The following is a 52,668-nucleotide window of genomic DNA, read 5'->3' as shown; positions in this document are numbered from 1 at the left end:
GAAAATGAGGGGTCAACAACGAGGAGTAAATGTTCTTACTTCGGCACCCCAGTTCCTGCAAGCCACCCATTTGGTCTTCAGAACATCAATAGCCACTACAGAGTGTGCAGGGGACTCATTAACTACATGTTGACCTGACAATCTTCTGCACTACCTTCTACTGGAGCACTCCCCACACGGCCTATTACTATGCAGTTTTAGTTAGGATTTTTTTTATATCACTTATCCCAAATTCCTTGACAAAATAATCATGGACTTGTTACATCTTCTTTAATTAATCTTTGAGATTGGGAATAATTAATAACTTTTCTGCTCTTAATGGTCTCCTAGATTATCTGTCACTTATCCACATACTGTGGAGGAAGCAGCTCATTTTCCATTGACTACTCCGTTTGTGGCAGTTTTACAGGCTTATCACCCACATTTAACATGTTACGGTTTATTACTTGAACTGTGAACTTGGCCTAAAATATGTTTTGTCATTACAGACAGTCCTTGACTTCTATTCATTATTTGAAGTTCTTGAAAATAAACCCCAGTTCCATTTTACTCATACCAAATGTATGATCAGAGCAGGAATTAGACTTTCTCTTGTCTAAACACACGGACAGGCGTCAGAATGTTTGACATTGGACAAGAGAGCACAAGAATAACATTGAACCTCCAGCACTATGTATTGAGCGAAAGCACTGCAGGACCCAGGGTTGTTTCAGGGGACGAAGGACAGCATAAAGATTCATCTGCCTTTAGAGCACAGTCACTCTCACCACGTTTGCTTGTCCTGTCAGCATATATTTATACTGCAAACATACTGAGGGAGCTAATTAGCTCCTATCAGGCAGTGCACCTTTAAAAACAGGCATATATCACTGGACAAGATGGTGAGCCAGCAGAGGCATAGCTCTGTACTGAGTGTTTGAGTCTGTCCTCTGAACAAACACAGCCCAAGGCCACTGTTGTTGTAGGAGATGACCACTTGGGTTTTTTAGCCCTTCATTTTCACAGGTTGTACTTATTTTTCTTTCCTTTTATGCAAAACGCCTGTGAAAACACACACAAAGTCCCCAGTCATGGTTGATGGTGCTGATATTTGTGATATTGTAAATGTGATTGCATTGGATGATTTTAAGACATAATTTATTTGTTCCCTTCCTACCAAGTCACCGACACTGTTAATGTTTTGCCTAATGGCAGAACTTGGTGAGATAATGTTCAGTCCAGATAATCCATGTTGTCAGTTTGGTGAAAGTATTCCTTTTGTAAATACATGTTTCCCAAGGATTAACGTGGAGCAAGTGTGTAACAATTTTTAAATGCCCCTTTCTCCTAAAAGGAATTATAAATGTAGCAACTTTCAAAGCAGCCTCCAACTAAAGTGTACGATACACCATTTTGAAGCGCAGAGTCTGTACTTTCAGAAAATGTAAAAAGAAAGCGAATCACTTAAATTTGATACACCCCCATAGTGAAATGCAGACACATTTGGCACCAATATATAATTAATGTTTCTGATTTTGAATGTGTGAATACTAAAGATGCACTAAAGATCTTTGAGTTACATTTTTCCATAATCGTGTTCTGGCAGATTCTGGGTGTATATTCTGTCCAGGGTGCTGTTTAGGTAATGAAGGGATGATATTTGGAAAACTACAGATAAAAATTATTATTGCTATGAAGAAAGAATATGGCAGTCTGAACAGGAGTGGCCAGAGGTGGTCATGAGGGTAGAAGGTATCTTCCCTATTATGTAAATGCATACCTATGGTTTCCATGATATAATCTACCTGACTCATTTACGCACAACCATATGAAGCAAAATGTGTGGTTTACCTTAAAGGTTCTTAAAATACATATATAAACATCATTATACATTGTAAGTATATCTGTGTTGTAATTCTATGGTACTGTTTGAGAAGTTGTTTATCATCCATGTCCATTTGCGCTGACCCATGGTCCATAGAGCTGGGCTGGGTGTGTAGGTGGTGCTAGGGGGGGGGGGGGGGGGGGGGGGGGATCGCTGGGACTCCTCAGAGTGTCTGAAATGTTTACAAACACCATCATCCTACGTGTGGTCTGTACAATAGTGGACGGCGGTGGAATCATTCAGGGCTGCTGGAGGAATGTGTGGAAGCCAAGTGAAGAATCCTTGCATTCCTGTGCTACTGCAAACACAGGAGACCCATACAGAAGATTAACTCTGCGTGTCAACAGTCAAGGAATCTCTCTGTCTCTCAGACCTAACTAAATAGAAAAGTCCATCTCTCTTAAAGAGAAAATCTCCATGCATCCTGGATCCTGAACTTTACCCATGGAGAAGGGTATTAAATGCTCCTGCTAAAAAGGGAATATAAATGTTTGCTTTGCTCAAGTGACTTTGTACGTCCTGAGTACCTTCAGGAACGCTTTCTCAGCCAGAGGATGTCCCGGTTGTAGAAAATAACCTTCTGTATCTCACAAAAGTAATAGGATTATCATACACTAGAGGCTGGAAATGGACCAACTGTACAACACCAACAATAAGATGCTCTTACTGAAGCTGCTTTGGTGGCACACCATTGATCTTTTTTTTTTGCATTGTGGTACTAATCAGTCTCCCCAAAATCAGACTATTTGCATCAGATTTGATGGCACACATGGGGTGGGTTGGGGTGGGGGGGGGATCAGAGTGGGGGGGATATAGTTTGACAGTGACTGCCAAAGAGCATAGTATCCTTTCTAATGACAATGTCATCAGTGGCACTCATTCTTCTGTAAATTGGCACATTTGTAATGTCTAAATCCTAACAGCCTGACAATTAGGGACCATGTTGGTCTCTGGGCCTGAACAATGATAAATTGTTGAGAAGAAAGAACCTTAACTGCCCAACACATGTCAAAGGATTCATACAGTTATCAACAATCTGGGTATATGGATGAAAAACTCTACACCATAAGAACACAGCATATACCTCCACTAGTTCCATGAAGTATTTCCCGAGGAGAGGAGGAGTGTATCACGACTAGAGAGAGATTGAGGGAAACTGGAGGGGAGGGGATTTAAATGGGTAACATGTTGAGAGGTAGTGAGGCAATTAGTGACAAGAATGTCACTTTGTCGAAGAAATGCACAGAGCAAGACCGAAATACCACCATTCAAATTAACCAGGTTACCGAAGTGTGACAGCAGCTCCTCGTGCACTTTTTGGAAGGAACATATATGTAAACTTTTGGAAAAATATCTATAGATTTTTTTTCGACTTGCTGATTTGTTGGACACGTTCTGGTAAAAGTATTGTCTGGTTTAGGAGGAATATTTTATGTGCAGTATTACTGTGACATTTTTGTAACCTATTTCAAAAAGGAAACAATATTATTTAAAATAATAATAAATAAAAATTGCATATAAGATTATACAAATATATCAATTTACGTTCTGAGAGGCTTTTTCTGTAGCTCGGTCAACTTCATCAGGTTACTCTTGAGAGCGGTCATTGCCTCGCCGTTATTGAAGGAACGAGGTAGAAGTGTCTCAGCTGCAATTTCTTCTCTGGACTGGAGAAGAATAATCACTGCTCCGCTTATCTGCTGCACATTGGAGGATATCGCTTACATTGTAAAACTTCATCATCTGGCCTTCTGACAAGAAACACGAAATGAAACCCTTTGCCTCGTTCGTCATCCAGATTGCAGTGACGCTCCAACTTCAGTTTTCACCTGCTCAGGTATGCTATGTTTCAATATTCTACACAGAACACAGCGCAAATTAAATATTTATTTTCATTTTTATTCAAGCTACAATTCATATCCAGTTTATTGCGATATACCAATAGGGCATATAATTGGCCTAAATATTTGAGGATACGTCTAATGTTATAACAAATTATCAATATGATTATTTGTATGATTACACTGAAACATATGATTATTGTGATTCGTATTGTTAACAAGCTAATATAACTATAAATACATGTAAACATATATTTTTATTACACTGGTATTGACATATCAGATTAGACCACAAAGACGTATTTCTAACTGACTCAGCAAAAGCCATTCAGAGCGCTATGTCGATTTCTCATTGTGTCTTGATGATACTATGATCCCTTTTTGAACGCGTGCCATGCTGACACAGTTGTGTTATGAGGTGGAACGTGACAAACTGCATCTCTCTGTCTCAGACCGTTCAAAGTTTTCATAGGGTTTCCAGGATACATTTTGGGCGATTTAAGAACTTTATGAATGATATGCGCAAATGAGCATCGTATATATAATGATTGATTTCTTTATGAACGGTTCAGGTAAAACTCGATCTGTCTCTGGCCACTAAGTTCTTTTCTAAGCATAATTGAATATGAGAATTTCAGAGTTAGAAAAGAAAACCATTGTCTCCAAACGTCCTACTCCAGGACGGCAGGAGAGCAACAGAGCCTTGTAATTCTGCTAGAGGCTTAGAGACTTGGCAGTGTCACTCTGGTCAAACTGGCAAGAGAGTGCAGTAATGAGAAATTCACATCTCTGCACTTTTCACCTCACCTGCTAAAAGCTGTAATTTTCTCCACTGTCTTTTCTCCTGCCTTTAATACGGCAGTGTGTGTGTGTGTGTCCTCTGTCACTATATGCAGTTTTAGTCAGAAGCTAGCCTCAGAAGCCATTAGTGTAATCCAGGGCCCTATTAGGACAAAGCTGGTCTGTGTTCTCAGTGCCTTGTCATTGCCAACCTTAGTCACAAAATGTACCGGCAATACGTTTGCCCGGAAATGAGAGGTAGGCCCCATTCAAAGTCTTGTGCCATCCTGCAATAACACTTGTGCCACCAACCGGACATTGGACATTTGCAAATGTGTCTGCTGTGAGTGCAGTACCAGAGCGAATCCATTCAGTCTCTCTCTTTCTCTAAGGTGAGTAATCGTTGGCTCTGTCTCCACTGCCGCTAGTCCCTGCCACTCATGTTTAATGGAGAGCAGGTCTCCTCCCAGGGCCCATCCACTCATGTTTAATGGAGAGCAGGTCTCCTCCCAGGGCCCATCCACTCATGTTTAATGGAGAGCAGGTCTCCTCCCAGGGCCCCATTCACTCATGTTTAATGGAGAGCAGGTCTCCTCCCAGGGCCCATCCACTCATGTTTAATGGAGAGCAGGTCTCCTCCCAGGGCCCATTCACTCATGTTTAATGGAGAGCAGGTCTCCTCCCAGGGCCCATTCACAACCATTGTCTCACTGTTCATAAACTGACTCTGCCTATTGGTCGTAATGGCACTGCAGTTGTTGCCCTGTGCCCGTAGGCGTTGTGTGAATGAGGAGACTTGAGTTCCACTTCTCTGAGGCTCATCTGAGCTCTAAGGATGGGGGGACAAGAGTCGCACACCCCTCTGGGTTTTTCATGCAGAGCAGAGCCCTGGGTCAGAGCTCAGAGGGAGAGGCTGGCTGGCTGGCTGGCTGGCTGTCTGGCTGGCTGGCTGGCTGCTACAGGAACTGGAGTTAGTAGGAGAGTGGGAGTCTAGGAGGGGAGAGGCAGGGTCTGGGGCTGAGGCTGCCACATCATTAATACTAATCCACATAATCAGCTCATGGCCTGCTTAGTAAAAACATGAGGGGTGAGAAAATCCAGTGCTCTTAACACGTATCAGGTCAAGCTGGTGTCCGCAGTTTGTAGACGGATGGGGAATGTAAACTACACAACCCTGAGCTACAACATACAGTAAAGGAGGCCTTTAAAATATATATCACACTTGTCAAATGTCACGTTCATATGCTGCAACATCAAATCAAATCAAAACCAATTTTATTTGTCACATGCCCCGACAACATATTTACTTACAAGCCCCTAACCAGCAATCCAGTTAAAAAAAATAGAGTTGATCAAATATTTACTTACAAGCCCCTAACCAGCAATGCAGTTTAAAAAAATAGAGTTGATCAAATATTTACTTACAAGCCCCTAACCAGCAATCCAGTTTAAAAAAATAGAGTTGATCAAATATTTACTTACAAGCCCCTAACCAGCAATCCAGTTAAAAAAATAGAGTTGATCAAATATTTACTTACAAGCCCCTAACCAGCAATCCAGTTTCAAAAAATAGAGTTGATCAAATATTTACCAAATAAACTCAAGTAAAAAAAATCAAATAGATCAAAAAGTAACACAAGAAATGTATATAATAATGAGGCTATATACAGGGGTACCGGTACTGAGTCAATGTGCGGGGGTACAGGATAGTCAAGGTCATTTGTAAGGTGACTATGCATAGATAAAAAACAGCGAGTAGCAGCAGTGTAAAAACAATGGGGGGGGGAGGGGGGGGGTCAATGTAGATAGTCCGGGTGGCCATTTGATTAGTTGTTCGGCAGTCTTATGGCTTTGGGGTAGAAGCTGTTAAGAAGCCTTTTGGTCCTAGACTTGATGCTCCGGTACCACTTACCGTGCGGTAGCAGAGAGAACAGTCTATGACTAGGGTGACTGGAGTCTTTGACCATTTTCCTCTGACACCGCCTAGTATATAGGTCCTGGATGTCAGGAAGCTTGGCCCCAGTGATGTACTGAGCCGTACGCACTACCCTCTGTAGCACCTTACGGTAAAATGCAGAGCAGTTGCCATACCATGCTTTCAATGGTGCAGCTGTATACATTTTTGAGGATCTGGGGACCCAGGCCAAATCTTTTCAGTCTCCTGAGGGGGAAAAGGTGTTGTCGTGCCATCTTCACAACTTTATTGGTGTGTTTGGACCATGATAGTTTGTTGGTGATGTGGACACCAAGGAACTTGAAACTCTCGACCAGCTCCACTTCAGTCCCATCGATGTTAGTGGGGGCTTGTTCGGCCCCTCCCTTTCCTATAGTCCACGATCAGTTCCTTTGTCTTGCTCACATTGAGAGAGAGGTTGTTGTCCTGGCACCACATTGCCAGGTCTCTGACATCCTCCCTATATGCTGTCTCATCATTGTCGGTGCTTGGCCATGCCGTCGTGGGTGAACAGGGAGTACAGGAGGGGACTAACCACGCACCCATGAGGGGCCCCAATGTTGAGGATCAGAGTGGCAGATGTGTTGTTTCCTACCCTTACCACCTGGGAGCGGCCTGTCAGGAAGTTCAGGATATAGTTGCAGAGTGAGGTGTTTAGTCCCAGGGTCCTTAGCATAGTGATGAGCTTTGTGGGCACTGTGGTGTTGAACACTGAGCTGTAGTCAATGAACAGCCCTCTCACTTTGGTGTTCCTTTTGTCCAGGTAGGAAAAGGCAGTGTGGAGTGCGATTGAGATTGAGTCATCTGTGGATCTGCTGGGGCAGTTTGCGAATTGAAGTGTGTCTAGGGTTTCTGGCATGATGGTGTGTTTGATGTGAGCCATGACCCGCCTTTCAAACCACTTCATGGCTACTGACGTGAGTGCTATGGGGCGGTAATCATTTAGGCACGTTACCTTCGCTTTCTTGGGCACAGGGACTATGGTGGTCTGTTTGAAAAGTATTACAGACTAGGACAGGGAGAGGTTGAAAATGTCAGTGAAGACACTTGCCAGTTGGTCAGCGCATGCTTTGAGTACACGTCCTGGTAATCCATCTGGCACCACAGCTTTAGGAATGTTGACCTGTTTAAAGGTCTTGCTCACATCGGCTATGGAGAGCGTGATCACACAGTTGTCCAGAACAGCTGGTGCTCTCATGCATGCTTCAGTGTTGCTTGCCTCAAAGTGTGCATAAAAGGCAATTTGCTCATCTGGTAGGCTCGTATCACTGGGCAGCTCGCAGCTCGTAATAGTTTTCAAGCCCTGCCACATCCGACGAGCGTCAGAGCAGATGTAGGATTCAATCTTAGTCCTGTATTGACGCTTTGCCTGTTTGATGGTTCATCTAAAGGCATAGCGGGATTTTTTATATTTGTGTCCAGCTCCTTGCAAGTGGTAGCTCTAGCCTTTAGCTCAGTGCGGATGTTTCCTGTAATCCATGGCTTCTGGTTGAGTAATGTACCAGAAGTCACTGTGGGGACGACGTCGTTGATGCACTTATTGATGAAGCCGGTGGCTGAGGTGGTATACTCCTCAATGCCATTGGATGAATCCTGGACATATTCCAGTCTGTGCTAGCAAAACAGTCCTGTAGCGTAGCATCCCCATCATCTAACCACTTTTGTATTGAGAGAGTCACTTGTACTTCCTGCTTTAGTTTTAGCTTGTAAGCAGGAATCAGGAGGATTGAATTATGGTCAGATTTGCCAAATGGAGGGTGAAGGAGAGCTTTGTATGCGTCTCTCTGTGTGGAGTAAAGGTGGTCTAGATTTTTTTCCCCTCTGGTTGCACATGTGACATGCTGGTAGAAATGAGGTGAAATGTATTTAAGTTTGCCTGCATTAAAGTCCCCGGCCACTAGGAGTGCCGCTTCTGGATGAGCATTTTCTTTTTTTGCTTATGACTTTATACAGCTTGTTGAGTGTGGTCTTAGTACCAGCATTGGTTTGTGGTGGCAAATAGATGGCTACGAATAATATAGATGAGTACTCTCTTAGTAGATAGTGTGGTCTAATCAAATCAAATCAAAGTTTATTTGTCACGTGCGCCGAATACAACAGAATAAACCTTACAGTGAAATGCTTACTTACAGGCTCTAACCAATGGTGCCAAAAAAAAGGTAGGTAAGTAAAGAAATAAAACAACAGTAGAAAGACATTTGAAAAAAGAGTAGCAAGGCTATATACAGACACCTGTTAGGCAGGCTTATAGAGGTAGTATGTACATGTAGGTATCGTTAAAGTGACTGTGCATATATGATGAACAGAGAGTAGCAGAAGCGTAAAAGAGGGGTTGGCGGGTTGTGGGACACAATGCAGATAGCCCGGTCTACAGCTTATCATGAGGTACTCTACCTCTGGCAAGCAATACCTCGATACTTCTTTAATATTATACATTGTGCACCAGCAGTTATTGACAAATAGACACATTGTCTTATTACAACTTTATAACAGTGTTTTTCTGGGCTAGAGCCTGGATGGAATGCTTCTCTTTATCTGCTGCCTTGCTAAATCAATGCTGTTATTGGGGCTGCCAGGGTATTCTGCATGTTTTTCCTAAGTGCTGGTCCAGGGTATGTTCCCAGCTTACTGTAAGATTGTAAAATGAGTGTAAACCATCTTCCTACAGTTATTCCAAGATAAGATGTTTTACTTTCCCTTTTAGGAGTCTTGATATGCAACAGTAAATAATTTCCAGACGTCTCACACAGTAGCCAAAGGATTTATCCAAAGTTTTCTACTTTTTCCCAATCCCACACACTTCATCATGAATTGATCATATGCAGCATTCCAGGGGCACTCCCTGCGTCACTTTTGAGGATCGCAATAAGATCAGAATTGATCTTTTTGCACGTTCACATCTGACCAGAAGCATTCAATCTTACTGAATGTGATGTGGTACTTGAAAACCAGGTCTGGATGGGCTTTGGGTAATGGCCTATTTGAACAAGCTTAAACAAGGTACCGAAACTTAAACAAAGTGCTTATGCTTTGGACGCAGTATGCTGTGTGAGGTCATCCTCAACTGGGTTACCTAGGTGACACTGAGTGCTCAGAGTAATTCTGCTTATGTGAGGAGGACGACTGGGATGTTGGTACAGTTGAAGTCGGAAGTTTACATACACCTTAGACAAATACATTTATATTCAGTTTTTCACAATTCTTGACATTTAATCTTAGTAACAATTCCCTGTCTTAGATCAGTTAGGATCACCATTTTATTTTAAGAATGTGAAATGTCAGAATAATAGTAGAGAGAATGATTTATTTCAGCTTGTATTTCTTTCATCACATTCCCAGTGGGTCAGAAGTTTACATACACTGAATTTGTATTTGGTAGTATTGCCTTTAAATTGTTTAACTTGGGTTTCGGGTAGCCTTCCACAAGCATCCCACAATAAGTTGGGTGAATTTTGGCACATTCCTCCTGACAGAGCTGGTGTAACTGAGTCAGGTTTGTAGGCCTCCTTGCTCGCACACTCTTTTTCAGTTCTGCCCACAAATGTTCTATGTGATTGAGGTCAGGGCTTTGTGTTGGCCACTCCAATGCATTGACTTTGTTGTCTTTAAGCCATTTTGCCACAACTTTGGAAGTATGCTTGAGGTCATTGTCCATTTGGAAGATCCATTTGCGACCAAGCTTTAACTTCCTGACTAATGTCTTGAGATGTTGCTTCAATATATCCACATAATTTTCATTCCTCATGAAGCCATCTATTTTGTGAAGTGCACCAGTCCCTCCTGCAGCAAAGCACCCCCACAACATGATGCTGCCACCCCTTGCTTCACGGTTGGGATGGTGTTCTTCAGCTTGCAAGCCTCCCCCTTTTTCCTCCAAACATAACGATGGTCATTATGGCCAAACATCTTTGTCCCCACGTGCAGTTGCAAACCGTTGTCTGGCCTTTTTATGGCGGTTTTGGAGCAGTGGCTTCTTCCTTGCTTCCCAGCCATTCAGGTAATGTCGATATAGGACTCGTTTTACTATGGATATAGATACCTTTGTACCGGTCTCCTCCAGCATCTTCACAAGGTCCTTTGCTGTTGTTCTGGGATTGATTTGCACTTTTCGTACCAAAGTACGTTAATCTCTAGGAGACAGAATGCGTTTCCTTCCTGAGCGGTCTGACGGCTGCGTGGTCCCATGGTGTTTATACTTGTTTACTATTGTTTGTACAGATGAACATAGTACCTTCAGGGGTTTGGAAATTGCTCCCAAGGATGAACCAGACTTGTGGCGGTCCACAATTTTTTTCTGAGGTCTTGGCTGATTTCTTTTGATTTTTCCATGATGTCAAGCAAAGAGGCACTGAGTTTCAAGGTCGGCCTTGAAATACATCCACAGGTACACCTCCATTGACTCAAATGATGTCAATTAGCCTATCAGAAGCTTCTAAAGCCATTACATAATTTTCTGGAATTTTCCAAGCTGTTTAAAGGCACAGTCAGCTTAGTGTATGTAAACATCTGATCCACTGGAAATGTAATGCAGTGATATATAAGTGAAATAATCTGTCTGTAAACAATTGTTGGAAAAATTACTTGTGTCATGCACAAAGTAGATGTCCTAACCGACTTGCAAAAAACTATAGTTTGTTAACAAGAAATTTGTGGAGTGGTTGAAAAATGAGTCTTAATGACTCCAACCTAAGTGTATGTAAACTTCCGACTTCAACTGTATCTACCCTGCTGGGCCCACAGTAAACCATTCTGCATGCCGGCCAACCAGAATGGAAAAGCAAACATAGGCTATGCGGTTGGGGATACCATTTATAAATGTCCCTCTTCTACGCTCTGGCTATTTTAGGGTGGAGTTGTTTCTCCTCTCTGAAATATCCACCTTTAATTGATGATGATTTCTCGTCAGTGTCATTGCTGCCACTGTGGACACACGTTTTTTTACGACTCTTGTCCGAGAGGAACGTTTAGGCAGACTGGACCATGAAGTGTTTTCAGACCTGTGCCAATTACCCATCCTGCTCCTTTCTCAGGAACAAAAGCACACTGAAGAAGGTGCTATCTAGAACCTTAAAGGGTTCTTTGGCTGTCCCCTTTGAAGAACCCTTTAGGATTCCACGTAGAACCCTTTAAACATAAGAGAACCAAAAAGGGTTCTGCTATGGGGACAGCCAAAGAACCCGTTTGGAACCCTTTTATCTAAGTGTGTGTGTGTGTGTGTGTGTGTGTGTGTGTGTGTGTGTGTGTGTGTGTGTGTGTGTGTGTGTGTGTGTGTGTGTGTGTGTGTGTGTGTGTGTGTGTGTGTGTGTGTGTGAATGCATGCGTGTGTGTGTGTATGTGTGTGCGTGCCTGACTGTCTGTGCATCTCTTGTGTTTGCAGACATGCATTCATCTGAGTGTGTATTTTTTTGTCAGTGTTCCATTCGTTAGAGACAGTCACTGTCGTAGATTGGTTCTCTCCATACAGTCAGGATAGGAAGCACCTGGGTTTCCTTCTAGAACAATGGTGGCCTGGCTGTCTCACCGTCTGACGATCATCCAGTCACCAACCCCATCTTACATCAGAGACAAACGCTCACATTCCATTTATTTTCTGCTCTGTCTTTCCTGTTCTATGTATTTTTAGCACTTCCTGCCCTGGGCACCAAGGTGTGAGGGTACTGATGGTTGTGTGTGTAAAATGACGACTGTAGCACCGTGTGTGTACCAGCACTGACATCCTGTCTTCACTAGCTGCATTCACACTAAGGGTCAATGACTACACTCCAATCAGCCCACTGCCCTGACAGTAACCTTCCAACACCTGCTACCAAAACCATGGGAAGTGTCTCAATGATGTTGCTTACCTTATAACAGATTCCCTATGAAGATGAGTAAGTAAGAATTTCACACAGTGGTGGCTGTCTCATAATGTTCTCCTCTATAGTGGATTATCTATGCATTGAAAACCTCTATGATGAATGAACGGGTAGAACACTGTTCCTCTGTCTCCGTTCCCAGAAGAGGGTTTGTGTTTGATGAGAATTTCCCTCCTTGTTTACCTCCTTTGACTCTCTGAGAGAGTGCTATCCTCTGATATGGGTGAAGGTCTTTATCATAACATTTCACAATTGATTCATTTCCTGAGCGTCCCTGAGCTGGTGCACAGAGGAAAGCCTCTAACACCCGGTGCTGTGTTTGTGTGAGTGAGGAGGTGATTCTGTACAGGTGTTTCCTTTACATCAACACTCAGAGCAAAACAATACTTGAGTCTGACCATCTGTGTCACATACAGCCAATTACCCTGGCCTGGCCTATACTGAAGAGATGTATCTATTTATACACTGGCCCTGTGGTAGGCAACCCAGCCAGGCCTCAAAGTAAACACCTGACACTAGGTTACATAGCAGATAACTGGTCACACTCGCTCTCTATGACCACAAACACAAAAACACACACACGCGCACACACACACACACACACACACACACACACACACACACACACACACACACACACACACACACACACACACACACACACACACACACACACACACACAGATCAATTCCACCTTTAACTTCCTCCTCATGCTCCGGGTAGCTCTATTTCAGAGGTCTTATGTGATCCAGATGAGGTGAATGAGCATGCCAGACTGTTTGGACAGACAATGGCAAGGTGCTGCTGGCTGTCATGTTTGTTGTAGTTGTTATGTTGTTATACTGACAAAGGTCTTTAGGTCGTTACTCCTCTTTAGTTGTATTCCCTGGCCCAGGGGAGATGTACAATCACAATCAGGAAATATGGATTTCTCCTTCCTCCTACGGGGGTGGGGACTGGGGAGCGGTGGCGCTCGGGGCAACAGTCCACTCACCAGGCTTTAATCTCCCATCTGGCTGTAATTTACTGTAGTTTACACAGGGTGTACAGCATTTACTGTAGCAGGGACCACAATTACCACCGATCACCCTTATTCTTTAGATTGTGTGTGTGTGTGTGTGTGTGTGTGTGTGTGTGTGTGTGTGTCCTTTGTTACTGCAGTATATGTCGTTTTAGTCAGAAGCTAGCATCAGCAGCCATTAGTGTAATCCAGGGCCCGATTAGTGTGTGTGTGCTCGCAAATACATATGGGGAAATGAGCTCTATCTAAAACAGCATTTAACAAATTTAAATAGGCCCTTACCTACATAGCTAGTTTGCATGCAGGTAGCCTAGTGGTTAGAGCATTGGACTAGCAACCGAAAGGTTGCAAGATTGAATCCCCGTTCTGCCCCTGAACAAGGCAGTGTTGTCACGCCCTGACCTTAGAGAGCCTTTTTATGTCTCTATTTGGTTTGGTCAAGGTGTGATTTGGGGTGGGCATTCTATGTTTTGTTTTCTACAATTTTGTGTTTCTATGTTTTGGCCGGGTATGGTTCAGCTGTCTATCGTTGTCTCTGATTGTGTCTGGAACCATACTTAGGTAGCCCTTTTCCCCTCCTTTCGGTGTGGGTAGTTATCTTTGTTAGTGGCACTTTGCCCTTAAGCGTCACGGTTGTTTTTATATGTTTTTTGTTGGCATCATCCATAATAAAAAGGAATATGTACGCTCACTACGCTGCACCTTGGTCTTCTTCTTTAAGAAGACAATGCAAGTTGCACCCAGTGAAGTACTGTGCTACCTGTAGACTTCCTTTGACAGGTTTTGGTTTTCAGGACTGTGTTCTTCCAGACAGTAATCCCACCCTTCATCAAATGAATACATCACAAGCTATCAGCAGAGCCTACTGTGGTGTTTTCTGTTTCTCCCCAAATGGATGTCTATGTTCCTGAAACACGCAGTAACACAGCTACTATACTACCATTAATTCACTTGTACTCTTCCATTAACCCAAGCCCAATAAGTACTGCTCTTTTAGGAGTATATTTTTGGCTTATATCCAGTTTTTAAATGATCCTACAATGTTTATATTTCACCTGTATACTAAAATGTATCTTAAATATGCTGTGTGTATACTGATGAGACGTGTGTTCAGTGGGCGTTGGATTGGTGGTATTTGGGGAATGCTCTCTGATCATGGAGCTATGACCACCCTGGAGCTCCAGATGGACATTGTCAGACCCACAGGGGGGCTGCTGTCATTAGGGCTATGTTCACCTAATATATACAAAACAGCAGTGCTCTCCCTTTCAGACAGTGGTGATCGATACAGCGTTACACCAGCTCATTGAAAACCTTGTTATTCATGTTATGGTGGATTTGTGGAGCTGGAATCCATGACCATTAAATGTCAATTATTTGATTGATTGTCAGTTTGTTGTGTGTCTTTGCTAGTGACTGACCACTGACCTGTGTGGTCTCAAGTTTAGAGTCAGACTCACCATTCAGCAGGAGACCTACAACTTGACACATTTCCAGTGGACCCTGTGTTTTGGACCAGGGCACCCCAGAAGGGGAGCTGCTGTGCTCCACTGGATTGAATCCTGAGGTGGGGGTGGGATGGTGGCTGTTTTTCCCTTAGCTCTCCTAACACATACACTCACTGACCTGCAACTCATCCAGGGCCTGCCAACCCACAATGGTATTGCCGCAGATTCAGGCCACCTTAATTTGTGTCTGAGTTTTCCCCGTTCCCGGTCCCTTTCCCTGAAAAAGCTTACGTGAAAGACAAAGAACATTATGCTTTCTGTCCTGTGTATTTTCTACACTGTAATGAGACACACTATCACAGTGATGTTTTGGGGCTGGTGTGTGTCTGTTGGATATCAACTGGCTTTTTGTTTTACTCCACTATCAACTAGTGATTGAAGATGTCCTTATTGCCCAAAACGGGCCTATTACCATACGATCTCTTTCTAGTTTCTAAAACCTTTCTCCTCTGTCCGGTAATAACTGGTCATCTCACGCTGTACTGTAGCAGGTTGACAGTCCAACAGGAGAGGAGACAGACAGATGATGTAATCAAGTGCAGTGTAACTTCCACCAATACAACCACTCAGGAGAAGAAAAGGCCCTGTCTGTTTGGACCATGAAGCTATGGTTTTAAAGGGATACTTCAGGATTTTGGCAATGAGGCCCTTTATCTACTTCCCCAAAGTCAGATGAACTCGTGGATACCACATTTATGTCTCTGTGTGAAGTATGAAGGAAGTTAGAGGTAATTTCGTGAGCTAATGCTAACAAGCGTTATGGCAATGACTGAAAGTCTATGGGTATCTACTAGTATGCTAGCAGATACCCATAGACTTCCAGTCATTGCACTAATGCTAGTTAGCAATTGCTCCAGCGCTAGTTAGAAACTTCCTTTAAACTGCATGCAGAGACATAAAAATGGTATCCACCAGTTCATCTGACTGGGGAAGTAGATAAAGGGCCTCATTGCCAAAATCCCAAAGCATCCCTTTAAGACTTTGATGTGTGTTATGAACAGGAATGTTTGATTTGGCAAAACCTCTTGCAGGACTCATAAGAGGTTATACACATGGCTGTTCCTGAACAATATTATCCTAATTTTATGGGACTTTTCATCTTTCAATGTCATAGTTATTGTAACAGTCTCCCATCATCTCTTCGACCTCTCAGGGTAAGAAGGCAAATAAGTAGTAGTGTTTGTCTGTAGTCCTCTATTATGTCCTGGGGTGTTGTGATTGGTGTGGTGGTAATTAGCAGTACAGCAATTGCAATAAACGAACAGGTCGTCTCAGCCTCTCAGCTGACATTTGAGACTCACATCCAAGAAGTCCTGAAGGACAATTATTGTTTGGTCTCCATTTTGTTTTATTTTTGCTCCTTAAACTTCCTGCCCTGCCTCCCACAGACGGCATCAAGAGCGAGAAGGTTAACAATGACACAGCTCAGCTGTGTGGGAGTCAGGAGAGAGGAGTACTGTAGTAGAATGAAGCACAAGCACAGGGCCTCGGAGCATGAAGCCCAGCTAGGGCCTCCCATCTGACCCAGGGAGGGAGCACACTCTCATCCAGCAGTTAAAGTTGTTTCATAATGCAGGAGAGAGGGTGAATCAGATACAGGAGAGAGGGACAATCAGATACAGGAGAGAGGGACAATCAGATACAGGAGAGAGGGACAATCAGATACAGGAGAGAGGGACAATCAGATACAGGAGAGAGGGACAATCAGTGTACAGGAGAGAGGGTGAATCGGGTACAGGAGAGAGGGTGAATCAGGTACAGGAGAGAGGGTGAATCAGGTACAGGAGAGAGGGTGAATCAGGTACAGGAGAGAGGGTGAATCAGACAAGGGAGAGGGTGAATCAGACAAGGGAGAGGGTGAATCAGACAAGGGAGAGAGGGAATCCGTCACAGGAGAGAGGGTGAATCAGACAGAGGAGAGAGGGAATCAGACACAGGATAGAGGGAATCAGACACAGGATAGAGGGAATCAGACACGAGAGAGGGAATCAGACACAAGAGAGAGGGAATCAGATACAGGAGAGAGGGAATCAGATACAGGAGAGAGGGAATCAGATACAGGAGAGAGAGGGAATCAGATACAGGAGAGAGAGGGAATCAGACACAGGAGATTTGTTTGGGTAAGATTTTCTGATCAAATCTTTTTTAATACAAAATATACACGTACAAAACGAGAACACAAACATCCGCAACATCACCCATGTCCAGACCCACCTGCTCACACCCCCATCTCTAGAGCCTGTATCACACTCCCCACCGCATGGCCTCAAACGGCATCATTCTGTTTCTCTCCTTTGCTCACCCACTTTCAACATTTAGATAATAAAGCATTTGACCTTTCCATTGTGTTAACGATTGAGAACTGGTTGACTTCCAGTTTTTAAAATATACCTTTTTTCAAGATGATTGACGAGAACAGTATCATCCAACCCATCGGTTGTCTCAATGCACCCTCATATGCCATGTCTTGACATATGCAGACAGACAGATTAAAAGTACATTTACATTGTAGTACATTGTAATACTTCTGACATTCCCAGAATGCATGGATTATTGAGTAATAGTTAGTGTTACACTTAAAACATGACTCTACTGTTGGGCTGTGGAATTTGTGAATTTTGTCTCATGTAATACATTCTATACATAAGCAAAAATAATATAAGCAACATTTTCAGTTTCGTTAGTTATGTTCTAACATTCCCTCCATCTTGTGCCAATGTCAATTATTTTTAAGTCTTGGTTCCAGAAGTTTATATATTTTTTCCCTAAGAGATTGTGAGTCATTTAAAAGTATTTGCATGTACTATAAAGTTGCATACGAGCCTGTTCTTTAATGGGTGACAATATCTGAGTGAAACCTGAGTTCAGACAAAGGAAATTAGCAGATGTAATGTGTGAAGTGCATTAGTGCCCTGTCTTAGGGAGCAGTTTTGTATTGAGTACAGTAACACAGTGGCCTTGAGGAATGGATGTGAAGAGATTACCATGAAAACCTCTCCAATGAATACAGGGAAAGGCATGGAGGAGCTTGAACCCTGCTTCTCCTCCAGACAGTGAGAATTGCCTCTCTCTGGGAGCCCTCTGGCAAAACACCAGCCTATTGACCGGCATACAGACCCGCTCCCTCATACAGCCAATTGACCGACTCCCTTAGTGCTTGTATTAGGCCTACTGCTTCTGAAATCCCCAAGGAATTGATATTGAATTCTCTTCTGATACCCGCATAGGACACAGGTTAGCTGTTCAATACCTATTAATACAGCACATACAAATGTGGGCTATGGTCATATTCTACGCCAGGGGGGTCTGTATACGTGTCTCAGACAAGCTGAAGGAATAAGACGAACTGTGATGAGTCTAGAGTGGGACAAAACTAAGAAGTTTCCCAGTTTATACTGAGTCATTTTGAAATTTTTCCTCAGACCTGAATTATCTCCCAAACCTCGCTCTTTCTCACATACTCACACACCCAAAGAGTAAGGAGCTGCTACGTGAGGATCTTCATGCAGCCTTGCTAATCTGCCAAACCCCGCTCCCCTGCTCATGGCCACAGACGGTGCCAAGAGACTGCCTTGTCGTGTCCAGACGCCAGACTTACGCCAGGCTCGGAAAATCCACACCAAATCCTCCCCGCCCCATCACACACCCAAAGGCATGTCAGACCTTGTCCAAAAAGACCTTGTGATTTGGTGGAGTGGAGATCCTCCCAAACCGCATGAAAAGAAGAGGCCCGAATCATATGCCAATTAACACTGGTAAAGGATTTATGTTTTTACCTCCGCATATGAAAACATTAATCAATGCCCCGCTGAGTGGGAAATTACTTGAACAATAACGCTGGTGAACTCAGCCTTCACCATGCTGTGCATGAAGAGGGATGTTTTATTGGTGGCCACTGTAGTTAACTGATGTTAAATGTATCCCTTCATAGAGGAGAATTGCGTAGCAGTTTCACAGTTAGCACACAACAGCCACGCACAGGCCTACACACAGGCCCACAGGGGGACTACCCACAGGCCTATGATGGGGTAGGTGGAGACCCCAAGGACCAATGACAGCCAGGTTATCCTGGTGCTTGTGTGTAGAATGTCAGGAGATATTGGGAGGACTTGCATGTTTGGTTGTTTCTGCGCTCCCTGCTTATGACTTTGTAACATCTCTTGTATCTCTGTAATGTCTCCTGATGTTGAACAGAGAGATTCTGAACCCTCTTCAGCCAAGGCCTGACTGCCACAGGAAAATGAAAGGCACTTAGGAGGAAGTGTGTGTGTCAGGCGTCTGCTGTCACGATAACAGATGGATCATAGTTATGAAAGCTGGACATTCCTCTTCATTCACATTGTTTGGACAAATTTAGCTGACCGCAGCGAACCACTGACAGCTATCATCCTCCCTATCTGATTTATTCTGGTCCACAACAGGAAGGAAGCCATTTCTGTGATGATCAGTTAGTGGGGAGGTGGGGGACACACGAGGCTACGGATATTAATAATATATACAGTGCCTTCAGAAAGTACTCATAACCCTTCAATTATTCCACGTTGTGTTACAGCCTGAATTCAAAATGGATTCACACCCATCTACACACAAGCGGCAGCATAGCCTAGTGGTTAGAGCATTGGACTAGTAAGTTGCAAGTTCAAACCCCCGGTTGCAAGTTCAAACCCCTGAGCTGACAAGGTACAAATCTGTCATTCTGCCCCTGAACAGGTAGTTAACCCACTGTTCATAGGCTCTCATTGCAAATAAGAATGTGTTTTTAACTGACTTGCCTAGTTAAAAGGTAACAAAATACCCCATAATGATAAAGTCTTTAAAAAATGTTTCCAAATGTATTTAAAATACAGAAATATCTTATCTACATACAGTAGCAGTCAAATGTTTGGACACCTACTCATTCAAGGGTTTCTCTTTATTTGTACTACTTTCTATATTGTAGAACAATAGTGAAACATCAAAACTATGAAACACATATGGAATCATGTAGTAACCAAAAACGTGTTAAACATATTTGAGATTCTTCAAAGTAGCCACCCTTTCCCTTGATGGCAGCTTTGCCCACTGTTACGAATCCCTGGCCCGACAGTCTAGGGGGGGATGGTAATGAGACGCGTAACATAACTCATGCAAATTATAATTGTGACAAAGTAAAAGTGTGAACGAAATAACCAGGACAACTGAAATCTACCGTCAAACTCAAGGTTTATTTATAAACACACGGTAATGGGGGGGGAGCAGGAAAAGGGTCTGAGCTGGACCCAAGGAAAGAAACAATAAGCATTCAAAAACACCCCTAAGCTAGACTAGCCTATTTCAACAACAGCTAACTAACTAACCAAAAATACAGTGGGTGGTCCGCCCAGTTCTAACTAGTGTATTTAACAAAGTCTACCTACGGGTAGTGTATGCCCATGGCCGACTTGTCATGGTTTCCCCCTTTTCCCACCAGCAATCAAACACAAACACCATAACCAAAAACAATACTCACAGGGGATGACAAAGTGCTACGGAGGTGCTCAAACAAAAGAAGACGTTAAGACACAAAGAGAGAGTGAAACACAGAGATCTACATACATGGCATTTACAGAGAGATTGCGCTCTAGAGCAAACAAATGATGGGGTTTTTAAACCATGGGGAAGGAACTGTGATAGGGTAGGAAACAGGAGGTGTGTCTTCTGATTGATGATTGATTGTTGACTGATTGGGGAGTGATGATTTTCACCTGTGAGGGGAGAAGGAGAGAAAAGAAACACACGCACACAGGATACACACACAGGATACTTGTATCCGTAACACCCACTCTTGGAATTCTCTCAACCAGCTTAATGAGGAATGCTTTTATAACTTTCTTGAAGGAGTTCCCACATATGTTGAGCACTTGTTGGCTGCTTTTGCTTCACTCTGCGGTCCAACTCATCCCAAACCATCTCAATTGGGTTGAGGCTGGGTTATTCTGCAGGCCAGGCCATCTGATGCAGCACTCCTTCACTCTGCTTATTGGTCAAATAGCCCTTACACAGCCTGGACATGTGTTTTAGGTCATTGTCCTGTTGAAAAACAAATGATAGTCCCACTATGTGCATGGTTAAGTGTGCCTTGAATTCTAAATAAATCACAGACAGTGTCACCAGCACAGCACCCCCACACCATCACACCTCCTCCTCCATGCTACTACCACGCGTCTCACAGAGACAAATCGATCTCAAAATTGGACTCATCAGACCAAAGGACAGATTTCTACCGGTCTAATGTCCATTGCTCTTGTTCCTTGGCCCAAAGCAAGTCTCTTCTTCTTATTGGTGTCATTTAGTAGTGATTTCTTGCAGCAATTCAACCGTGAAGGTCTGATTTACACAGTCTCCTCTGAACAGTTGATGTTGAGATGTGTCTGTTACTTGAACTCCGTGAAGCATTTATTTTGGCTGCAATTTGAGGCTGGTAAGTCTGATGAATGTATTCTCTGCAGCAGAGGTAACTCTCGGTCTTCCTTTCCTGTGGCGGTCCTCATGAGAGCCAGTTTCATCATAGTGCTCTATGTTTTTTTCGACTGCACTTGAAGAAACGTTGAAATATTTCGCATTGATTGACAATGTAGAAAATAGTAAAAAAATAAAGAAAAACTCTGGAATGAGTAGGTGTGTCCAAACTTTTGAATGGTACTGTGAGTATTCACACTCCTGAGTCAATACATGTTAGAATCACCTTTGTCAGCGATTACAGCTGTGAGTCTTTCTGGGTAAGTCTCTCAAGAGCTTTTCACACCTGGATTGTACAATATTTGCACATTATTCTCTTAATATTCCTATCAAGCTCTGTCAAGTTGGTTGTTGATCATTGCTAGACAGCCATTTAAGTCTTGCCATAGCTTTTCAAGCCGATTTAAGTAAAAACTGGCCACTCAGGAACATTCAATGTTGTCTTGGTATATTTGGCCTTGTGTTTTAAGTTATTGACCTGCTGAAAGGTGAATTTGTCTCCCAGTGTCTGTTGGAAAGCAGACTCAACCAGGTTTTCCTCTAGGACTTTGCCTGTGCTTAGCTCTATTCCTTTTCTTTTTATCCCCCAAAAACTCCCTAGTCTTTGCCGATGACAAACATACCGAGTCAATGTGCGGGGGTACAGGTTAGTCGAGGTAATTGAGGTAATAAGTACATGTACGTACAGTAGGGATAAAGTGACTATGCATAGATAATAAACAGCGAGTAGCAGCAGTGTAAAAAGGGGTGGGCAATGCAAATAGTCCGGGTAGCCATTAGCTGTTCAGCAGTCTTATGTCTTGGGGGTAGAAACGGTTAAGAATCCTTTTGGACCTAGACTTGGCGCTCCGGTAGCACTTGCCCTGCGGTAGAAGAGAGAACACTCTATGACTAGGTTGGCTGGAGTCTTTTGCCATTTTTAGGGCCTTCCTCTGACACCGCCTGTTATAGAGGTCCTGGTTGACAGGAAGTTTAGCCCCAGTGATGTACTGGGGCTAAAGCGCCTTCAGGTCGGAGGCCGAGTAGTTGCCATACCAGGCAGTGATGCAACCAATCAGGATGCTCTCGATGGTGAAGCTGTAGAACTTTTTGAAGATCTGAAGACCCATGCCAAATCTTTTCAGTCTCCTGAGTGGGAATAGGCATTGTCGTGCCCTCTTCACGACTGTCTGGGTGTGTTTGCACCATGATAGTTTGTTGGTGATGTGGACACCAAGAAACCTGAAGCTCTCAACCTGCTCCACTACAGCCCCGTGGATGAGAATGGGGGCGTGCTCGGTGGTGATAATTGCGTTGTTTGCTCTATAACATGTTAGTTAATTTGCCTTGACACCGTGATATATAGGATGAGGCAATAAGAAGACACGGTGGCAGAATAAATTCGTCACAAAACCAGAGAGCAACCTCTGTCCGGTGAATTCCACAAAGCATATTACATGTAACAAACAGTTACAAGACCTAGGCTACAGCATGGTCAAGCAAGTTCATGTTTCCAACATTTTTGGACAACTAAACAACTATTGATTTAGAACCACAGAGTTACCGCAAGTCACAAAGAAAACAGGAGCTGTTTCCACTATTCCAGCACCATTTCAACTTCATCATATCACCTATGTTTAGTCTAATACAGTGACAACTAAAAGATACCAAAGACAATTTAGTCCAATCAACGTAAGCTAAATATGATGTGGCTGTCAATGGTTCTGATTTGTGTTTGTGCGCACGTGCCTGTGTGCGTGCATGCGTGCGTTCATGCAAGTAGAAAAAACATGATGACTCACCTTACTTGCAGAAAAACGCCAATGCCATCTTCCTCTCTTTCTTGTTGATGAAACGGTCTATGACTCATTCATACAGTACACGCTTTTATGTTTTGTTGTCCCAGGCTACCTGGCAAAAATGCTTGCTCGCTACCCTAACTTCCTTTCGTGGGCAACGTTAGCTAGTTGTCATTAGCCTTCTACATCTAGCTACATATTGGACTTCCATCCTCTCAGTCCAGGGTCACAATGTATGAATTTATGGTTGGATTAGAATCGCTGTTATAATCATTGGCCAGTACAGAGAATTAAGTAAAACCACATGTCCAAATACCTATCTCCAACCATGGCTAATTTAGGAAGGGACAATTTTAGCTAGCTAGCTAGTCATCGGAGGACAACAACACCATGACCTATTTCTCTTGATGTGATGTGATTTGGAGTGAAGCCAAATCCAACTGGCTTCGCTTGACACTTTGTTTTGGTGTGCCAGGACCATTCAGAGTTGAACTCACTCAGTTTAGCTTAACGCTGATTGATTATTATTTTATCCCAAAAAAATTATCAAGGGAGGCCAAATGCTCACTGGCTTCCCTTGCATTCAATGTTACAGGCTGCAAAAATGTCATACTCTTTATGACCAGATAGTATCAGAAAGATGGTGCCACGTGTGCTCCCTCTCCGGCCTCTAGGTCACCAGGCTGCTCGTTCTGGTGCACACCTGTCACCATCATTACGCGCAGTTACGCGCAATTTGAGAATTGAAGGAAAAGTATGAAAACACAGAGAGACAAAAGATGAATTATTTTCTATGTTTTTTTATTTTACATTTTTGGGGGAAGCCTGGCTTCCCTTGGCATCCATGAATACACACCACTGCTGGGTGTTTTGATATACCATCCAAAGTGTAATTCATAACTTCACCATGCTCAAAGGAATATTCAATGTCTGCTTTTTTTTTACTCATCTCAGCTAAGCCCTTCTTAGCAAGGCATTGGAAAGCCTCCCTGGTCTTTGTGGTTGAATCTGTGTTTGAAATTTACTGCTCGACTGAGGGACCTTATAGATAATTGTATGTGTGGGGTACAGAGATGAGGTAGTCATTCAAAAATCATGTTAAACACTATTATTGCACACAAAGTGAGTCCGTGCAACTTATTATGTGACTTGTTACTCCTGCACTTATTTAGGCTTGCCGTACCAAAGGGGTTGAATACTTATTGACTCAATATATTTTTTATTAATTTGTAAAAATGTCAAAAACATAATTGCACTTTGACATTATTGTGTGTAGGCCAGCGTCCAAAAAATCTCTATGTAATCTATTTTAAATTCAGGCTGTAACACAAAACAATGTGGAAAAAGTCAAGGGGTGTGAATACTTTCTGAATGCACTTTATGTAAAGACTTAGACAACTTTTTCTCAGAATGTCTTCCCATGAAATCAGAATGAACCAATATAAATACAACAACACAGGGAATGCAATTTGACTTTAATGTATTAGCTATTTAATATAAATGATCAGTCACAATCAATGTTCCCTCTAACTATTTTAGTCACTGAGCAAATTTCAGGTCTGCTGAGCGCAAACTTTATCGTTGTGAAAATTCTGTGTAACTTCCGGCTAGCGTTTACTGTCAACACTGAGGGTACCGACTTTAAGTTAGTTTTAACAGTGGTCAAGTAGGTTACTGTGGCTATTTGATCATAATGTAGGGCTACCATAAAACATTTTTGGTAATTTTTACCCCAATTGGTAGTTACAGTCTAGTCCCATCGCTGCAACTCTCCTACGGACTTGGGAGAGGCAAATGTCGAGAGCCATGCGTCCTCCGAAACACGACGCTGCAAAGCCGCACTGCTTACTTAAGACAAGGAGATGTTGTTGTGTTGTTTGATGCAAGAAACCACTTTACAAAATACAGTATTACAAATAATCAGACAGATTATGCTACCCTCTGCCTATTGGCTACTTAGCTTATTCATGCCTGTCTCAAAATACAATACTGCCTGTTTAAGACAAAAACAACAACAAAAAATTGATAGTGTTAACTAAAGGGGGAAACTTAAGGTGAAAACTCTAGAAAGTTGAGTGAAGTTCAATCTTGTGCTTCTCTGCAAGCTCTGATATTTCTTCTGCAGTGGCAGTCCCAGGGGAACTGTGTGTCCACGCATCACACGCAGCTTAGAGGGGAACATTGGTCACAATATGGAAATAAAAATAGAAACCTCCGGGTGCAGAATGCATTATTAAAACTTAGTCACTGAACCTGTTCGACATAGCAAGCTTGCAAGCTAACGTCGGCACGCGTTTGAGCTCAATGGAGGCACGAGGAATTATTCAGCAAATGAATGGGAAAACCCAATGTTACTCACAGTACCATAGCAAGCTCCCAGATACAATCATTCCAAGACCGATGCCTGTCTTTAGTCCATTGTGGGAAATGCCCTGCATGCCATAGAAAAGATGTCAAAAGCAATCTGAATTTGTTACAGGAAATATTCACGGCCACCTTGTGAGGTTAGCATAGGGCCGAATGTAACAGGTCACGTAATGGGAACAGCAAACATGTAGCCTTTGATCACATGGAACTACATTGACAATTTTAATTGGCTGATCCTCAAACGAATGTTTGCAAGTATGGTCGAGGTGTTTCTAATATATGTTTTCTTTTGTATATATATATATTTTTTTTTTTTCATGATATCTAATTGCGATTTTGTCTCGTCGCTGCAACTTCCCAACAGCCTCGGGAGAGGCAAAGGTTGAGTCATGTGTCCTCTGAAACATGACCTGCCTAACCTTCTTAACACCTTCCCACTTAACCTGGAAGCCAGCCGCACCAATGTGTCAGAGGAAACACCTTTAACCTGATGACTGAAGTCAGCCTGCAGGCCTGCCACAAGGAGTCACTCGACCACAATGAGCCAAGTAAAGCCCCCCTCCCCCCCGGCCAAACCCTCCCCTAACCTGGATGACGCTGGGCCAATTATGTACTGCCCTATGGGACTCCCGGTCACAGCTGGTTGTGACACAGCCTGGGATCGAACCCTGGTCTGTAGTGACACCTCAAGAACCTCAGGAGGCCTCTAATAGATGGTTTTAACAGAGTATTAAACAGACCTCCGATTTACTTCATCTGACTGTCCTTTGTCTCTTTGCTCGTATGCCGTTATTTTCCATTGTAGGCAATGGTAACTGTTGGACCAGCATTGTTACACACACACAGTAGTTGGATGGATATCCAGACAGTGTATCAAAATACTTGTCATCAGGTACTCATCACAGACAATCAGCCTGTGAAACTCAACACTGGTGTCGATGACAGAATGAGGAAGCAGGTTGTTGGTCGCCTGTCTGTCCAATGGTCCTGCTGGAGGATATTTGAACAAATAGAGGTTTCTCTTCCTGAGCTCATGCAATGGAGTCACCCAGAGGTTTTGTGTTATTCCAGCCCAATGAGAAATGCATACTGTTTATCATTGGACGATGGGAAAAATCAAGACAGAGGGGGAAGCCGCCAACGGGAAAATAAATAGAGAGCTGAATCTTACACCACAGGAAACAGGTTTTGAACCTAAACAGTTGGGCACCGAGAGGAATGTGGTATATAAGAGACTCTGGATCTGGTGTTTGTCAAAGAGAGTTTTCCATTGAAAGAATCACACAAAAAACTGCTCCTTCTGCAAGATGTCTCCGTCTCCTTGCAATTCCAACCGTAACCACCAGAGGACATAGCTGTAAAGTCAGGCCAATACATTTGGCGTGTTACTTTATGACACACACTTTTCCAAGAACTATAACTGTCCAAGACACGCATATACTATCTGTAGCTTCTGGCAGCGCAGTAGATCTTCCAAGTCTCTATATACTGTCTGAGATGGCTGGAAAGCATTTTATTTGTCTGAAATAAATGATCCTGTCCAGGTGCTTTTTTTAAACGTTAAGTTCTTGTCTATTTTATTTTGCAGAGCATTCCCTCACCCAGCGCAAACAGCACAACTGGAGGTAAGAATCTTTTCTGCATTTTTACTGCACAAATGAGATAATGTTGATCATATATATTTCAAAGCAACATACATTTCCTGATTTATGTGTGAGGGTTCTGTAGACAAGAGTAGCTAGCCTACAGGTGATGCTGAATATCCATTTCTGTTTCACAGAAATTTTATTTCTGGGATACCAATACCACTGATGTCCTGCTCACTGTTGTACTGTATGGCAAAAGATAGCTTTTTTTTCATGAGCATGGCCTTATTTCTATTACAGCATATTGGATGACTGTCATTCCCATTCCATTCTCCCAGTTTAATGTAACAACAATAGGGTTAAGCTACAACATGATACTCAAATTTTCCCTATACCCATCATGAAGTTTCCACAACCTAGCCTATGAATGAAAGTTTACAATGTAGGTGCACACAGGTCGAGAGAAAATGTTGAGGTGACAGACAGTGACACATGGACAGACAGTGACACATTCAATACTGTCTTGCATCCAGCTGATCTAGGGTGTAATCATTAGTTCAACAGTTGCAAACAAGAGTTTCTATTGGACAAATTCAGGTATGTTTATCCCTGTTTTGTTCCGTTTGCTTCCGTTTAAGATTTTTTTTTTAACAGAATCGGTGGAATGAATACACCCCTGATCACACATAAACACAGTTCACTTTCATAACAACCACGTTTGATTCCTTCTCGCATATATGTGCTCTCCTCCTCTAACCTTTTCCCTTCGCTTATGGACTTCAATGCACAACACATCAGCTGTATGTGACCAGGTGGAAAAAAACTTTCCAAACCATATCATAACCGCTACACACAGCCTACATCGTTGTCACCATATTAGCTAAAGTAACATCATAGTCAGCATAGCTAATAGAACTAATGTGTTAGTAAACCTGCTACAATCGTAACGTTACAGTGTACAGTCAGTAAGCAGTTTTACACAAACACCGGAGGGCCCCGGGGGCAATAAATTAGTAAAACCAAAAGCTTACCTTGACTTGGAAGAGTTCCAGTGATGTGTTGGATAGTCATAGCCAGCTAGCTAACATAGCATCCCTCTGTTTGAGCGGGGTGTTTGAGTAGGCTAAACTAGCTAGCTGCATTTGCTAGCTATGAAAGTGAAAAAAAGGATGAAATCACTCTCTCTCTCTCTCTCTCTGTCTTGCTTCTCCTTAATTTTGGAAGAAATTAATTTGTTCAAAACTGTTCAACTATTGTCTTTCTCTCTCTTTGAGTCAACTTCTCAACACATTTTATGCACTGCAGTGCTAGCTAGCTGTAGCTTAAGCTTTCAGTACCAGATTCATTCTCTGATCCTTTTGATTGGGTGGACAACATGTCAGTTCATGCTGGAAGAGCTATGATAGGTTGGAGGACGTCCTCCGGAAGTTGTCATAATTACTGTTTAAGTCTATGAAAGGGGGTGAGAACCATGAGCCTCCTAGGTTTTGTATTGAAGTCAATGTACCCAGAGGAGGGAACCTAGCTGTCCATCTATGCAGCTTGTCTTGCTGACAGACAGACAGATTGGTGAAAGAGAGGCTGACGCTCACTGTTTTTACAGTCTACATCCTCCTGCCGTAAACCATGGGGTGCTTTCCCTCCTCTTCCTCACATGCTGCATAGCCATTTAGTACAGTGAGATATTTCCATGTTGAAATACACAAAGTACTACAACACTCTCTGTAGCTTGTTTTCTCTGAACACTCGAAATCAGAATTGATTAATCTATTAGCAGCTTAATTATAGATATGGTTGAAAGGCATTAATGAATGGTCCTTGATTGGGGTGGAGGATGTCAGGTTTGTTAGTAAGCTCTGAGGGTTGAGGTTTCAGGGTTGAAGGGGTAAGTGAGGACAAGCAGCTAGGGATTTCAGGGGCTGCTGAAGGAGGTACTGGGGACACCCTTAAACCCATTTGACACACTTCCTCTCACATCCTCTCTCCCCACTATATTGTAAATCACTGCAACAACAGTGAAAAAGAAAAGGAATGTGTGACTTAATGTAATGTGCACCTATAACCTGTTAGGAGGATTGAGACAACATATCCTTCACCCCTCCCTGGTCTGGCCTGGCTCCCCCTGACCTGTCTGCTTTTATAAACAGCTGTTCTGGTGCCGGGCTCCATGCAGTGACCCCAGGGTCAGCCAGATCCCAGAGGTGCCTGGGGGGGCAGCTCAGCTCAGCTCTGCTCCCGGGCAGGTTCTGTTCATGGAAAACAATTTCCAGTGTTTGTTTTCTCTTTCCTCTCTGTTTGTTCGGGCAGAGTTGGTCCTTGTTTTTCTTTACTGACGATGTTATGGGGACACTTTCACACATATGCTCCCACAGGAAAGCTCGTATTACACAACATTTTTTCTTAAAAATGAAAACCAGGATAGACACCAAGCATTTCATAGTGTTTCTTTTTATGTTTCAGCATCTACACTTGATGAGTGTCCTAAATCTTTTTGAAACAATCTGCAGATGGCTCTATTTTTTGCCCTAGTGGTTGTGATAACATAGACAGTGAGTACAGTACATTATGGAGAAAAAAACAGTAAGGCAGACTGGGAAATTTCAAGAAAGGATGTTGTGCCATCTCAGAATTAAGCTGACAGACAACACACACACACACAAACCTCAGCCGGTTGGTGTAAAACTCTGCTCGTTGAATTGCACAGTGTGACAGATGATATGAGACTAGGCTAATGAGGCACACTGTAATTGTGCAAGTGTGCGTCTCTATCGGCTGAAGTGTTGAAACGGGTAATCCCCTCTACGTGCAGGTTCAGCACCAGCCATCACACCAGCCATCTCTCCTCCAGTCCAGATCCATCAGGCTGGGGAGCTGCCAGGAGGCATTGGTGGATGTGATTGGGGCATCCAGGGAACTGTACAATGGCTTTATGATGCTATATGTCCTGTGATGGACAGCTGTCTCACTCCCTGTCCTCTCCTCTCCTCTCCTCTCCTCTCCTCTCCTCTCCTCTCCTCTCCTCTCCTCTCCTCTCCTCTCCTCTCCTCTCCTCTCCTCTCCTCTCCTCTCCTGTCCTGTCCTGTCCTCTCCTCTCCTCTCCTCTCCTCTCCTCTCCTCTCCTCTCCTCTCCTCCAGTACTAATGTTCCAGGATGTGTGGGGCCGTAGTTTCTGCCGGACTATAGAGAAGCTGGTGGAGGTGGTCCAAGAGTACCCTGGGGAGGTGGAGCACATCTACAGCCCCTCCTGTGTGCCCCTGGTGCGCTGCGCTGGTTGCTGTGGCGATGAGAACCTGGAGTGTCATCCTACTCGGACCTCAAATGTCACCATGCAGGTAATAGGACACATCCCTTCTGAGGATGGATGCCATGTTGTGAGGTCGTCAGTGTATTTGATATTTGTATGCCAAGGCAAGGAAAAATGCTTTTTTCTACTTTTTCCCCTGCAACTTGTTCAACGTGTTCATTCTCAGCTGTTGAAAATCAAGCCAGCGGAGCAGGGTCAAGAATACGTTGAGATGACTTTTGTGGAGCACCAGACATGTGAATGTAGGTAAGAGAAAAAAAGACTTCCTGTTTTGGTAGTATGTGTTTGGTCACTGTAAACCAGCTGCATTGTAATATGATATTATGTAAAATGATATGACTGATGTTTATATAATTAATCAGTGGTGTTAATATTTAATTCCTAGAATCAGGAAGGCTGTGGTGAAAAGTGAAAGGTGAGCATGTCAATTGCCATAATGTACATTGTAAAGTTAGAGAGTGGGACAGAAATGTTGCTGTCTCTATAATACTTGATAGTTGAGCTCATATAGCTGATAATTTCTGCAGAAGGAGACAGAGAGGGAGAGGAAAGAAAAGAAAGGAGAGACAGAGAGTGAAAGATTGTGACAGGTGAGTAATGACGTCTGGAAAATTGAGCAAAACATTTGTCCATCATCATACATTACATCTTTCTATGTGAAGTAAAAATGCCCCACATATTAATGTATCATCTATCTCGTTTGTGTCCAAGGTGTCAGCCACCTCGCAGATAACTGCAGTAGCAGCCCTACACCTGTTGCAACCGGCATCTCTATTTATTCCCTGCCCAGCGCTAACAGTATCAAGAGTCTTCAAAACAAACACATCAATACTGTGTGTCTCCATGCACCTAGAGACTTAAGCAGCTGGGTTGTTATGGTGACAGGCCCTCTTGCTGTAGGGGAGTGTTTCCAACTTAGGTTCCACAGGAAGCACATGTTGCTTGGTGAAAAAAATACCTTGGTGACAACTGACCTGAGAGACATTTTTGTGAAGCAGTGCAATTGAAGACCAAACATTTAAAGGTTTTAAAGTTAAAATCATGATGGATGTTTTGCATAATTACATGATTATTATTGTTTAGTGTTGTTTATTTTATTGCTGTGGTTGTTTTAGCTGCTTATCCCATTTAACATGAATAGGCCTATTTATTAATAAATGTTCCATTCATGAACTTTCTATGTTGTTTCATTAAATCTTTAGGACTAACCGACTAACCAAATACTTGGGGTCCTCTCATGGCAAGCAGGTTCATTGGTAGACTAGCAACTCCTTTCCCAAAGGAATAAGTTATATTTAACTTTTTGTGTTGTGATATTAAACATTGTACTGTCATACATGGACTATGGACTAGTACAGTCAGTGAGTTTTCAGCCTTATGTGGAGTCTGGGCGTACTAAGTGCTCAGGAGCCCCTGCAGCAGCAACAGGACTATACTAGTAGAATATCACCCTCCAGTGGTTACAAATGGCATTTTCAGAGTAATTTTTTAAAAAGAGATTTGTTTAGGATGAGGTATAGAATTATATTATTGATATAATAGGTACAGTTATGTCCATCATAATTTTTTCATAGGACAAGGTGTTGGTGTACTTTTATTTAATTAAATATAAATATCATAAAATAACCACAAAATCAATATACATGTAGGCTATGCAATATACTGTAACATACACATTGTATTTTTCATCTTAATGTTTAAAAAAAAATCAGACAACAAGTCACTGCCCATGTAACATAATAGTCAATAACTCCAAAGCAAGTTGACCTACAAGTAGACCTTACAAGTAGACCTACACTGCAAGTAGACCTACACTGCAAGTAGACCTATACCCCAGTATCAATTTAAGGAGCTGCGTTAGAAAGAGCTGAGTTAAACCAACTTAAGCTATGAACAATCATGGAACTTGAACTGACTGGTTGCTGTGAAATGGCTAATTGGACCATATAAACTCTGTTAACATTTTAACTTGGTGATCAAGACCCTCAGACTAGGTGTGTTCCTTGTTTCTCTATTTCATTTATAGGCCTATAACCCTAGCCCTTAATGAATCACTAACCATCTGAATTCTTTAGCAATACAAGACCATCGCTTACTGAGAGGTCGACACGTCTGGTTAGCAGATATCACTGAATTTGTTCAGGAAATGTGTCATTCTACTGCTTATTAGGGCTGCTACTGCTGTCATTTCTGTTTCATGACTTACGGCGTTATTGTGTTTTTTTCCAGACTACGTTGTGTTTCTGATTCTTTCACAGCTGAACCAAATATTAAAATGAGTTGCTGCTCTTAGAGTTTCAATGTTCTCTATTCCCCTCTGTCATACACTCACCTCAAGTCATTTTACAATCTACACACTAATCGAGTACACTATCACATTGCCCTCCACCTGTGGTGGGTCTGTTTTTAACATGACTTTCATATTGGCATTTTTGTGTATTATCTGTTGAATAAAGCAGTGGGTTGATGTACAGAACCATGAATTACATTTCACGCTTAAGAGTAGAGAATTGTTTTATCATTTGTGCTTGTTGTGTATTTATTAGACAGTGTCCTTTAATATGACTAAGAACAAATTTGTTCTGGAGAAGTGTATGCCTATTTTATCTAAAAAATAAAATAGAATCTGTGATGTTGTAATCAAATATGATAAAGGATATGCCCAAATATCTGAGTGAGTATTATATATTGTAAATAGATATAGATATATTATATCTGTGAAGAGTGTGCAACAGTTAATAAAGAAATATATCATTGTCTTATGTGGCTCAAATATACTTTTGTGAGAAACCATTTGTTGAGAGGGTGGTGTGTGTACGTGCGTGTGAGTGAGAAAGATATATGTTGATCACAGTTCAATCTGTTTTGGATTATACCTAACAGTATACAGGATAATAATGGCACAGACAGTTACATATTATATTACACATCGCACATATGATGTTAATGTTGGTTCTGATCAAGCCATATCACGTGGGTCACGTTTGCTAAATACATCGCTCTGGTCGCAATGCCAATGTTGTACACCAATAGGAACGCTTGAAAAAAATAGAGGGAGTGACGTCTCCACAGTTTCCTTAGCAACGCCTGCTGCCCAGTTATACGGCAAAGGCTAGTGTTGAAATCCGTTTTAAATTGAAAAGTTTTGGTCTTTCATCGAAGCGAAAGCAATGCGAACTATTTTAGTTTAATAGTTGTGAATGTGAACACGTCTACGTTGTCGAATTTTCAAGAGGACTCAACACTTAAAGTAGGTACAAAACGATATATTTGATTTTGTGATCTCGTGATTGCATTGTTGGCAGTGCTCCGCCACTTTCAAAGTCCGATGTAGCCTACACAGCACCGTGTTTTGACTGAGCAGAGCCGGACAACAACAATCTCGGTTCAACCAGTCCAGACATGGCGGGCGAAGGGGCGCAGCGTAAACGACAAGCTAGCAAACACAGCTGGCTAATGCAGTTAGCTGTGTAGCTAACTTTAGAGATTGATATCCACCTCATTTTCGAACGCTTTTAAAAAACGGAAGCCAAACGGGGAGACTATGGATACAACTTCCCCCTGCGCTCGCGCTCTTCATGTGCGTGCCACTAGAAATCCCCGAATTAGCTGTGTCTGTTAGCAGAGGGACAAACTATTTTTATAGACGGACAGCTATTCCGAGAGAGCTCTACAACACCATGGCTGTAGTAAATTCTAAAGGGACTTCAGGTTACGAAAAAAAAGTACGGGAACTGTACAAATATCTGAACACTATGAGGTGGATATGAACACATACTACTCAATTACATGCTCGCTTACACATACGGACTTACACATACACTTGATCTCGCTCTCTTCTCTCACTCATGTCTTTCTCACTATTTTTTCTCCCTCTATTGTCGAGAACTGTTCTATAATTCAATATGTTTGTTTGTCTATGTATTTGTCTACATGTTTATATGTTTACAACAAGCAAAGAGAAGATATCAGAATAGGGGCATTGGGGAATAATAACATATTGTACGGGATACATATGTACTAGGGATGCGCGATATATTGGTGAACATATCAGAATCGGCCGATATTAGCTAAAAATGCCAACATGGGTATCAGCCGATTTCTAGTTGTTAAACTAGACCGATGTTAGAAATCAATGTCAAAGCTACTATGTATATCTTATATAAAGTAGGTACATGACATAATAACGCCACATTCCTAACCTAGCCCACACAATGTCTGCTGTGTGGATCGAGCAGTCAACATTTTGAGGAGTCATTTGAAAGAGTAAGAACATTTCAGCGAGACAACTCAAAGGCAAAATCCATTAAAGCCAAGATAATGGAATTCATTGCCCTTGACAATCAACCTTTCTCTGTCGTTGGGGATGTTGGCTTTCGTCACCGGTACACACTACCAAGTGTGCTATTGTTCAGATGTTGCCCTACCAGAGTTGCACAGTAATAGCGTCACTGCTGTTATCTTCACGACATACTATGGAACGCCGTTTGGGTCTTTGCGTGTCAAAAAAAGATAGTGTCACTGTCAAAGCTGTACAAAAAAACAAACACAGACCACGAACAATGTTTTTACAATACTGTGTTCATAATAAAGCATAATTTGTTCAATCGCAACTACTAGGGCAGCTAGTGTTAGCTTGGTACCTAGCTAGCACCAATACAACCAGCCTGAAAATAATAACCAGTAGGAACTGCAGTCATTTTCACTATTCTTAGCAATGATTAGGAATCCTTGTAAGTAAGTATTAACTTGTTGTTCGCCTATTAAAATTGAACTTCAGTTCATGAAAGTAAATAGCTAACCAGCTAATTAACCCTGTTGCCCAAAGATAGCTTCATCTGGCTAGGGAGGCTCAACTGAATGGGGTTATGAAGCTAGCCATAATAAGGATTACGCACAATAGTGGAATTTGCAGTTTGCCTTCAAAATAAAAGTATGCCATTGACAGTGATGCAAATGAATACATAGTAGAATTATGCTGTACTTTTATTTTGAAGGATAACCGCAAAGTCCACTATTGTGGCTTATCCTTATTGTGGCTAGCTTCACATAGATGGGTCCGAGCACCATTAATCAAATAAGAACTCTCTTATAAATTAGGGTTATTTTAGATGACGACACCTTGGCTAGCTAACTATATAGCTCCTGAAACAGATTCTCTTGTGTTATTTGACACCTGAAATAGTGTTATTTGACATGTCAAATGAACAACGAAAAAGCACAGCAGGTAAATGAAAGAAATAGGTTTGATTATGTTTTACTGGTAATGGAGACATATGTAAATGCCAACAAAATAACTTTTTGGTGTGTGTGTGTCCTTTATTTAACTAGGAAGTCAGTTAAGAACAAAGTTTTATTTACAATGATGGCCCGGACGGTGCTGGGCCAATTGTGCGTCGCCCTATGGGACTCCCAATCACGTCCGGATGTGATACAGCCAGGATTCGAACCAGGGACATTAGTGACGCAACTTGTACTGGGATGCAGTGCCTTAGACTGCTGTGTCCTTGAGTGTGTGTGTTAACTATTTAACTGTACTAGAATGCTTAAAAGGCCGCTTGAATTTTAAATATCGGTTATCGGTGTCATGTTTTTTGGTAAGGAAAATATTGGATATCGGTATTGGCCAAAAATGTCATATCGGTTCATCACTAATTTGTACTGTAATGAAGCCGTCTCTATAGTAATGCAAGGTCTCTTTCTCGATCATGTGAAACGTCAATTGCTATGGAAATGCTGGGATGTGTTTTTCAATGATGTTAAAGGTAATTATGATGCAACTATGATGGTGATACGATATGGATTACAATTATCATCCTGAATATTTAGGTTGCACTACATTTTACACACATAGACACTCAACCATGCAAATTGGCAGGGATATTAATTATTTGGACATCACACATTATAGTTTTACTCTTATACAGACATCATACACGCTCTCACTAAATCACGTCCAATATCATACACATCAATCTACTCAGATTTACTACATACATAATATCTTGTCTCAATTTCCTAACATCTGTGGCATTGGCTCACAGGAAAACAGGCAAGGGAATAAAAACAAATATTGCTAGAACCTATTTCTTGAATTCTAAATATCAGACATTTGAAAGCTCTAATTTTGACTGTCATAATACCTCTTATGACAGTAACTTTACAAGCACTAATTATGGTCAAATTAGACTGAGAAAAGTATCTAGTTATGCTAAGGGATGATAAGTATAGCTAGTTATAATTGTAACGGTTTAGCAGATTATAAAAAAAGATGTGTCTTTACGTGGCTAAAAGTTATAGGAAACTCACTCTACAGCCTTAGATGAAGTTGTGTGGAAAAAGGAATAGGGTGGTGAAATAATTTTCTGTCATGGACAAAGGAACTTGAAAGGTGTGATTTGATATTAATTAACAAAAATTTCGATCTGAATGTGCAATTTAGAGGTCGACCAATTATGATTTTTCAACGCCGATACCGATTTTATTGGAGGACCAAAAAAAGCCGACACCGATTAATCAGCCGATTTGTTTTTAATTATATATATGTGTGTAATAATGACAATTACAACAATACTCAATGAACACTTTTATTTTCACTTGACATAATAGATAAATAAAATCTATTTAGTCTCAAATAAATAATGAAACATGTTCAATTTGGTTTAAATAATGCAAAAACAGTGTTGGAGAAGAAAGTAAAAGTGCAGTATGTGCCATGTAAAAAAAGCTAACGTTTAAGTTCCATGCTCAGAACATGAGAGCATATGAAAGCTGGTGGTTCCTTTTAACATGAGTCTTCAATATTCTCAGTTAAGAAGTTTCAGGTTGTAGTTATAGGAATTATGATGCGTTGACTATTTCGCTCTATACCATTTTTATGTATTTCATATACCTTTGACTATTGGATGTTCTTATAGGCACCTTAGTATTGCCAAATTAATCTTGGGAGTTGATAGGCTTGAAGTCATAAACAGTGCTGTGCCTAAAGCATTGCTAAGAGCTGCTGGCAAACGCAGTAAAGTGCTTTTTGAATGAATGCTTACAAGCCTGCTGCTGCCTACCACTGCTCAGTCAGACTGCTCTATCAAATATCAAATCATATACTTAATTATAATATAATAAACACACAGAAATACAAGCCTTTGGTCATTAATATGGTCAAATCCGTAAACTGTCATTTAGAAAAAAAAAAGTTGTACATCTTCACACAGCTTGCAACGAGCCAGGCGGCCCAAACTCCTGCATATACTTTGACTCTGCTTGCACTGGGTGCAAGAGAGGTGACACAATTTCCCGAGTTAATATCGCCTGTTAACATTAATTTATTTGAACTAAATATGCAGGTTTCAAAAAATATACTTCTGTGTATTGATTTCAAGAAAGGCATTGATTTTTATGGTTATGTACATTTGTACAACAATTGTGCTTTTTTTGTGAATGCGCTTTTGTTAAATCATCACCCGTTTGGGGAAGTTGAAGAAGGCGGTTATTCTATGACAAATGAACAGGAAACCCTTTGATTATATGCAATGCAGGACAAGCTAGTTAACCAAGTAATATCATCAACCATGTGTAGTTAACTAGTAATTATGTGAAGATTGATTGTTTTTTATAAGATAAGTTTAATGCTAGCTATCAACTTACCTTGCTAGCTAGCAACTTACCTCCTTGCAGCCACAGGGTCCCTTTGATGCTAAACCGTGTAACAGGTGGTCAGCCTGCCATACAGTCTCCTCGTGGATTGCAATGTTATCGGCCATAATCGGCATCCAAAAAAGCCGATTGTTATGAAAACTTGAAATCGGCCCTAATTAATAGGCCATGCCGATTTAATCGGTCAACCTCTAGTACAAAGAGTCAGGAATGATTTGCATGGTAGGTGGATCTTTTTGAATATGAAAGTGAACGAAAAAGAGATTTGGCTCATTAATCTATACGGTCCAAATCAGGATGATCCATACTTCTTCGAAAATATTTATACCAATTTATTGAACTTACAGGCAACAAATAACAGTCTTGAAGGAGTTACCACAAATTCTGAGCACTTGTTGGCTGTTTTTCCTTCACTCTGCGGTCCAACTCATCCCAAACCATCTCAATTGGGTTGAGGTCGGGTGATTGTGGAGGCCAGGTCATCTGATGCAGCACTCCATCACTCTTACACAGCCTGGAGGTGTGTTTTGGGTCATTGTCCTGTTGAAAAACAAATGATAGTCCCACCAAGCGCAAAGCAGATGGGATGTTGTATCGCTGCAGAATGTTGTGGTAGCCATGCTGGTTAAGTGTGCCTTGATCTCTAAATAAATCACAGACGGCGTCACCAGCCAAGCACTCCCACACCATCACACCTCCTCCATGCTTCAAGGTGGGAACCACACATGCAAAGATCATCCATTCACCTACTCTGCGTCTCAAAGACATGGCGGTTGGAACCAAATATCTAAAATTTGGACTCATCAGATCAAAGAACAGATTTCCACCGGTCTAATGTCCATTGCTCATGTTTCTTGGCCTAAGCAAGTCTCTTCTTCTTATTGATGGCCTTTTAGTAGTGATTTCTTTGCAGCAATTCAACCATGAAGGCCTGATTCACGAAGTCTCCTCTGAACAGTTGATGTTGAGATGTGTCTATTACTTGAACTGTGAACCGTTTATTTTGGCTGCAATCTGAGGCTGGTAATTCTAACTCCTTATGATATAGGGGACGCTTGCGTCCCACTTGGCCAAAAGCCAGGGAAAATGCAGCGCGGCAAATTCAAATAAAATGATATAAAAATCAAACTTTCATTAAATCACACATGTAATATACTAAATTAAAGCTACACTCGTTGTGAATCCAGCCAACATGTCAGATTTTTAAAAGGCTTTTCGGCGAAAGCATAAGAAGCTATTATCTGATGATAGCACAACAGTAAACAAAGAGGGTATATTTCAACCCTGCAGGCGCTACACAAAACGTAGAAATAAAATATAAAACATGCCTTACCTTTGACAAGCTTCTTTTGTTGGCACTCCAATATGTCCCATAAACATCACAATTGGTCCTTTTGTTCGATTAATTCCGTCCATATATATCCAAAATGTCCATTTATTTGGCGCGTTTGATCCAGAAAAAAACAGCTTCCAAACGTCACTACAAAATATCTCAAAAGTTGCCTGTAAACTTTGCCAAAACATTTCAAACCTTTGTAATACAACTTTAGCTATTTTTAAACGTTAATAATCGATCAAATTGAAGATGGGTCTATCTGTTCAATACAGGAAGACAACAAACCAAGCTACTTTTCAAGTCTTACGCAACTCTCAAATAGTGTTACGCAGTTCCTAGATGGCCGTACTTCTTCATTGCACAAAGGAATAACCTCAACCAAATTCCAGACTGGTGGCATCCAGTGAAAGCGGTAGGAACTGAAAACAAGTTCCTAAGAAATATAGTTTCCCAATGAGAACTCATTGAACAGACAAAGACCTCAAAAAACGGTTAGTCCTCAGGGTTTTGCCTGCTACATAAGTTCTGTTATACTCACAGACATGATTCAAACATTTTTAGAAACTTCAGAGTGTTTTCTATCCAAATTTACTACTAATATGCATATCTTATATTCTTGGCATGATTAGCAGGAAGTTGAAATTGGGCATGCTATTTATCCAAAGGTGAAAATGCTGCCCCTTTTACCTTATGAAGCTAACTAACTTATCCTCTGCAGCAGAGGTAACTCTGGGTCTTCCTTTCCTGTGGCGGTCCTCATGAAAGCCAGTTTCATCACAGCGCTTGATGGTTTTTGCGACTGCACTTGAAGAAATTTGCAAAGTTCTTGACATTTTCTGCATGGAGTTACCTTCATGTCTTAAAGTAATGATGGACTGTCATGAAACATTTACGAACATTTGAACATCTTGGCCATGTTCTGTTATAATCTCCACCCAGCACAGCCAGAAGAGGACTGGCCACCCCTCATAGCCTAGTTCCTCTCTAGGTTTCTTCCTAGGTTTTGGCCTTTCTAGGGAGTTTTTCCTATCCACCGTGCTTCTACACCTGCATTGCTTGCTGTTTGGGGTTTTAGGCTGGGTTTCAGAACAGCACTTTGAGATATCAGCTGATGTAAGAAGGGCTATATAAATACATTTGATTTAATTTGATGCTTATTTGATCTGTTCTTGCCATAATATGGACTTGGTCTTTTACCAAATAGTATATTCTGTTTACCATTCCTACCTTGTCACAACACAACTGATTGGCAAACACATTAAGAAGGAAAGAAATTCCACAAATTAACTTTTAACAAAGCACACCTGTTAATCGAAATTCATTCCAGGTGACTATCTCATGAAGCTGGTTGAGAGAATACCGAGAGTGTGCAAAGCTGTCATCAAGGCAAAGGGTGGCTACTTTGAAGAATCTCAAATATATAAAATATATTTTGATTTGATTAACACTTTTTTGGTTACTACATGATTCCATATGTGTTTATTTCATAGTTTAGATGTCTTCACTATTATTTTACAATGTAGAACATTTTAAAAATAAAGATACCCTGGAATGAGTTGGTGTGTGGTACTTGTGGTATATATATATATATATATATATATATATATATATATATATATATATATATATATATACCACATTTATATATCTCTATCCACATTTAATATATATATCTCTATCCACATTTAATATATATATATCTCTATCCACATTTAATATATATATATATATATATATATATATATATATATATATATACTGCTCAAAAAAATAAAGGGAACACTAAAATAACACATCCTAGATCTGAGTGAATGAAATATTCTTATTAAATACTTTTTTCTTTACATAGTTGAATGTGCTGACAACAAAATCACACAAAAACTATCAATGGAAATCAAATGTATCAACCCATGGAGGTCTGGATTTGGAGTCACACTCAAAATTAAAGTGGAAAACCACACTACAGGTTGATCCAACTTTGATGTAATGTCCTTAAAACAAGTCAAAATGAGGCTCAGTAGTGTGTGTGGCCTCCACGTGCCTGTATAACCTCCCTACAACGCCTGGGCATGCTCCTGCTGAGGTGGCGGATGGTCTCCTGAGGGATCTCCACCCAGACCTGGACTAAAGCATCTGCCAACTCCTGGACAGTCTGTGGTGCAACGTGGCATTGGTGGATGGAGCGAGACATGATGTCCCAGATGTGCTAAATTGGATTCAGGTCTGGGGAACGGACGGGCCAGTCCATAGCATCAATGCCTTCCTCTTGCAGGAACTGCTGACACACTCCAGCCACATGAGGTCTAGCATTGTCTTGCATTAGGAGGAACCCAGGACCAACCGCACCAGCATATGGTCTCACAAGGGGTCTGAGGATCTCATCTTGGTACCTAATGGCAGTCAGGCTACCTCTGGCGAGCACATGGAGAAGAAAAGAAAAGAAAAAGAAATGCCACCCCACACTATGACTGACCCACCGCCAAACCGGTCATGCTGGAGGATGTTGCAGGCAGCAGAACGTTCTCCACGGCGTCTCCAGACTCTGTCACGTCTGTCACATGTGCTCAATGTGAACCTGCTTTCATCTGTGAAGAGCACAGGGCGCCAGTGGCGAATTTGCCAATCTTGGTGTTCTCTGGCAAATGCCAAACGTCCTGCACGGTGTTGGGCTGTAAGCACAACCCCCACCTGTGGACGTCGGGCCCTCATACCAACCTCATGGAGTCTGTTTCTGACCGTTTGAGCAGACACATGCACATTTGTGGCCTGCTGGAGGTCATTTTGCAAGGCTCTGGCAGTGCTCCTCCTGCTCCTCCTTGCACAAAGGCGGAGGTAGCGGTTCTGCTGCTGGGTTGTTGGCCTCCTCCACGTCTCCTGATGTACTGGCCTGTCTCCTGGTAGCGCCTCCATGCTCTGGACACTACGCTGACAGACACAGCAAACCTTCTTGCCACAGCTCGCATTGATGTGCCATCCTGGATGAGCTGCACTACCTGAGCTACTTGTGTGGGTTGTAGACTCCGTCTCATGCTACCACTAGAGTGAAAGCACCGCCAGCATTCAAAAGTGACCAAAACATCAGCCAGGAAGCATAGGAACTGAGAAGTGGTTTGTGGTCACCACCTGCAGAACCACTCCTTTATTGGGGGTGTCTTGCTAATTGCCTATAATTTCCACCTGTTGTCTATTCCATTTGCACAACAGCATGTGAAATTTATTGTCAATCAGTGTTGCTTCCTAAGTGGACAGTTTGATTTCACAGAAATAGACTTAGAGTTACATTGTGTTGTTTAAGTGTTCCCTTTTATTTTTTTGAGCAGTGTATATATATATTTATATTGCTAAACAGGTAGGGCTCAAAACAGGTTTGGCTCTGCCGGGTCGACCCTGCTGATGATGTGCCTGGACCTTGTCGGCTAGTTTGCTTAGAAAAAAAACATAACTGCCCCAAATGGTTGCCCAATCAGGCAGGCTTGATGCAGTTCTTTCGAGGTGAATATGCATTCAAAAGGCAGGCTTTTGCGTGGTTATACAAATGACAGGCTATTCACTGCAGTTTACAGCCTAGACTAGAGTTGTGTACTAACTTAGTGAAGTTCTTCATTACTTTGTGTTGTTGTAGCCTAGGTATGATACATGTCTTGTCCCTAGAACAATAGGTTAGCTTTTCTAGCTAGGTGTGCACCAGTGTACTAGGAGGGAGCGCACTCAGCCCAACCTCGGGAGCGCATGTAGTGTAGAGGCAACCTATGATTTCGTTATCTGATTTAACTTTTTTTTATTTCGCTGTGTAAATGGACTGGATATATTCACTGTGATATTAAGCCTAATGTTGAACTATGAATTATGGGCAAATATGCATTCGCATCTTAGGCTATAGCCTACATCTCGAGCCTGTCTGTCATCATTCTTCTGTTGCGCAATTACGCACCTGGCCTCTCCACTGCCATGGCTATTCCTCTTAAATCTTGTGGCTTCTCAGGAAAATACAGTCTACAAAAACTTATTTCGACTGATTTTCTTTAGCCTACTAAGAGCCTATTGGAGGAGAGATGCACGCTTGCTCTTCTTGCTGAATGTAAAATAGGCTACAGCATTAAGAATGCGCGGAGAGTTGGATAAGTCCATATTTTCTTATAGTAGCAGGCCTATCTTCACCAGGCTACATCCTGACAAAATACACTATGAGTAGCCTGCTAATGTACCTTTCTGGACCTTCTAAACTGTTGAGAATAGACCCAAACTGATCCAAATGGTTGCATAACAAAGGCTTAGGCTGTAGGACTATGCAGTTATTTAGGCATTAAATAAAATAGAACGTTTGAACGGTTATTCAAATTTGTCTAAATCGCTGCAGTTTACAGCCTTTTAGACAATAATTTTGTACTCACTTGATAACAATACATTCCTCATTGCATTGTTTTTTTTAGCCCAGGTATAATATTTTTCTTGTCTAAAAATGTAGGCCTATCAATAGTGAAGCTTTGCGTTCACAGGAAAAACATTTTTAAATTCTAGGCCTAATAGCCTATTCAGGGAAAGAAGCAGGCTTGCTCTTGCTAATTGCTCAATGTAAAACAGGCCTACAGCATAGAAAATGCATGTCGGGGTTAAGTTTTAGGAGAGAAAGTGCATTGGTGTGATCATTTTTAGCCTGTTATGATAACATTGTTGTACTGATGCGTTGCAAATAGTTGCACAGGACATACAGAGAGATGAGCTCAGTGAAAAAGAAGACCAAAAGGAATTGACAACCATTAGAAACATGGAAATAGGGCCTCCTGAGTGGCGCAGTGGTCTAAGGCATTGCATCGCCGTGCTAGAGGGTGTCACTACAGATCCATGTTCGATCCCGGGCTGTGTCGCAACCCGCCGCGACTGGGAGACCCATGAGACGGTGCACAATTCGTCCGGGTTAGGGGAGGGTTTGGTTGGCTGGGATGTCCTTGTCCCATCGCGCTCTAGCAACTCCTTGTGGCGGCCGGACGCATGCACGCATGCACGCTGACTTCAGGGCTCCAGCTGTACTGTGTTTCCTCCAACACATTGGTACGGCTGGCTTCCGGGTTAAGCGAGCAGTGTGTCAAGAAGCAGTGCGGCTTGTCGGGTCGTGTTTCGGAGGACGGATGGCTCTCAACCTTTGCCTCTCCCCAGTTCGTACAAAATTGGGGAGAAAAAGGGATAATAAGTACAAAACAAGAATAATGGAAACATTGAAATCACTTACAAACCACTTGAGCAATGAGACAATGACATGTTGTATAAGACGTGCAGGCTAAACTGCATTTGTTGTTGAATTGATCAATTTAAATACGAGTTAGGCCTAATATTATTTTTCATTAGGACTACATGTACATGGAAGTATTACTTGCAGTTGTCACTATGACAATGATCACACCCTGAAAGCACTGAATGGGCTGAACCAGTATATGCGTTAGAGACCTCATGAATGGTCTGTTTTGCCACTTTATTAATAGGCAGCATGCAGTTGCATGCCTTGATCAGTTGATTGACAGGTGTAGGACTGTAAAACAAACATTCCTCTAGTGTGGATGCCCACCTTTGTTTTTATAGTTAATAGCCTATAGTTTATCATTATAGTTGAATTAAATTAATATGAAATTACACTTGTGTACTTTACTTTTATACTCTATAAATGTACTCTTTTAAATCACCGGCGTGCTGCAGTAGAGCGGAAGTCTAAAGCATCACTTCCGTTGTTTGGCTTTGCCCATAGCAACGTTTGAAAATGAGGTGGATCGCTAGTAAGCTGTTATTGGCTTGCTCTCTTGACAGTACGCAAGCGTGATTATTGTGGCTAACTGTTTGTTGTTTGTTACTGTCTGCTAACGTTAGCTAGATTGCTTGCCTAGTGAATTTTACTCCATATGCGGCTAGGTTGAAACTGTTGTTAAATGTTTCATGTGATGTGTAGCCTTACTACACTGTGATTATTGGCTCTAACTATAACTTTTTTTTATTTCTATGATTAGGACGATTCAACCCCATTGTAGATGGTTTGGTTTGAGAGGTCCAAGGAAGAGCAAAGATGAGCAAACCACAGAGCCACAGGAGGCCCTCATCCACTATGATGTACCACCTGAGAGCATCTAAGCCAGAGTCTGAGAGGGACTCCGGTTTCTCAGGTGTTACAAACACACAAATGTACACCCTGCCTCTCTATCAACTCTAATCCAGGAATCTAGGCCATCACCATTTCCTCAGCGAAATTGTTGTTTTGAGCACCAGGAGTGGTGACCTATTTTTTTTTTTTTGTTGCTGTGGGTTCACTCAGCTATGACTAGGTCAGGGCATGATTCCCATGGAATCTTTACTGTGGCTGTGGAGTTATTACCTCAAGCTGTTATCTCTCTGTTACCCTTGCAAATATTTCCAAAATTGCTCTTCAAGATCTTGGCACAAAAAGAAAACAAAGGCGGTGGTGTTTCTATTAATGTTTTGTTTTGTTTTGTTTTTTTCTCCTTTCCAGATGCCAGCTCTGGGTACCAGAATGTGATGGACCAAACTGACTCGGAGGACATGGTGAGGTCCCCAGGTCCCCAGGTGGCTGTAGCCGGAGGATCCTTCCCTGGCCTCTCCCCCATGATCATCATGAACAACATAGTCCTGAATCTGGTACTGTAGACTAAACTGAGCCTTGTTTGTGACCTATGTGCTATTATTCTCTGCTCAGCTTGTAGTTCAGTTGTACTGTGGTTGGGTTTATTAGCTTCAATGTTCCAGGGCTCTACAGTGACCTTTTTTTTTACAAGGAGCACGTGTCCTCCTAAGTGGAAAAAAATGTAGCACAATGAAAAATATTTTAGTTACTAAAGCGGCAATCCGCATTTGAAACAATAACAAACCATTTTCCCCACCAGTGTTTTGGTAAAAGGTTGAGGAACGGGGCTGGAGGAATGTAACCACCCTCAAAATCATAGAAAGAGCTATGGATGCAAGGACTGACCATACATGATATCAACATTATAGTTTTAACCATTTAACCACACAAGATACTTTTACTTTGTTTACAAACATTGGAAAACATGTTTTATATTTTGGCTTCTAATGGGGTAAGACGGTTGAACTTAGCTAATGGGGCATAAATAAGTTATGCTCTTCAAGAATCAATGGGTTTATATCATTAATATATGTCCAAAAATTGATGTAATAAGTGCAGATTGGTGCTTTAATTATAAGACTTGCCAGAAATTACAACATAGTGTTAGGAGCACCAGAAAATGTGATTTTTTTTAAGATTGAGATAATATCCTACATTTGGCCTATATCTCCTGAAGAAGCTCTCCCATGTCTTTTCTGTCTGTGCCACGACATGTTTGCATACTACTGAGGCTGAGGGACAGCGAAGAAATCATTACAACAATTATTACCTTGGTGATTCTTTTTTTATCTAGGGGCACTGGTGCTCCCAGATAAAAAAATTCCAGCACAGCAAAATATTTAGGAGCAAATGCCCTTAAATGGTATCACTGTAGAGCCCTACATTGCTTTAACACAGGTAACAATTACAGTACTGTATTCTTCTTTGTCAATTACCATCTTTTTGTATGATCTAATGAGTGAGATGGTATTATGATGCCCCCAGCCAAGCCCAATGTCTCCAGTAGTAAAGCCCTGGGGCTTCCCTTCCTCCCTGGAGATTCTCCCCCAGTCCCAGGTGATCCTCCTCCATCCCATGGTCCCCAACGGCAGCAACAACATCAGTAACAACATCTCTCCAAAGCGTTCCTCAGACAAGCACCGGGACTCAAAGAATAACTACCTGCCCATACTGAAATCTTATCCCAAAATCGCCCCTCACCCTGGGGAGAGCTCCTCCAGGAGGCAGGGGGCCTCTTCGGCTGAGAGAGGAAGTTCAACGCCTGGGTATCACGGGAGGCGTAACCGGTGGTATCGTCACCATGGTGACAAACTGTACAGCTCCCATAGCCCCCAGCCAAGGCCTCTGACACCCCTCCAAACAGTGGCCACCATAGAGGTTGTGGACAAACAAACACAGCTGGCCAGCTCTCAGAAGCTGCCAATACCTCAGTTCCTAGGCATGCCTCACTCCCTGGGCACTGAGGCCACTGCTGTGGTCTCCAATAAATGTGCACCTGTGTCAGAGGCAAGCAGTTGCCAGGGCGACAACGACCGCTGCCAAGATGGCCTGTCCACAGACAACAACAAAGGTAAACGCTTCAGCAACACCTACAACATCCTCAGCAACTCTGGCCTGCTGGGCATAACGCTACGCATCAAGGAGCTGATCAGGCAGAACCGGCGCACCCAGGGCCATTTGAAGCAGCTGCAGGAGCAGACAGATCTGTTTGTGGAGGCCCTGGGCAGTGGTGACCCCCTGGTCTGGACAAGGCTCCAGCTGACCCTGCAGGTAGACACAGACCCTGCCAGGGCTGAGGAGGGGCAGTGTCAGGCCATGGATCCACAGGTTATCCTGGCATAAGACACTAGCAGAAGGAGGTGCATGGATCATAAGCACACCTGCTGTAAACCAGTACAAATGGAGAAACGTGCTTAACCCTTGAACCCTTGCCTATAATCAGTGTTCGGTTTAAATAGCAAGTACTGCTTGCAATAGGGCTATGGCTTCTAGATTAATACATCTATCAATACATGCAGGGAATAGGTATGGATAAAATAATACAATGAATTAATCCGTACCTGGCCAGAACAGTAACTGCTTTATTATGGGAGAAACATCACTTTATGACAACGATAATCATTTTTGGGACCAAATTGTAAAGAGGATTTAAGTACACCAAACATTAGAGTTTTGTGTACATTTAAAACTTTAACCAATAAGGGGAGATTAGGAACAGCTCTAAGAATATTTCATAGTTGATAGTTGAGAATATTTTAGCTAGCCTAGCAATATGTCCTCTTCAGTATTTGTCAGTACTAGACTAGCACAGCGCTCAACTGTATATTACTGATTGTGATTCTTTAGAGGGCTGTACATAAAGCTTTTGTATTATGATGTCTTTTTTTAGGTATGTACATCTAGTGAAATATGGCCTTGTCCTTGATGTTGCTATTTCTTTTAAACCTGCCTTTGAATTAGGACAACATCAATAACTGAATAGAGTACAGTTAAACACCATAGTTACAATGCATATTTTATTAATTAAAGACCAAAAAATGAATGCCTGTTAAATGCAGAAAATTATAGCTACTGAAGTGACGGCACCCATTCTTATGTATGTTATTGAAATACTGTCTTGCATTATACACTGAACAAAAATATAAACGCAACATGTAAAGTGTTGGTCCCATGTTTCATGAGCTGAAATAAAAGTTCTCAGAAAGGTTCCATACGCAAAAAAGCTTCTTTCTGTCAAAAACAAAGATAACAGCCCTGTTAATGAACATTTCTCCTTTGCCAAGATAATCCATCCACCTGACAGGTGTGGCATATCAAGAATCTGATTAAATAGCATGATCATTACACAGGTGCAACATGTGCTGGGGACAATAAGGCCACTCTAAAATGTGCAGTTGCCACAGATGTCTCAAGTCTTTTGAGGGAGTGTGCAATTGGCATGCAGACTGCAAGAATGTCTACCTGAGCTTTTGCCATAGAATGTAATGTTAATTTCTCTACCATAAGCCACCTCCAACATTGTTTTATAGAATCTGGCAGTACATCAAATCGGCCTCACAATGCAGACGACGTGTATGGTGTTGTGTGGGCAAGCGCTTTGCTGACGTCAACGTTGTGATCAGAGTGCCCCATGGTGGCGGTTGGCTTATGGTATGGGCAGGCATAAGCTGTGGACAACAAACCCAATTGCATTTTATCGAAGGCAATTTGAATGCACAGAGATACGTGACGAGTTCCCGAGGTCCAATGTCGTGCCATTTATCCTCCGCCATCACCTCATGTTTCAGCATGATAATGCACGGCCCCATTTCACAAGCATCTGTCAACAATTCCTGGAAGCTGAAAATGTCCCAGTTCTTCCATGGCCTGCATTCTCACCAGACATGTCACCCATTGAGCATGTTTGGTATGCTCTGGATCAACGTGTTTGACAACGTGTTCCAGTTCCTGCCAATATCCAGCAACTTTGCACAGCCATTGAAGAGGAGTGGGACAACATTCCACAGGCCACAATCAAGAGCCTGATCAACTCTATGCGAAGGTGTGTCGCCATGCATGAGGCAAATGGTGGTCACACCAGATACTGACTGGTTTTCTGATCCACGCCCCTACCATTTTTTTAAAGGTATCTGACCAACAGATGCATATCTGTTTTCCCAGTCATGTGAAATCCATAGATTAGGGCCTAAATAATTAATTTAAATTGACTGATTTCCTTATATGAACTGTAACTATTTACAGTTCATATCATTTACGTTGTTGCGTTATTTTTGTTCAGTATAGGTTGTACTACATATTACATCATAATATTTAATTCAATATTTGAGTTGAGGAAAAACCCCAGTGGTTGCAGGCTAATAAAACATTTCTTAATGATAATGTTTTTTATTCAGATCGGAGGAGTCAGATGGCTGATGAAAAGTAGCATTGTGTTGATTGTTATCTCTCTCTAACACGAACTAGTCCTTCACATGCTGTATTGTACATAACACAGAAAGAACTGTTGAAAATGTTTTATATTTGAAGTTATTACTAGTCAGCTCATTTGTAATTTACTAGAATCCCACTCTTTGTGCTAAAGTGTCTTCAGCTGAAGCAGTTCTTGTTTTAAAGGACTTTACTGGAACGTTCATGTAGGGGGAAGTGGTAAAAATAGCTTGGAAGTGATCATATTTATATATTTAAATGCTATTAGGAATGAATACTTATTCAAAGATTTTGTATTTTAAATGTGTTTCCTAAACGCAAGTTACATCATTTCATTTGAGTTTTTCTTTGTGTTTTGGCCAATTATTTGATTGTGCCTATAAAATGCTCTTTGTTCTTCAACTTTAACAAGAGAAAGTACTGCCAAATGTCAGTCATACATGTGTATGTCCCGGGACTGACAAAATACTGAAATGTAGGCCTAATGATCTTCTGGTTTTGTCCAGTGTGATTAGAATATTAGTTACAGTAGGTGCTCAGTATTTTCTTGACTGTACATCTATTTACTAGAATGTCGCATTTGGTAATAGACTTACAACTGTTGTAGGTACTGATAATTCATTTATAAATGTTACAATGGCTCTCAAAGGTTTAGGTAAGCTAGCCTTCTCAAACTATTGGCTCTCTAGTAATACAGTAACTAGCTTTGTGTTGTGTGTTCTTAGTGATTTGGAGGTATTGATATGTTTTTAAAATTGGTATGGCAAAATACTGCGATCATCAGTACAAAGTAAAGTACAGGAAAATTCTAGCTTTGGAGAATAGCACAAAGACCGTTTTAACCATCATTTACTGAAGTGCACTTTTTTGTACTTTTTTTAAAGAAATATTGTTTGCATTGACATGGTTGCTTAATAAACAGTGGTTTTGAAATGATTTTACACTCTGTTGTTGGTGTTTTTGAGCGCACTCCATCTGAGCCAGAAACCACTGCCATATTGAACTGTTTTATTGGTAATATAACAGGAATAGACTAAATAGTTCTACAAAGCAGTTTGTTTTTCCATAAGATAATTTATTTGCTCCAGATGGAATCTAATACCAGAATAAATACCAAAATATTCATTACAGTTAAAGATGGGCTGTAAAATGTTATACAGAGCCTTCAGAAAGTATTCACACCCCTTGACTTTTTCCATATTTTGTTGTTACATTTGACATTTCTACAATTGAGATTGTTTTGTCACAGGCCTACACACAATACCACATAATGTCAAAGTGGAATTCTAGATTTGAAAATGAAAAGCTGAAATGTCTTGAGTCAAGTATTCAACCCCTTTGTTCTGGCAAGCCTAAATAAGTTCAGAAGTGAACATTTGCTTAAGTCACTATACTGTAAGTTGCATGGAATCACTCTGTGTGCAATAATAGTGTTTAACATACCTCATCTCTGTACTCGTACAATTATTTGTAAAGTCCCTCAGTCGAGCAGTGCATTTTAAACCGATTCAACCAGAAAGACCAGGAAGGTTTTCAAATGCCTCTCAAAGAAGGGCACCTATTGGTAGATGTTTTTTTTTGTTTTTTTAAGCAGACATTGAATATCTCTTTGAGCATAGTGAAGTTATTACACTTTGGATTGTGTATCAATATATCCAGCCATTACAAATATACAATGGCTGTGCGTGTGGAGAAAACAGAGGCTGGATCAACAACATTGTAGTTACTCCACAATACTACACTAAGAGTGAAAAGAACATGCATCGTGTTTACAACAAGGCACTAAAGTAATACTGCAAAAAAGGCTGCAAAAATTATTTTTTTTGTCCTGAATATAAACTTATGTTTGGGGCAAATACAACACATTACTGAGTACCACTGTCCATATCTTCAAGCATAGTGGTGGGTGCATCATGTTATGTGTATGCTTGTAAGGACTGGGGAGTTCTTCAGGATAAAAAAGAAACTGAATGGTGCTAAGCACAGGTAAAATCCTAGAGGGAACCTGGTTTAGTCCGCTTTCCACTAGACACTGGGAGACGAATTCACTTTTCAGCAGGACAATAACCTAAAATCAATAGTTCGTTTTTACTTAAATTGGCTTCAAAAATCTATGGCAAGACTTCAATGATTTTCTAGCAATGATCAACAAACAATTTGACAGAATTTAGAAAATAATAATGGGCAAATATTGTACAATCTAGGTATACAAAGCTCTTAGAGACTTACCCAGAAAGACTTGCAGCTGTAATCGTGGCAAAGGTGATTGATTATAACATGTATTGACTCAGGGGTGTGAATACTTCTGTATTTCATTTTCAATAAATTTGCCAAATTTTCTAAAAACACGTTTTTACTTTGTTATCATGGGGTATGTAGATGGGTGAGAAAACAAATCAATTTAATCCATTTTAAATGCAGGCTGTATGAATACTTTCTGAAGGCACGATCTCTTGCTCAACAAATTTGGAACAAGTGTACAGTCTTATTGTAGGATCCCACCATGAACAAATCCAAACTATGGTTCATCATCTTTGGGGTCATTTGTAGGTACAGGCCATACGACAACAATGGACATAATAGTTTGAACATAAAGATCAGCAACCTCAATTCTTACCCTGTTTTCCTCTGCTGTAGATTTCTGTTTCTCCTTGTAAAGCACTGTCTGAATGTGTATCTACAAACTGCTAGCACATTTCTCCTATTTTCAGAGAAAACTTATCAACAACAAAAAGTATTTAAATTGGTGTTCTAGTTCAAATGTTGTTATGCAATAGAATGTTCCATACTCCTG

At 41.6% G+C, this 52,668-nt stretch overlaps 2 protein-coding genes across 6 annotated transcripts; both read left to right on the top strand.

Annotated features, from left to right (window-relative positions):
• Window positions 1–3,054: 3,054 nt before the first annotated feature.
• Window positions 3,055–33,087, top strand: pgfb (placental growth factor b). The gene is made up of 7 exons (XM_021584900.2): window positions 3,055–3,701; window positions 27,035–27,071; window positions 30,168–30,364; window positions 30,503–30,582; window positions 30,722–30,751; window positions 30,864–30,926; window positions 31,048–33,087. Exons 1-7 carry the CDS (start codon window positions 3,633–3,635, stop codon window positions 31,067–31,069), a joined length of 498 nt encoding a protein of 165 aa, XP_021440575.1. The 5' UTR covers window positions 3,055–3,632; the 3' UTR covers window positions 31,070–33,087.
• Window positions 33,088–33,395: 308 nt separating this feature from the next.
• On the top strand, window positions 33,396–48,669 carry cipca (CLOCK-interacting pacemaker a). 5 transcript variants are annotated; one of them, XM_036962433.1, is made up of 4 exons: window positions 33,396–33,590; window positions 45,319–45,471; window positions 45,816–45,961; window positions 46,932–48,669. In XM_036962433.1, the coding sequence occupies exons 2-4, from the start codon at window positions 45,375–45,377 to the stop codon at window positions 47,787–47,789; spliced, it is 1,101 nt and encodes a 366-aa protein (XP_036818328.1). In that variant the 5' UTR covers window positions 33,396–33,590; window positions 45,319–45,374; the 3' UTR covers window positions 47,790–48,669. The 5 variants fall into 5 exon arrangements, with proteins under 5 accessions (XP_036818328.1, XP_021440554.1, XP_021440556.1 ...); XM_021584879.2 differs by having other exon boundaries at window positions 33,397–33,586; XM_021584881.2 differs by lacking the exon at window positions 45,319–45,471 and having other exon boundaries at window positions 33,397–33,586.
• Window positions 48,670–52,668: the final 3,999 nt, after the last annotated feature.

Source organism: Oncorhynchus mykiss, chromosome 25 (assembly GCF_013265735.2).
Source record: "Oncorhynchus mykiss isolate Arlee chromosome 25, USDA_OmykA_1.1, whole genome shotgun sequence".
Classification (NCBI taxonomy): domain Eukaryota; kingdom Metazoa; phylum Chordata; class Actinopteri; order Salmoniformes; family Salmonidae; genus Oncorhynchus; species Oncorhynchus mykiss.
The sequence above is the reverse complement of the archived record's forward strand: the minus strand, read 5'-3'. Positions and strand labels throughout refer to the sequence as shown.

Bases quoted from the DNA above. Each gene is read 5' to 3' on its own strand.
- cipca (XM_021584878.2), top strand. From the start codon at position 45,623: ATGACTAGGTCAGGGCATGATTCCCATGGAATCTTTACTGTGGCTGTG. The intron at 45,962-46,931 runs GTACTGTAGACT...TGATGCCCCCAG, and splicing joins ACAACATAGTCCTGAATCTG to CCAAGCCCAATGTCTCCAGT.
- pgfb (XM_021584900.2), top strand. From the start codon at position 3,633: ATGAAACCCTTTGCCTCGTTCGTCATCCAGATTGCAGTGACGCTCCAA. The intron at 30,752-30,863 runs GTGAGCATGTCA...TAATTTCTGCAG, and splicing joins GCTGTGGTGAAAAGTGAAAG to AAGGAGACAGAGAGGGAGAG. The intron at 30,927-31,047 runs GTGAGTAATGAC...TTTGTGTCCAAG, and splicing joins AGAGTGAAAGATTGTGACAG to GTGTCAGCCACCTCGCAGAT.